General features: G+C 48.3%; 3 protein-coding genes across 6 annotated transcripts; 2 read left to right on the top strand and 1 right to left on the bottom strand.

Moving 5' to 3' along the window:
• The first annotated feature begins 12,987 nt into the window (after nt 1-12,987).
• Nucleotides 12,988-16,495, top strand: LOC120686584 (glycine-rich cell wall structural protein 2-like). Its single transcript, XM_039968795.1, has 3 exons — nt 12,988-13,190; nt 14,567-14,738; nt 16,026-16,495. The coding sequence occupies exons 1-3, from the start codon at nt 13,034-13,036 to the stop codon at nt 16,114-16,116; spliced, it is 420 nt and encodes a 139-aa protein (XP_039824729.1). The 5' UTR covers nt 12,988-13,033; the 3' UTR covers nt 16,117-16,495.
• Nucleotides 16,496-16,714: 219 nt separating this feature from the next.
• Nucleotides 16,715-19,049, top strand: LOC120686583 (chlorophyll a-b binding protein CP26, chloroplastic-like). Its single transcript, XM_039968794.1, has 5 exons — nt 16,715-17,058; nt 17,206-17,290; nt 17,898-17,948; nt 18,049-18,169; nt 18,403-19,049. Exons 1-5 carry the CDS (start codon nt 16,860-16,862, stop codon nt 18,796-18,798), a joined length of 852 nt encoding a protein of 283 aa, XP_039824728.1. The 5' UTR covers nt 16,715-16,859; the 3' UTR covers nt 18,799-19,049.
• Nucleotides 19,050-66,016: 46,967 nt separating this feature from the next.
• LOC120686749 (zinc-finger homeodomain protein 4-like) lies at nt 66,017-68,949 on the bottom strand. Of its 4 annotated transcripts, none has more exons than XM_039968955.1 (2): nt 68,621-68,949; nt 66,017-67,674 (listed from the first exon to the last, which is right to left on the bottom strand). In XM_039968955.1, exon 2 carries the CDS (start codon nt 67,576-67,578, stop codon nt 66,436-66,438), a length of 1,143 nt encoding a protein of 380 aa, XP_039824889.1. In that variant the 5' UTR covers nt 67,579-67,674; nt 68,621-68,949; the 3' UTR covers nt 66,017-66,435. The 4 variants fall into 4 exon arrangements, with proteins under 4 accessions (XP_039824889.1, XP_039824888.1, XP_039824891.1 ...); XM_039968954.1 differs by lacking the exon at nt 68,621-68,949 and adding an exon at nt 67,753-68,614; XM_039968957.1 differs by lacking the exon at nt 68,621-68,949 and adding an exon at nt 67,946-68,614.
• Nucleotides 68,950-70,416: the final 1,467 nt, after the last annotated feature.

The raw sequence follows: 70,416 nt of genomic DNA, 5'->3' as shown, positions 1-70,416 counted from the left end.
TTATTCGATAATTTTGTGCCACCACTTTCATGATACGAAAAACTTATAGGTTATAACTTTTATCTTTTATGAATGTTGTTTGGAGAATTTTATGTATAACTTGTCCACAATGTACACACATACAAAATGATATAACACAAAAATTATTGAAATGAAAAAACAAAAATGAAAAAGAAGGAAAAAAAGTCTGTGCGCAGCAATCTTGGCGCTGCCGAGCAGGCCGGCTAGATCATTTTGACATGTCAGACCCGGGTCAGCGGGACTGCTCACAGTCATAGAATGTTCTAGAGTAAGTAATAGCTCATGGATGTACCTTACCTCTTTTGTAACTACCCGAATAGGCGTAGTACTAGCTGCAGTACAAAGAAACTACCCGATCGTGTTGTAGAAGGACTCCAACTGTACTCAGCTAGGACTTTCCATGTAACCCTGTCCCCCCGGATATATAAGGGCGGGCAGGGACCCCCTCAAAACACATCTACACCTAAGGCAATATAAACCACCACACAGGACGTAGGGTTTTACGCAACTCGCGGCCCCTGTCTAAATCTTTGTGTTCCTTGCACCATCGAGTTCCCGAGCCGTCGATCCCTACCTACAAACCCTACTGCTAAGGGTATCCCTGAGCAGGCTTGGCGGTAAACACCGACAGCTGGTGCGCCAGGTAGGGGCCTCGGCGAGTTCGATGGCCACTTTCGCTTTCAGCACCATGACGCCTCCCAGAGGCGCCACCTTCATCTTCGGTTCGTGGGTCTGCGTCGCCAATGGTTCAGGCGGCTTTGATAGCCACTTAACCAACTCTCCCGCGCCGAAGAACTCCACGTCGGAAGACTCCAACAAGCTCGCCAGATCTCATGATCGCGGTGTTATGTTGCTTCCCGACCTCGCCAAGGAGATCGAGCCGAAACTCGAATACAACTCGAGTTCTATTCGGACTCAGATTGATCTCAAATCAAAATCCACTCGGATTGGGACTCTTATTGTGCAACCCATCTTTGGCTTGCGTAACTCATCGTCTGTTTACAAATAGATGATTAGATCCTCCTATGAAAATAGTTTGGATCGCCTACCTCACGTCGAAAACCAATCAACCACCGCTAACTGGGAGGCACCTGTTTTTGACGTTTACCCAGATCCAGTCGAGTCACCTCAAGATAGCCTGGATTTCATCACCAATGCACTGGCTAAGATGCAACTCAAATCTTGCCGAGGTGACACCCTCGCAGAACTACTCGACAACCTGCGAGAAGTCGCCAGCATTGACGATCTCCCGTTCCAACACGGCACTCCCCTCGAAACCGAGAGGGAAACTGGCTCCGGTGGAACTGTCCTAGCTGATTACGAATCAGACTTGGAAAGCTTATCTCACGAGCGTTTGGTTTCGGTAATCATCCAGCCCGGGGGTGCTCCAAGCAACCATGATCCAAACGAAGCCTTGGATCAGATCTCAGCAGACAATTTGACCCAAGATGCTCTAGTTTATGAAGACGAAGTCACTCGTACAGCCCGCAGGGAAAGTAATCAACGCAAAGAAGTGCGCAGGACTCGTGCGACCGAACATGCTCATCTCCCGCCATGTAACCTCAACAACGAATTCAACAATGCTGCGGATCCCATCTTCAGAACACCAATAGCCGCAATGACAGAAGCAACCCTGCGACTCATGACGATGCCCCAGAATCCCGAGTTGGAACGAGTCATAAATCTCACCAAAAACGCTTTTGAACAACTCGAGAGACAGAACCCCCCGTCCTCGCTTCACGGTACGCGATCAAGGGCTACTGCAACAGTAATACCTCAAGCAAGCCATACCCCCGGAGGCCACTAGCGTCAACAGCAGCAGGAACAGTAGAACCGAAGAAACCAAGAGGATTAGGAAGCTGCGAGTAGTCATCGCCCCAGAGGTGGCCAACCACAAGCAAATCAAGCTCCTGGCCCTCAGCCAAACCGCAACAACAACAACCGTGGGAACAACAGGGAAGAGGTAGCTGATTCCATTGTGGACGCATGGGACATCATCAACGCAAGACGCAGAGCGCAACTTGTGGACAACTCCGACCGCTTCCAAGCCCTGAGCAAGGCTTTCGACAACATCAAATACCTGAAGGATTTCAAGCCTATGAACATCCAAAAGTATGACGGTAAGCAAGACCCTGCTCAATGGTTACGATTATACTCGACCGCTATTAGTGTTGCAGGGGGAGACACCAACACCAAGGTCCTCTATCTCCCGATGGCCTTGGAGCCCGCACCCCTCACGTGGCTCGAAAGCTTGGCGCGCGAGTCAATCCACTCGTGGGAGGACCTCAAGAAGGCATTCGTCGACAACTTCCAAGGGTCGCTACACCGAGTAGCTACTCGCCACGCCCTATCCATGATCAAGCAGGAGAAAGGCGAGTCTATCAGATCCTACGTCAAGCGCTTCTTCGACACAAGAGCTACCATCCCCAACGTCGCCGACGACAACGTCATCGACTACTTCCAGAGCGGCAGCACCGTCCAGTCACTATACCGCGACTTTGGGCGTAATCGGCCCAAAACAGTGGTGGATCTACGTGACATGATGCGGCACTGGGCAGATGATGTGGAGCAAAAACGCAGTCACTTTCCCCGCCGCAACAACGACAACAACGGGAAGCGCCACAATGACCATGGAGGGCCCAGCAACCAGTGGGATCCCACGCGTAAGCATAAGCCTGACGACACTGTCGGCACTATGGATCACACACCACGTGGTAAGAAGGGCGATAAGCCGCAGGACCAGTTCGTCAAGATCCTTCACAACAAAAGATGTCCAATCCACCCCAAGAGCAACCACTCGATGTGGGAGTGCACGATCCTGCGCAAATCCATCCAGTCGGCACCCGCAACCGCTCCAAAGAAAGAACAAGACAAAAATGATGAAGACGACAAGAAAGACCGTGATGGTTTCCAACAGCAGCAAAATGTCATCAACGTCATATTTGGAGGAGATCCTAGCTTCTCCAAGCGAGCTCAGAAGCTCCTACTCAGAGAGATCCTCTCAGTCGAGCCAACAATTCAGAGGCCACTCAAATATAGCGAGGTCCCCATTATCTTCTCCAGGGAGGATCTGTGGACCAGCTTCTCTGAACCTGGAAACTTCCCGCTAGTACTCAATCCAGTCGTTCAGGGCTCCAAGCTTACTCGAGTACTCATCTACGGCGGAAGTGGGCTCAACCTGATCTTTACAAGCACATTGGTAAAGATGGGCCTCAACTATATGAGTCTGCTTACTCCAAGCAAGGCTCCGTTCTACGGCATCGTTCCTGAAAAGTCTTCTACACCAATTGGCTCGGTCACCCTCCCAGTCACATTTGGTACAGAACAAAACTTCCGGACATAGTACATCAAATTTGAAGTAGCCGACTTCGAGTCCTCTTTCCATGCTATCTTGGAAAGACCTGCACTAGCCAAGTTCATGGCAGTGCCGCACTATGTCTACCTGCTCCTCAAGATGTCAGGCAACACAGGAGTCCTTTCACTACGGGGAGACCTCCTCAAGTCCTTCGAGTGCGACAAGGAAGCAATAGATCATGCTTCTACTATCCGGGTTCCTAGTTCTGTCAGCGAAATACTTCCTGCTGCTAAAGAACTCTCACTCAAGGAGTCGATGCCTTCCAAGAAGCCAAGCCAATCATCGGTTAAACCAACCAATGGTGTGGGCACCAAGACTATCCAGCTACAAGAGGGAGACGACTCCAAAACAGCCATCATCGGAACGGGACTGGGCGACAAATAGGAACTCGAGCTCGTCAACTTTCTTAGGGCCAACCGAGACGTATTCGCGTGGAAACCAGCGGATATGCCAGGGGTGCCCAAGGAGTTGATCGAGCATGCCTTGAAGGTCGACCCTAAAGCCACACCAAAAAAGCAACGGTCACGACGGTTCTCACCGGACAAGCGAGAAGCCATCAAGAAAGAGCTAGCAAAACTACTCGCAGCAGGGTTTATCAAGGAAGTATACCATCCTGATTGGTTGGCCAACCCTGTGCTCGTCCAGAAGAAGAACAACAACGAGTGGAGGATGTGCGTCGACTACACTGATCTAAACAAGCATTGCCCGAAGGATCCTTTCGGGCTACCACGTATTGATCAAGAAATCGACTCGACAGCTGGATGTGTCTTGTTATCCTTCCTCGACGGCTACTCAGGGTATCATTAGATCACCCTAAAAGAAGGAGACCAAATCAAGACGGCCTTCATCACCCCTTACGGGGCATATGCCTACAAGACCATGTCCTTCGGGTTGAAGAATACTGGCGCTACTTACCAGCGTGCGATACAGTTGTGCTTCTCCGATCAGATACATCGCAACGTTGAAGCCTATGTTGACGACGTCATGGTCAAAACGAAGACCCAGGATCAATTCATTACTGACCTGGAAGAGACCTTCAACAGCCTCCGAAAATTCCGCTGGAAGCTCAAACCAACCAAATGCGTCTTTGGTGTACCCTCTGGAAAATTACTCGGATTCATCGTCAGCAACCGAGGAATTGAGGCTAATCCAGAAAAGATCAATGCCATCATCGAAATGGACACTCCAGCTACCATCAAGGACGTCCAGAAGCTTACAGGCTGTATGGCAGCCTTGAATCGATTCTTGTCCAGGCTTGGCAAACGGGGATTTCCCTTCTTCAAACTCTTAAAGCGACAAGATAAATTCGAGTGGACTACAGAAGCTGCGGAAGCACTCGAGAACCTCAAGCATCATCTCCAGTCACCGCCGATTCTAACAGCCCTACTACCCGGTGAGGAATTACTCCTCTACATCGCTGCGACTACCCATGTAGTCAGTACGGCGATAGTAGTCGAACGCCCGGAGGAAGGCCACGCTTACGGTGTTCAGGGACCAGTCTACTTCATCAGCGAAGTACTCTCTGAATCAAAGGTTAGATATCCATCAATTCAGAAACTTCTGTATGGAATTCTATCACCTCCAGGAAGCTTCGGCATTACTTCGACGAATACAAGATCTCAGTCATAACTGACTTCCCATTGGGGGATATACTCCACAATCGGGATGCCACTGGACGAATCTCAAAGTGGGCAGTTGAACTGGGAGCTTTGGAAACCAACTTCAAGCCAATAACAGCAATCAAGTCACAGGCACTAGTCGACTTCTTGGCTGAATGGCAGGAAAATCAAATTCCAGCACCCCAGAGCATTTCAGAGCATTGGGTGACGTACTTCGATGGCTCACTCAAGATCGATGGAGATGGCGCATGAGTTTTGTTCATCTCCCCCAAGGGAGAATAATTGAAGTATGTGTTCCAAATCTTGTTCAAGGTCTCCAACAATGAAGCTGAATACGAGGCATTGCTACACGGCCTCCGACTAGCAGTATCTCTCGGCATCAAGCGACTATTTATCTACGGCAATTCTCTACTCGTCATTCAACAAGTCAATAAAGAATGGGACGTCAACAAGGATACAATGGACGCATACGTTGCTGAAATCAGAAAGCTCGAAAACAAGTTCTCAGGATTGGAAATCCACCTCGTCGATCGCAACAACAACGTGGCAGCTGACGTCCTCTCCAAACTTGGGTCCACTCGAGCAGCTGTTCCACTAGGAGTTTTTGTCCATGAACTTCACCAACCATCAGTCAAGGAACAAAGCCAATAAGCCACTGACACGGAGGCCCCGGCCACAGTCAGAGAAGTGCTGATGATTGAAGAAGATTGGCGAACTCAGTTTATCGACTTCATCAAGGAATTCAAGCTCCCACCACATGTTGATCCTAAAAGCGCTGAAGCTGCCCGCATTATCAGGCGTAGCAAGGGTTTGGTCCTCGTTGGCGACAACCTATACAAGCGCTCTGCTTCAGGCATCCTCATGAAATGTGTTACCCTTGAAGAAGGCAAAGACATCCTCCGAGAAATACACGAAGGAGTTTGCGGCAATCGCGCTGCATCAAGGACAATAGTCGGTAAGGCGTATAGGTCAGGATTCTTCTGGCCAACAACTGTCTCGGACGCAGAAGACCTGGTCAGACGGTGTCTTGGCTGCCAATTCTTTGGCAAGAAGACTCACGTCCCAGCACACAACTTGATAACAATCCCTCCATCATAGCCGTTCACCTGTTGGAGTTTGGACATGATCGGACCATTAACCGTCGCTCCAGCAAGATTCAATCATGTGCTGGTAGCAGTCGACAAATTCACCAAGTGGATCGAGTACAAGCCCATTGTCAAGATTTTATCAGATAGAGCAGTGGACTTCATCTTCGACATTATCCATCGGTTTGGTTTTTCTCACACCATTATTACAGATCTTGGCTCCAACTTCACATCACAATCTTTTTGGGATTTCTGTGACAACTCCTGCATTGAGGTCAAATATGCTTCAATAGCTCATCCTCGGGCAAATGGACAAGTTGAGCGCATCAATGGTTTAGTACTCGATGGCTTGAAGAAAAGACTCTACGACGCCAACACCAAGAAAGACGGCAAGTGGATTCAAGAACTACCTCATGTAGTCTGGGGGCTGCGAACCCAGCCTAGCAAAGCAACTGGACAATCTCCTTTCTTCCTTACCTATGGATTAGAGGCTATACTATCCGCTGATATCATGTGGAGATCCCCAAGAGTAGAAGCCTATCAAGAAGGAGAAGCAGATGAAGCTCGACAATTGGAGTTAGATTCAGTCGAAGAGGCCAGAGTCAACGCCTTAACTCAATCGGTTAGATATCTTCAAGGAGCCAGACGCTATCATGATCGCAACGTCCAGCAAAGATCCTTCAATATTGGAGATCTAGTACTTCGCCAGATTCAGGATGAGACAGGATTGCACAAGTTAAACTCCAGATGGGAAGGTCCCTTCATCGTAACTAAGGTTACAAGACCAGGTTCATACAAAATCACTGATGCAGATGGCAATGAGGTATCGAATTTATGGAACATCGAGTACCTGCGCAAGTTTTATCCCTGATCCAAGCAGCTTAGTGGTGTCAGTTGATTTCTTTAATAAAGTGAGGATCCTTATTGGCATATCGACTACATTAAAGGCAATTTTACGACATCACCATGTCAGAATAAGCTTACACAATTTTCCATCAGAACAACTACACAAGCCGCATCCTTTCCCTTAAAGGGCACAACCTACTCTCCTAGCTCGAGAAGGTGAATGGATACCTTTACTAGTTGTCCATCTTGGATAACTCGACGGAGTTCATCCTAACATGTCAACTATGAGGAACTCCAGTATTGCTGTAAATGCAAAACTACTCGCTCGCCCGAGTATGTTATGGATACTACTGCATTTTGTCCATCTTGGGCAACCCGACGGGGTTCGCCCTAACAGGTCAATCTTAGTAGTTACTCCAGTCTACAAGTTAGACACCTTACTCGCCTCGCTCAAGTAAGTTTTGGATATCTTTCTGACATTTACGTCTTGGATAGCCCGACGGAGTTCATACCTCATAGCTTTTCCTTAAGGATTACTCCAGTCCTTGGTTAAAGGACACCTTACTCGCCCTGCTCGAGTAATTTTTGGATATCCCTTCAACATTTACATCTTGGGCAAACCGACGGGGTTCGTACCTAACAGTTCTGTCTTACGGATTACTCCAGTCCTTGGTTAGGACATACTACTCACTTGCTCGAGTAGTTTTTGGATGTCTTTACAAGTTTTTTCTATTTGGATAGTCCGATGGGACTCATCCTAACTGATTAACTTTAAGGATTACTCCATGCGGGTATTCTACTCGATTGATTGACTAGTTCATACTTATCCTACAGTATCAGATTATGCTTCTGAAGACACACCAACAGGATACAAGCTATGAAAAACGACAAGAGCTCACTGAAGATTATAAGAGTTGTTACAAGCAATCTACTCTGCCATGTTCGTCAGAATTTCCTCCGCAATCACTTCTGATTCCTTACAATACTCTCGGAATTTCTCATCAGAGCAACTAGGAGCTATTCCTTTAGCTATTGGAGCTAAATTAAACTGAGACAAGTATGACTTGACAACTCTTATCATGTGGGTTAGAATTCTTGGAAGTAGCCGTCATGACATCAAAAATTTCTGGGGAGCTTCTTCCAAACGCTCCACCAAGGACTTGCTACTTGACGACTCTTCTTCAGTATCAACCACATCCACATGGGAAGATATCTAAGAAATTGATATGACAAAGCAAAATCAGGACAAAAGATCGAGTGCTTACAGGCTTGGGCAGACTGCAATTGCTTCTGAAGCCTGGAATTTTCCTCTTGAAGCTTTGATTTTTCTTCTTCAAGGCTCTTAATCTGGCGCTTCATGTCACAAACTTCCAGATGATGCTGCTGACTTGCTATATAAAGTTTGTTTCGAGCAGCAAGGGCTTCATCCAGTCGTTTGGCAATCATGGCCTTTTGCTCCTCAAAGATCTTTCGATTGCCTACAGTCTTATATAAAGCATGAGACTTCAAGAAAGATCGATTGACTACATCCTGAGACATACAAGGTGAATCTGGTCATACATCAACAACTACTCGACAAAGACAAGTAGTGGCAGAAGACTCACCTTGGTAAATTTAAAGCTCCACTGCATACAATCTACAAGTTTTTTTATGTTGTCTAGAGACAACAGTGGATCATCAAATAGTTTCTTTCCCAACTCTTGCTGGGCTGATTGAGGAATAGACTGGAACGGTACCAATCGAACGGAAGGACCTTTTGACCCTTCTGCTCCACTACTCCCAGATCCACCAGCTTTGGAGGCTCCTTTAGCAGCCGCAGAAGTATCAGATGTTTTAGGGCTTGGTTCGCTTGGTCTCTCAGCTGTGTCTGCACTCGGGAAACTGGCAGCCGGGGTCTCGATCAACCCAATTACAGGAGAATTGGGGGCTGATCGACTAGTTCCTTCCGAAATACTCGACACCCAGTTGCGGAAGTCTTGGACTTGATCTTTTTTCATGCGCTGAAAGATGTAGGACCCTAGCCAAGCAAAATTCTGAATAAGAAAGCTGAGACAAACGGGATACAATCAATAAAATATTATATACTTACTTTCCGGCATTGAGACGAGGAATTTTCCTCTGCAACATTGATCCGGGAGCCACCTTCTGTTTCTTGCTGTCGTCAGAATCAGCATTTGCAGAAGTCGGAGGCATACAATACCAGGATTTATAATTCTTCTGCAGAAAGAAGCTAATACTTAGTCAGAAGATCAAAAATGGTTGACTACAAGTACTCGACATGGTATCCAAAGCACATACCCAGGCATTCTCGGGAGGATTTTGTGCCGAGAAGAGTGTTGGAAGTGTCAAAGACTTATCGAAGTTATCGAGTACTTTGTAGCATCTCTTTATTACTTCAGACTGAGCCATTGGTTCTGAGGACATCCTAGTGGGATCCTGCGTACCTTCATATTTAAAGGCATGATGCTTTCGTAGCTGGAGATGCTGCGTCCGACGACTGATAAATGAGAAGACCACATGATCTCCAGTGACTCTCTTTTTCCTAATAATGGCAATCGCACGAAGAATGGTTTCAACTTGCTTGCCACCAGATCCTCTACTCGACCAACTCTCCTGGACTTGGGGGGCACTAGTAGTCCTTTCTGGAAGTGGGGATTCAAAGTTCCCAACATGAAACTAGAATTTCTTCCATTCGGCTCCTTGACCCGCCGGATCATAAACCAAGTACTAGCCTCGGTTCTCAGGGCGGAGTACCAATTCACATCCAACGATGACGGCGGGATTGGTGGCATTAGGGATTGGAACAAGGAAGAAGAAACGTTGGAAAAGGTGGAAATGGGGCAGAATTCCAAGGAATGCTTCACAGAAATGAGTAAAAATTAAAAGATGCAAGATGGATTGGGGAGTGAGATGATGTAACTGAATTCCCCAAAACTGAAGAAGTCTATAGAAAAATTCTGACACGGGAAGAGTGAGACCACGTTCTACAAAATCGCGAAACATAATGGTCTCAAGGGTACCTTCCATGGGGTAATCTTCTCCTTCATCAGTGCGCCACTGGCTTACGCCCTGCTCTTGGAGGAGTCCCATAATCTCCAACTCCCGGACCAGTGATTCAGACATGTTACTTTTACACCAACCTGTGGGCATATTGGCGATCGTTCCCTCTTCAATCTTGGACTTGTTCTTCTTGGGAGCCATCTCACAGTCACGAGCTTTAGCTCGGGGGCTACGAGATGGGCTTTTGGATTTTGACTGAGAAGAGGCAAATGTGAATCTGAGTTTGACGGCGGCCAGGAGTTCAAGGGGTAAAACCCTTGGAAGTTTTCAATCGGCTTTATACGGTCTTCAAGGGCAATTTTGTGAATATTTGGGATGCCAACGGATTCTTTCCTTCTCAGGGAAGTTTTCAGTTTTTCCCACGAGTTTACATTGATTCTTAAATCTAAATGGAGGAATTTAAATTCAAGACTCGGGGGCTGCGGGATATGTGCATCAGAGATTTATTTTTCAAATTTTTTGAAAAATAAAGAAGGAAAAAGACTGAAGTGACCCTCAGCCTGATTCTGCGATTCAACCTAAGGCTCGGGGGCTACTCCATATGGAACGCGAGTACTTCGTGCACCATATATGATCAAAATTTCGGAGCTTGAGCGCCTCACAGCCTCGGAGCAACTACAAGTACTTGGAGGACTTCTCGGCGCATCAGAAGGAAGACCCAGAAGCAACCAGAAGGATGTTCTGACTACTTGAAGTACTCGAAGACGCCGTTCAAGTACTGGACGCCTGCAGGACTCGGCTACGAAGAGCTCGGGGGCTTGTCAGACCCGGGACAGTGGGACTGCTCACAGGCATAGAATGTTCTAGAGTAAGGGATGGCTCATGGATGTACGTTACCTCTTTTGTAACTACCCGAATAGGCGTAGTACTAGCTGCAGTACAAGGAAACTACCCGATCGTGTTGTAGAAGGACTCCAACTGTACTCAGCTAGGACTTTCCATGTAACCCTGTCCCCCGGATATATAAGGACGGGCAGGGACCCCCTCGAAACACATCTACACCTAAGGCAATACAAACCACCACACAGGACGTAGGGTATTATGCAACTCGCGGCCCGAACCTGTCTAAATGTTTGTGTTCCTTGCACCATCGAGTTCCAGAGTCGTCGATCCATACCTACAAACCCTACTGCTAAGGGTATCCTTGAGCAGGCTTGGCGGTAAACACCGACATCCTCTTTTTGATAATTTCTTTATTCGATAATTTTGTGCCACCACTTTCATGATACGAAAAACTTATAGGTTATAATTTTTATCTTTTATGAATGTTGTTTGGAGAATTTTATGTATAACTTGTCCACAATGTACACACATACAAAATGATATAACACAAAAATTATTGAAATGAAAAAACAAAAATGAAAAAGAAGGGAAAAAAGTCCGTGGCGCAGTAATCTTGGCGCTGCCCAGCAGGCCGGCTAGATCATTTTGTATGTGGTTGTGGGCCCGTTGGAGTGGAGTGCAGTAGGTGAATCGCACGCCAGCTGCGTTTCTGGCGAGCGCTAGTCAAATTAGATTTGTGTTAAAAGATCCCAAAGTTAGATATATACCACCGTTATCTCACTGACGTGTGGAGTTCACATGAGTCAATGACATATAGATCATGATGGTATATATTTAACATTGGAATTTTTTAATAGTACAGATCCAAATTTTCCTTTTTTTATTTCATACAGAAAAAAGAGGAGCAAGGGAAGGTTGTGGTGAGGGACATTTCTCTTGGCCCAGGTCAAGCATGATATGATATTTCTCTGCGGTTTTTTTATTTTTATATTTTTCATTTTCGTTTTTTACAAAAATATATTTTCATTTTTGAAATTTACAGAAATATACCCCGGCGGCCCAGCTGCCGGGCGACCGGCACCTAGTCGCCCCACTGCCGGTGGCTGGGACTTATCTGTAAAAATTTTCGTAAAAAAATTGCGTTCCGGTCCCTGAAGGACCGGTCGCCCGGCAGCTGGGCGGCCGGTCCAGACTAGCTGGTTCTTCAATATTTTCAGAGGACGGGAAGAGCTCGTGTTTCATCTGACTACTAGTCTGATTGTGATAGGCTCACTGCTCTCTCTCTCCACCGAGCAAATCAGCACATGCTCTCCTTTTTCCACGCCAAGCACAGCAGAGCAATCAATTAGCAGCAGCAGCTCTCTCTCTCTCATCTCTCTCATGCATGCATGCACACTCACGCACTGGCACATAGCACAAGCAGCAGCTAGAGCTCCTCTTTAATGCCCCCAGTTATTTCTTTTTCCCAACCACACCACCGCCAGCAGCCTGGGCTCCTGCTCCTCACGCCATGTGCCTCCTCTCAAGCCGCCGCCACCTCTGTTCCTCACTGTCACGATCAGACCAACAGGCAGATGAAACACGAGATCTTCCTGGACGGGAGAGAAGAGAGAGTGTGCATGAGTGAGAGAGAAGAGAGAGCTTTTGCCAGTGCGTGAGTGTGCATGCATGAGAGAGAAGAGAGAGAGAGAGCTGCTGCTGTTAATTGATTGCTCTGCTGTGTTTGGCGTGGAAAAAAGAGAGCATGTGCTGATTTGCTCGGTGGAGAGAGAGCAGTGAGCCTGTCACGATCAGACTAGCAGCCAGATGAAACACGAGCTCTTTCCGTCCTCTGAAAATATTGAAGAACCAGCTAGCCTGGACCGGCCGCCCAGCTGCCGGGCGGTCTGAGGGGTCGGCCGCCCCGCTGCCGGGCGACCTGTCTTTCAGGGACTGGAACGTAATTTTTTACGAAAATTTTTACAGATAAGCCCCTGCCGCCCGGCAGCGGGGCGACCAGGTGCCGGCCACCCGGCAGCTGGGCGGCCGGGATATATTCTTGTAAATTTGGAAAACGAAAATATATTTTTGTAAAAAATGAAAATAAAAAAAAATAAAAAATAAAAAAAACTGCATGTTTCTCTCAGCCAATTTTGGGCCTAGCGTAAGCATAGGTAGCTACGGCCCAACAAGGCTCAAAAGCCCATTTATATTAGTATTAACGAGAGCACACCACCCTCGACCCTCGCGGAGGACGGACGAGCAGCGCGGAGAGAGGGGAGGCGATGGTGAAGAAGATGCAGGGAGGCGGCGGCGGAGGGGGCGAGAAGGGGCTTCTCTGGAAGCTGCCGGAGATCACGTCCAATGAGCTCGGCAAGATCGGCCCCGGCTTCGGCTGCGGCATCGGCTGCGGCGCCGGCGCCGGCGTCGGATTGTTCGGCGGTAAAAGCTCCCGGCCATCCCCTCTCTTCCTGTAAAATTGTGGGCTGTGGCCTCCCGTTCTTCTCCTTGCGGGATGATTCAATCGGTGGGTTGTGGTAGGTGAAACGATTGGCTGTACCGTATTCACCCCATCTAATCCCTTCCCTACCCATAGGGGTTAGGGAGGAATCCGGTTGCCGGGCTGGGGTCGAAATGGGGCACGATAGGGAGTCACACTAGTTGAGGGTTTAGGATTTTTTTTCCTCATAGACTGCGTGTTGGATTCTGGAACTGACTGATCTATGTAGTTTAATTTATTCCTAAGAGGCTTAGTGATGTCGAGAACTTGAAATTGGTGTCAATTCATGTATTGAGTACAAAAGGAATTTAGCACACTGCTTGGTTATCAGGGCATTATGATTTTCAGTTTCTGTAGGTTCAGCTGGTGTTCTCTGAGCGACTGTTTGTCGCAACACTGGATAGGATAGTTGCTGTCCCAAGTGGCCAAATCAGGGAATTTACAAGAAAAAAAATGAGGAACTTTTGGTCAGAATTGCAGAGCTTCCTTGTGCAATTCAGAGGATTAGTTATGAAAGTTAGCTGATCAATTTAATACTGATGGTTGAGTTGTTAGATTTCTGAATTTTTTGAGTGGATCTGTTACATATCTATGTCAGATATATGATCTGAAGTGAGAAATGATTTGTTTGTTCAAATTAAAATTGTGATAGAAACGAACAATAGGTATTGTCTCCTGGATCACAAATCCAAAGATCCATACATCTATGGAATTTTATTCTGTACCTATCACTCAATCAATCCTTTCACCATAGCGGTAAAAGGTAGAGGGTGATGGAGGTAGTGCATACCAATGCCTCCTGGTTTACACTGGGCGCAAGAGAGCACCACATAATATGTATGGTGTACACTCGGAAGCCTATGGAGGATACAACGGCTTTGTTATTCAAATTCAAATTTGGAAATTAGAGGGTAGAGACTGAGCTTACTTATTTCTCCTGGTGTACACCGGGCATAGGAGAGTCCCCTTATGATAAAAGGGTTCAATGAGTTTGTTTTTCAAATTGAGATTTGGAAGGGATGAATTGAAAGGCCCATTTTAGCTTATGCAAAGGGTGGAAGGTAAATAGGATCTGGAGGATATTAACTGCGTCATATTGACAAAGCACAATCACAACTAAATTTGCATAAATTATTTCTGAAATTAAGTACTTTAGGGGGGGGCATTCTTGTAGAAAATAGTAATGGTGAAGTCTTGTGTTCTTGTATAAATATCTTTACCAATGTTTCCCTGTATACTCTCTCACTTTTTACATAATCTTTTTTCTTCATCAATGGTGTACACCTGCGTACTTATATTTTTCCCCTGATTATTTTAGGTGCAGGACTAGGGTTTGGATTTCCTGGACTCACTTTAGGCTTTGGTGTTGGAGCTGGTTGTGGTGTTGGAATGGGTTTTGGTTATGGCATGGGCAAAGGAATTGCATATGATGAGCACAAAAGATACTCAAATATTGGAAAAATGTTCCAGGAAGCTCCACATTTGCCTACGTGAGTATATTGCAGACATAGGAAAATTATCTTTTATGCTATTTGTTCTGGCAAATGTTTCAGTTCATGATACCTTGTGCACTGTAGCTAGTTTTCTTAACTTGCAGCACTAGTCTTAAGTATGTAAACTTTTTTTTTCTTTCACTTGATTTAGTATGTTTTTGCCAGTTTGGCAGTTTCCACAGCATGTCTTAAATGGATATTTTTAATGTTCATGAATAACATTGTAAATATACGATTCAATAATCATGTTCCATTAATTCTGTTCAGTTCTAAGTTGTTTAAATTTCCCCACTTCTATTCAAAATTAGCATTGCATAATCATCACATTCATAATCAAATGCCATGTACTATCAACACATTAGAGTTCACATGTATCATCCTAATTTATTTGTCTTTTTCAAGCGTAGCAGCATCTTTTTATACGTGCGTAGGTGGGTGGGTGGCTGCCTGCCTTGGAGGGTGCGGGGTGTGAAATGATTTATGTGCGCAGATCTGCTGTATTTTCTGAACTATCTTTAGATTCTACTGATAATTTATCTTGATCCATATTTCCTCTTACATTAATGTTAGGCAATTTTGACCGTATCTTTTCGCAATTTTGACCGTATCTTTTCCAAAACTTTATATGGTTCCTGTACAGAGGTAGGTGGTGTACATCATATCAATCATCTGGAGTCTTAAAACACGAAAATGCTAGCTGTAGTATCTACTCTGAATCTAAAGAAACTCAAAGTAATTGTATTGCTCAGTGAATTTCGTCGGATGTAAGGTATTTTCTGTACATCTTGCAAGAAGCCAATGCCGTAGGGAATCATTCATAAATGGCCTCCATAGCTTCATTTGAATCGCCTAGTTCTACAGCCTAGTTGATGAATTCATCAGTTATTAGAAGACTAGTGCAAATTCTTTGAAATCCTGTTTCGTCTGACTTTAACAGCGAAGTACTGAGATATTTGAAGTGGTGCCAAAGGTATAGTTGTGTGAGTATATAGATATAAAGTGACAACAAGTTCTTGCGCATAAATAACAAAAATAAGATCTTCCTCTCTAATCTACCTTCAAATATCGTGTTCTTAATTTTCTATATCTGGAAGGAAAACTCCAATTGTTCTACTAGAGAACATACTATTGTCTGATACCATAAATAACATTGGACGTGTTTGGTCTCCCAGCCTATTGTCTCTTTTGCACCTCACATTGTTTTCGTATCACCAATTTGTTTATGCGAAAGAACATGGCTATTGTAATGCAGTGTTTTCATCATTTCTTCCTCCTCTATTCCAGGGACACTGTTGTTGCTTTATTCGACGAGCTGGTTATAAACACCAAGAAGCTTGTGACGGCAACATCAAAAGGGATCGAAAAATGGCGTTGAGCTGCACCCGCAGCATCATTGTTGATATTAGCTGCCTTCAACTGTGTATCAAGTGAAGATTAGAAGCAGTGTTTATCTTGAAAGGCAGTAGCACTTAGATCTAGAATCCAGACTGTTGCATCGCATGGCTCTCTTTCTCATCAGTCAGTAGGTTTGTATCTAAGTAGGATCCTGAAACAAGGCCGGTGATTTCTTGTCGATAATATTAGTTGCATGCCATCATGTTGAGTAATGTCCTGCTACTGGGGTTGCTCATCATAGATTTTAAATTTTAGGATGAATCGATGCGTCAGGTTCAGATGAACTCTATTTTGTGCTTGTACGTGTGTTCTTCACCCTCTTGATACCAGTGTGTGGCCTGGAATGGCTGTCTTGGTTCTTTCTCTCTCTAGTTGGTTCTCCCTCGGTCTCTATCTATCATGTTTTGCCCATTTAGCCCCCACTGAGTACTGACAAACAAGCTCACAAGAGGCCGTAGTGCTGCCACATCAGCACCCTCTAAAGTTACCACATCAGCGCCCTATCTGCCAAATAAGCATGGCCTGCCCAATCGCCTCCAAGCAATAGATAGCCCTCCTGGGCACCCAGCCAATGGCAGCTCCTATTGCCAAATCTCAGCTAGGCCCACAGCATCCTCCGATCCCCATTTCCATCCATTTAAACTAGCTTATCTTTCCCTCCACAAACGCCCATCAGCCATCCCCTCCTGCTGCAATCTTCCTCTGAATTGTGGGTCTGCGGCAATGGCGGCGCTCGCTCCATCGAAGATCCTCGGCACCCAGCTCAACTTTGCCGGCTCCTCCCGGTATGCCACCACTACACCGACCGCTGGGGCGCAGAAGATCGTCTCCCTCTTCAAAAAGAAGCCTGCCCAGAAGCCCAAGCCCGCCGCCGTATCATCCTCATCCCCGGACATCAGCGATGAGCTCGCCAAGTGGTATGGTGAGTAGACTAGAACCTGATTACTGAGATTGCACAACTTCTGGGATCACTTCTATTTGGCGTTTTTAAGTGCTTCGCCATGAAAATTCAGGAGCCTCTTGTGTGATGATTGCCTTTTTGTGTGTGTATGTGTGTGTTTCTTGATAGGCCCTGACAGGAGGATCTTCCTGCCGGATGGTCTCTTGGACCGCTCGGAGGTGCCGGAGTACCTCACGGGAGAGGTCGCTGGAGAGTAAGTCACATAATAAACTCTAATTTACTCTAATTTTGCTTGCCATAGGATTCATATTTACAACAACAACAACATAGCATTTTTTCCAAGCAAGTTGGGGTATGCTAGAGATAAAACCCAAAAGAAACAAAAGTCACGGTTCAGGTACATTGATAGCTAGTTTCCAAGCGCTCCTATCCAAAGCTATCTTCATATTTGTTTTAGAAAATTTGGATTTCAGTTGGTAGTTTTGGCTGAAATCAGGTTAAGTACTACTTGTTGGTTTGAAAAATAGACAGTGTATCATATACTGGGAGAAAAGAATACATTTGTGAAAAGAAGTAGTTTGGTTGTCAAATTCAGATTGTTCACGCCTAATGGCGCAACTTTGCTGTCTGTCAAATTCCTTCTGAAAGCACAGACCTGTCTCAAACATTCAGACCAGCATTTTAAATTTTGGCTAATTTTCTCACACTTTTTTTTGTGACTAATTTTCTCACACTTTTAAGCAGCAGTGTTCATCAACTATTAAGGCTGTCTCTGGTTCTACTTTTTGTTCAAATGAAATGCAGCATAAAATCCAACTGAATGCATCTGAACTGAGCCATCTTGCCCTTCCAACTTGCAGCTATGGCTACGATCCTTTTGGTCTGGGCAAGAAGCCAGGGGACTTCGCCAAGTGAGTCTCATATCTCTATCCCTTGCAACAAATCGCCTGCACTGCCTGGACACTGATGAACATGTAGATTCTAATGACCTCACTTACTATAACCCTGCAGGTACCAGGCCTACGAGCTGATCCATGCCAGGTGGGCCATGCTCGGCGCCGCCGGTGCCGTCATCCCGGAGGCGTGCAACAAGTTCGGCGCCAACTGCGGCCCTGAGGCCGTCTGGTTCAAGGTCCTGATCACCGGCTCTCTCAGAATATTCACACTTCAGTAGCATTTTTTTCTTTCTCAAATGCGCCGAAGAATTGCGTGCCATTGAATTTACGAGAAAGAATATATATATAGAACACAAGACGCAGCATAGTTTTGCATAGATTTCACATTCCAGTGGGTAGAGTAGTATTGCAATCTCTGAAAGTAGCTAGAAGCCTGAACTCATGGATGGCGCCACGGCAATGGTTGCAGACCGGCGCCCTGCTCCTGGACGGCAACACCCTCAGCTACTTCGGCAACAGCATCCCCATCAACCTGGTGGTGGCCGTCATCGCCGAGGTCGTCCTCGTCGGCGGCGCCGAGTACTACCGGATCATCAACGGCCTGGACCTGGAGGACAAGCTGCACCCCGGCGGCCCGTTCGACCCCTTGGGCCTGGCCAGCGACCCCGACCAGGCTGCCATCCTCAAGGTGAAGGAGATCAAGAACGGCCGGCTGGCCATGTTCTCCATGCTCGCCTTCTTCATCCAGGCGTACGTCACCGGCGAAGGCCCCGTCGAGAACCTCGCCAAGCACCTCAGCGACCCCTTCGGCAACAACCTCCTCACCGTCATCTCCGGCGCCGCCGAGAGGACGCCCAGCCTGTGAGCAATGCTGGCTGCTGCTGCGTTTGATTTTACCGGGAAACAGAGTGTGCGTGAGGGTCTGAACTCTGAAGAATGTGCCATGCGTGTAAATTATCAAGATGGGGAAGAAACCATTTCGTTCTGATCTCTGATGTGACTGCTGCTTGAACTTTCTTGTGCCTGCTGGGATATGCTGCTTAAGTAATTGATCGCTCTTAAGGTTCCAAATTGGAATCTTGCAATCTGCACACTGTAAAGGAGACGTTCTTCGTATTTGATGAGCCCTTTTCTCTTTCTGAAATACTGTCAATTTTGTACGTTTAAAATCTATTTTGTCGTCTAAAACACGCGGCATACTTTCCATAATCTATGAAAAAAAGACATGTTTACTAAACGTTTGTAGAATTCCCTTGTGATCCATTTTATTTATAGAACGAGATCCATTCTCCCTAGATATGCTTGCAAATACGGGAGTGACTATATTGGGCTTAAAATTTCACTACTACCACACGGGAAACTATTTATTTAATTAACAACCCTTTTTGTCACGTTAAAGTCATGCTTACTCAACTCAAAAGGCCAGCAACTAAGGATGCACCAATGGTATTTTTTGAATCAGCTAATTAATTACGATGATATACTACTCTAGTTTATTTCTCCTTCTAAATTATTTATGTGTAATGATATTTTAGTTTATTTTATCAACTTGTTAGGTGGATCCAGTAATCCAATATATATATATATAACTCTTTTCTACAAAGTAAACCCTCCCTGTTATCGTGTTTGATGAAGGTTTTTTTTTCCACAAGACTGGGCCAGGTTCTTTGAGCTAATTTGGGCCTTGTATTTAAATAAAAAAACAGAGAGAGAGAGAGAGAGAGAGAGAGAGAGAGAGAGAGAGAGAGAGAGAGAGCTCAATGCTACTAGTGCACATGGGCCGACTACATAGTTGGGCCTATGGCCTATGGGCATGCAGGTGACGAAAGAGATGGAAAAGAGGAAAGTTAATCAGTTTGGGCTAATGCTGTAACCATAACATCGTTGAACAATGATCCAGTGAGTTGCAAACACGATTTAAACCACAGGAAAAAAAGAAATTCCCAACCATTTCTCAAGTGCTTTTTTAAAATTCCCAACCATTTCTCAAGGTTTTTTTTAAAATTCCCAATCATTTCTCAAGTGTTTTTTAAGATCTCATCTGTCAAAAAAAAAAATCACCGGCCAGCCACGAACAATATAATACCGGCGCAGCATTTAGTGTGCTTATTACGGAATAGGAGTTGTAACAGGAGGATCCTGCGCTCCGTATCCTGCTCAACGAGAGCCTTCAGCGTTGGTTCAGCTGCTAGCTGCTTCAATTCACTGGAGATGGGCACCCCGGCCGGCCGTGATCATCATCTCACTGCTGTGCAGTGGCACTCTCTGCTGTACACGGCGTGCGCATTTCCTGAGCCGCTTGTACACAGATTGGTACGACGTCATTGTCAAATTTCATTCACTTCCTCACAGTATTTTTCATTTGTTGCCTACTTTATATTTCTCGTATCCAGTGTTTTACTGCTGCTTGGACATTATTTGTACCTCAGGTTTCGCCTTTAATTTCGAGGGCGGGCAACCTGTAAATCATGTTGTTCATATGTTAAATTGCATCGGTAGTACAACCTTTGGACCTTTGCTTACATGTTTGATCAAAACAAGGTCACCTATAAGTCACATACTCATCTTTTTTTCACATGAGTTTCGCTTAGTAATAAGTCCCTTTCTTGTGCTCGGCATATTTAAAGCATCGAAAACCATTGGATATGTTCATCAAGAACAGATGGAACAACAATGTTAGAATTTTGTTACGAATTTTTTTCTCTTATTTTTGCACACCTGGCTCTGCTCCCGTATTTTTACAAATAGCAATTGAACTGAAAACTACGCAATAATTTATCTGTGTACAGTTGCAGAGGCTAGGGATTTTTTTTCATTTCTAAAAAATCAGCTTATTCCATATTTTTATGAACCTCATTGATGTCAGGCAACAAATTAAAGAGGCACCAGATTCATATCAATCTTATGAATTTCTGCTGAGAGCATCTAGACAATTTCGCATCACTACCATAACATAAAGGAACCAAAATTTGCTCAGGTTTTTGCCATAATAATGTGTACAATTATGAGTTAGTGAGCACAAAATTTTGCTTGGAAAAAAGGCAAAACTCACGCATAAACCCAAGAGTGGCGATTGTGAAATCATGGTGAACAAAGTATTGTGCCAACTGTGACCCAACACAGTGCAGTGCGTGGGTAATAATTTTATTGGGCCGTTTTAATGTGATTTAGCTGTACGCTTGTACATGACAAAAATATATTTGAAAAATGAGCGAATGAATGTGCTGATGCTATCTAGGGCAGCCTAGAAAAAGAGTACGTGTTTCTTTTTTCTTTTTTTTTAAAGAGAGTACGTGCTGAGTGACAGGATACCATGCCTTAGAGCTGTACCCTTGGACTGCTGGTGCTGGTTGCTCAGCTGGGATTTCTGGTTGCTTATCATTTACAGTTAGAAACACACCCGCAATGTCTCTACGGATGTGTACTAGTGCTGTACTGTGTAAACGTATCTCTGTCGTGAGTTTTTTTCCCTCCATAATTCAATCATGATACCCGACTCTACATATATCTAGCCATCTAGGTATCTACCAACGGGGATGAAACCTAATCGATACTCACAAAAGCGCGATATCGTAGTTTACAAATTTCACTATTTATTTTAGTCTCTTTAATTTAAGAGATGCTTAATTACATCACCATTAATCCTCATAATTCTGGTTGCTTCATTAACGCATTATATTTTAGAAGTTAGAATTATTGCAAATTAAGAAGTTTTCGATGCATAAATTCAAAATAGCAACAAGCACTACTACAAAAATGTTGATTTGTCCCGGTTGGGAAACCGCTGTTGTCCCGGTTTCCCAACCGGGAACGCCTGTCCGGGACAAAAGGGGGTGCCCTTTTGTCCCGGGTGTGGCAACCGGGACAAAAGAGGACCTTTTGTCCCGGTTGATAACACCAACCGGGACAAAAGGTGCAGCCAGCGCCCACGTGGCTGGCGCACCCTTTTGTCCCGGTTGGTGTTACCAACCGGGACAAAAGGTCTCTTTTTTTTCATGTTTTTCTTTTCTCAATTCTTTTTCTATTTCAATTATACTTTTGCATTTCAATTAAACTTATGTATTGGAATTCAGTGTGTATGATCTCCACTAATATATACATATATATATAGTTACTTATATAATATTTGTCCTAGATAGTTTTCATATATAAATTAATTCACTTATATATATATATATGTATACACATATCTATACATGTGAATTCCTTTACATATGAAAATGTCTAGGACCAATATTATATAAATATATATATATACACATATATATATTATTGGAGTGCTTATATATATAATACATACATACTCCATCATATTTGCATAGGTATATTCGTTCTTAATTACATAGTAGAATTCGCCTTTTGGAAATTTAATACATACATACATACTCATAAATAGAAATTTAATACATAGACACACATATATATTTACATAGTTATATTCGTTCTTAATTACATATATACGCGTATATTGTCATATTTGCTGTGATTGTCAATATTAGATATTCCATCATAGTAGAATTCGCCTTTTGGATCGAGGACTTGCTCAACAATAAATCCGGAGAATTGTTCTTGAATCGCCATAATCTTTTTCTCCGGTATGAGTTTATCGCGCATCTCCCCGACCTATGGAAAAAGGGGATAATTAATTTCGACTAATTAAAATACGAGTTCAAATATTAACAAGTTTTTTTACTTACTTCCTCCTCCCAATCTGTCCAGCCCTTTGGAGGACCTACCAGACCATGGATGTTCTCGCATACATAGTATGCGCACAATACAGTGACTGGTTTCTGCCTCATACACTTTAAGAGAGAAGAAATTATCAGGTATTTACATGAATATATAATAAAACTAATGAATCGGGCAACGAATCATCTAAGCGCGTACCGGAAAATCTGTCTTGATCTTCAATTCCTTGTCAAATTTGTCTGGATGATTTTTAGCGAATTCTTTCCAAACCCTGTGCATGATTAGAACAATTATAGTCAAGTAACAAAGTGATTCAAATTATCGGTCATGGACGGAGTAGTGGTAGAATTACTTTTTCATCATGTTAAGAAGATTTTCGTATTGTTCTGGAGGTCTCCTCAATGAGTCCATAACCACGAGTAGGCTCTTCTCGGGAATTATGACAGTTAGGACAAAGTGTTCACTGCAAGATTATACGGAGGCAGTTCTTGGTAGTTAAGATTTAAACAATTTGATTATAGAATAGAAAGAGTTAGACGGAAGGAATCACTCACGCAAAGTTGTAAGGAAACAATATCATTTGCTTGTTGTGATGAACGCTTATGTACTTGAACATGTTTTGGAATATGTCATCGAGATTGTCACGTAGAAGCCTCCAATTACAAGTAATTGGGTCGATGAAGCCGAGGTGAGAGTATCCCTTTCTTCTGCAAGTATGTATCTCCATTCTACATGATACCGAATAAATCAAGAGATCAGTATGTTGAGATCATGCAAAACAATACGTAAGGAGAGTAAAATACTTACAGAACCCACAAGCCGACCATAGAGATGCCGAGGGCCTCCTGATGGAATAGTTGGTAAATTTCTTTCCAGTTTATCCATATAATGGCCTCCCCCCGTAAGAAATCGTCATCTTTAATCTTTGCGCCCTGCATGAAGATGCAATCGGCCATCGCACGCATGTAGTGCTGGTGCAGCTTATACATTTGCGTTGGAAGCACAGACACTACTTCGGGGGGTACAAGAGTTTTGCCGATCTCAAACGTCCATTTGACGACCACATCGGCCTTTGGAATATCTTCTCCCCCTGCAATCTGAGCGGCCGTCAGGTTTGATTCTTTCAGAAATGTAACAAAGTCTTGTTCTTGCGTCGTCTGTCCCACTACGAGAGGCTCTATTGATTGTTTCTTTTGGGCTCTGAGCTGTGGAACGTCGGACGACGACGACTTTGATTGTCTCTTCTTTTTCTCAGTAGTTTTGATAATTGTGCGTTCGTAGTCTGAAGGGGGGTCTCTCGAAATGAATTTTCTCTTATTTGCTTCGCACATTCCCTTAAAAAATTTCAAATCTATCGGATTTATGACTTTCTCGGGCTCCGGCTTCGGCTTCGGCTTGAAGTGCTCTTTAACTCTTTCTTGAGTTATCCGATCGCATTCTTCAAGGCTCATGTCCCAGGGTTTAATATGAGCCTCCTTGGTTTTCTTCTTATTTTCCTTCTTCTTTGGAGGCTCCATAGCCGGTGCAGCTACCTTCTTTGCCGGCGGCCGTTTCTGCTTCTTTGCCGGCGGTGGAGGGGGTGACCATGGAGGCGACGGTGACGCTTGAGTGTTCATCGGCGCATGAGATGATGGTGATGGAGAATGTGCCGGTGAACCTTGCCGAGACAGTGCTGCCCTTGGGGAGTTTTGCGGAGATGCTGGTCTTGGAGAGGCATGCTGAGATGCCGGTCTTGGTGTTTGATCATCCGACTTTAGGACAATGTAGCGCTTATCCCATAGGATGTAGCCATGAATGGCTTCTGCTAGTATCCTCTCCCCATCGCCTCCAGGAATATCAAGCTCGAGCGTCTCCCAACCCTGGCACACCTGCTCCACGCCAACTCTTGTGTATCTAGGCGGAATTTGCTGCCCGTGGTACACGTCGCCTGGTTCGGTTGGCATGGCGGTACCGTACGCAACAGTGAACATTAAGTTCTTAACGGCAGTCTGCAGGTCACAAGGTGTCCGGTGGGTGATCTCATACACTGGAAATCGCTGCGGGGCCGACGCTTCAACTGCGGCCTGGATCCCCGTGGGCTCGGCGGCGGCGACGTCTGTGGAAGCGCAGCTGCTTTTCCGCTGAGACAGGTGATCGGCTGCGACACTAGGCTCTGGAGGCAACGTTTGCGCTTGCTGTTGCTGGCTCATTGCTACGGCCACTTGGCGTTGAACCTCTTCCTCCAGTCTTTGATCGTGTGACATGAGCCGTTCCTCTAGCCTTCGCAAGTGCTCCCGCTCATCATTCTTTCTTCTTTGCCGGCTTCTATATGAATCAATGTAATCCCTGAACCCATACTTCCACGGAACCACGCATTTGCCTCTTGTGCGGCCCGGATGCTCTGGATTCCCAAGGGCGTAAGTCAGCTCGTCCCTCTCTCTATCCGGCTGGAATGTTCCCTCGGCCGCTGCTTGTATGGCCTCCTATAGTCTCTGGGCTGCTCGCTGGATGTTTGACCCATAGATGCAGTCACCAGTCAATGGGTCCAAGCTTCCCCCGTGACCATAAAACCAGGTCCTTGACCTTTCAGGCCAGTTCATGGTTGCAGGTTGGATGCCTCTGTCAAGCAGATCCTGCTCCATCTTCTCCCATTTGGGTACTGCAAGCTTGTAGCCTCCTTGGCCGAGAGTGTGATGGTACACTTTCTTCGAGGCGTTGTCTTTGGCCTTCTGCACCTTCTGAAGCCCAAGCTCTGAAGACTTGTATTCCACAAATGCATCCCAGTGACCCCTGAGCTTTTCGAGCTCGCCGGTAAATACGGGTGTGGTCCCGGTCTTGATATATTTCTTCGTCAAAATTTTCTTGAATGATCGCAGCTGTTCGGCCATCTTACTCAGGGTCCAGCGCTTGCATATCTCTTCGGATTCAGCTGGAACCGTCAAGTTTTTCTTAAGCTCCCGCCAGCACCATTCTTTTTCTCTTTCGGGTACCGCATCCCGTTCCTCGCTTGGATTGGAAGCTTTCCAGAGCCTGAAGCTGATCGGGATGTTGTCCCTGACAATACATCCAGATTGTCTTATGAATTTTTTGGCGGCAGCTTCTGGAGTGATCGGTTCGCCATCTGGACCAACTTCCGTTATAATGAACCGCCCTTCCAGTTTTTTTGTTGGGCCTCGCTTCGTCTTTTTTTGCTGCGACGATGATCCAGACGGCTATAAAAAACATTCATAGTATTCATATAGATTCAGATCAAAATATGATTGTCACTACAAATGATTATAGTTGTGATATGTACATTAGTACTTTGTTCAGCAGCAGCGTCATCCTGAATAGATGGTGCCTCAATTCCATCACCGGACATATTCAAATATATGTCGGTATTGCTGCCATCATCAGCTTGTTCAGCGACATCTCCTTGACCTTCGCCAATCATATTCAACAAGAACTGTTCGTCTTCCGCGTCTGTGTGTCGCGGGTCCATCGTAACTAAAATATGAATACAAATAAAACCCTTAAAAATTATCTAAATAATCCACATATTTGCGAGCATTTGACTAAGTACCGATCGATGGACGAGGTCGAGTAATATTCTCTAAGTAATTCAAGAAATGAACTTGAAATATTCTATCGATAATTTCACTAAGTACCGATCGATGGATGAGGTCGAGAAATATTTCACTAAGTAATTCAAGAAATATACATGAAATATTTAAAAGAAATTTAAACTCACTTTACACATACATACATACATACATACATACATTCATACATTTAAAAATTTGTAAATATACCTTTATTTACACAACAAATTATGATTTCACTCTTAACAACAAATTATGATTTCACTCTAAATAACATGAACTCTAAATTATGATTTCAAATTATGAGCATGTCCCAAAGTTACATGAGTGTAGCTTCCTAGCTACTGAAAATGAGCTATAATTGGTCGACGATGTCGATCTCAGTGCTGCAAACACTCGACACACTCTGAAAACTAAAAATTAAAGAACATTGGGGAACTATACAGAGGCAGGAGCTTCCCAACGTAGCGAGAGGTTCTGGGGTTCAATGGAATGGAGAAGGTGTTGAGGGGCTCTCGTAGTAGGACGATCTTTTAGGAGATGAAACCTCGGTGTATGATTCCATCTATTTTTAGGTAAAGGCAGCTTTAGTAGTTTATGTACTAGGCTGCATTACTTTTACCTTTTAGGTAACAAATATATTGTTGAATGATTGATCGCTCTTATACTAGTTTACCATGCTTCTTAGTACACAATTCTCGTAATTTTCTAGACCTTCATTGATCCTGTACAATGCTAAATTAACCATATAATTTGCTACTTTCTTTGAATTGTGCCGATTTCATCAGGTTCTTTTGTTGTGGTTGATTTTATGGACTTAGGTCTAAGTAGCACGAAACTAAAAGTTTTTTTATTAGTAAATGTTATAGAAAATTTATGGATCCATGTTACTTACTTGCCAAGAGTTTTCTTTCTAGTAAATCGAAGTCAGCAATTTACGTCAATTAAGTTGGACCCTGAATGTTATTATAGTAAATTCATAGATTCATGTCAATTACTTATCAATAATTTTTCTCTCATGCAGATCATAATTAGAAAGTTATGTTAGTCATTGTTGTGGTACTGTAAGTTTGATAGATGATTTACACGGTGCATTTGTGTCGATCTGTGAGCTTATTTCCTTCCATTACAGTACTCATAATAATAGTTTACCATAGCTTTCCATTTAGTTGCGTAGTAGGAAGCTTAAGTCAGATTCAGGGTGAACACTATAATAGTTTTGTGAAGCCTCATTTCCTATTTGATGACCAAGCATCAATGCACCTACATTTGAAAGCAGCAGACAAGCATGGTGATTCTGTTAGTGCTCTGTGTTGGAGGGGACGAGATCGAGCTCTACCTTTGGGTACGCGGCGTGGGCTGGGATGGCCTGTAGCGGCGGGTCGACGGTGAGCAGGGGATGGTGGCGAGGGCGTTACGGCGGCGGTGGCTCTGGGCGGCGGCGTGAGGTCGGGGCTCTGGGCGGCGGCGACGTCGATGGCGGCGGTGCTCGGCTCGCGCGGTGGGGGGGAGCAGGACGGCGGCGGCGGTGGCTCTGGGCGGCGGTGTGAGGTTGGGGCTCTGGGCAGCGGCGACGTCGATGGCGGCGGTGCTCGGCTCGCGCGGTGGGGGGAGCAGGACGGCGGCGGCGGTGGCTCTGGGCGGCGGCGTGAGGTCGGGGCTCTGGGCGGCGACGACGTCGATGGCGGCAGTGCTCGGCTCGCGCGGTGGGGGGAGCAGGACGGCGGCGGCACCAGGCGCAGATGAGAAACCAAGTGTTAGGGGAAGGGCGAAGGAGGAAGGAAATATATGGGGGGGGGCTTTTGTCCCGGGTGAAGCCACCACCCGGGACAAAAGGACCTTTTGTCCCGGGTCGTGGCTTCACCCGGGACAAAAGGCCCCCCTTTTTGTCCCGGGTGAAGCCACGACCCGGGACAAAAGGTCCTTTTATCCCGGGTGGTGGCTTCACCCGGGACAAAAGGGGTTTTTGGGCGGGCCGGGAAAATTCCCAGCCCGCGGCCCACCTTTAGTCCCGGGTGGATCTACCACCCGGGACAAAAGGGGCCCGTTTTCCCTCGTTCCCTGCCTAATGTTATGTTTGTTTTTGTTTCTTTTTACTTCTCTTTTAAAATTGGCTTTCATTTGTTAATTCAGTTAATAAAATTATGATTCCAAAAATTATGGAACAAAATTTCTTATCTCTATATAAACTTGATACACGCAACAAAAATAATTAATTTTCATTCAAGTGATTGGGTCAATGAAATATCTAACTTTTTTGAAATCATATTTGTTATTTTGACCATGCAAAAATATATTAGGTGAATTTTTTTTTCAAACTGTTGCTTTTCGACAGAAAGTGGATTCTATCACGATATTAACGTTTAAAAAGTGAATTTTAGATAAAATTAAGCAATTTCATGATATTAATGAGTAGTGTGTGAGTTTGAGAGATAGTGTGTGTTAGTGAGATTGTGTGTGTTAGTGAGTGAGTATAGTGTGTTAATGTGAATGTAATTTCATGAAATAAATAAAATTAGTTGAGTAATCCATTATTGAATGAAAATTATAATTGATTCTAGTAATTAAGTGAAAAATATATAAAATAATATATAACACATAAAGTATAATTGTACAGTACATATATAATAAAAGTATTCGAATTGCGATTATGTTTTTATACAATAATATAAAATAATTCAAGTACATGAAGGATTAGCGGTAACAGACTTTCTCTTCACAAATGTCCCTTGATTATGATCACGGCGCAAGTATGGAGCATCATCATTGGCTAGCAGGATGCATGGATCAGCATTTACTTCGAAAGGTGGAATGGACAACAAAATTATTATATTCTTCTGAAAAGTCTGTCTTGTCCTCCACTCCAACGATGTTTCTCTTTCCTGATAGAACTATGTGTCGCTTAGGCTCATCCTTTTGCTTGTTTATCCCCTTCTTTGGCTTGCTGGACATGTCCTTAATGTAGAAAACCTGAGCGACATCATGGGCTAGGACAAATGGCTCGTCTCTATACCCAAGATTGTTGAGATCAACTATTGTCATCCCATACTCATCTTTTGTTACGCCTCCTCCAGATAGCTTAACCCATTGGCAACGAAATAGAGGCACCTTGAAATTGGGACCGTAATCCAGCTCCCATATCTCTTCAATGTAGCCGTAATATGTGTCTTTTTTTCCATTATTGTCCGTGGCATCCATATGAACACCGTTGTTTTGGTTGGTACTCTTTTTATCTTGGGCTATCGTATAAAATGTGTTTCCATTTATCTCGTACCCTTGGTATGTTAAGATATTCCAAGATGGTCCCCCTAGCCAATAAGAACAGTTGTTCACTTATATCCATGTTATGCATTAGATGCTTCCGCAACCAGTTGCAGAAAATGTTCATGTGCTCACGTGTAATCCATGCCTCAGACTTTTCCGGGAAATTGGAGAGCATAATTTTCTTGTGTTCCTCGATATATGGGTCAACCAAGGATGATTGTTGAAGAACCGTATAATGTGCTTTCTTGAATGAGAAATTATCTGTGCAGACATAAGATTTCTTTCCTAATGTACCCTTTCCAGTTAGTCTCCCCTCATATCGCGATTCAGGGACTCCAATCGGTTTAAGGTCATCAATAAAGTCAACACAAAAGTCAATGACCTCCTCAGTTCCGTAGGCACTGGCGATGCTTCCTTCTGGACGAGCTCTATTACGAACACATTTCTTGAGTACCCCCATGAACCTTTCGAATGGGAACATGTTGTGTAGAAATACTGGTCCGAGAATATCAATCTCTTTGACAAGGTGCACTAGAAGATGTGTCATGATGTTGAAGAAAGATGGTGGAAATATCAGCTCAAAGCCAACAAGACATTGCACCACATCATTTTGCAGCTTTATCAAATTCTCCGGGTCAATTATCTTCTGAGAAACTAAGTTGAGGAAGGCACATATCTTCACGATGGTTAATCGGACGTTATCAGGCAGAATCCCCCGCAGCACAACCGGAAGAAGTTCGGTCATAAGAACATGGCAGTCATGGGACTTGAGATTTGTAAATTTCTTCTCTGCCAAATTTAAGATTCCTTTTCTATTGGATGAGTATCCAGATGGAACCTTTATACTGCTCAAACAGTCAAACATGGTTTCTTTCTCTTCCTTGCTAAGAGTATAGCTGGCAGGACTTAAGTATTGTCGTCCATTATCTCGCTGTTGTGGATGTAAGGCATCTCGTTCTTCCATACGTTGCAATTCTTGACGTGCTTCTACTGTATCTTTTGTCTTTCCGTACACTCCCAAGAATGCTATCAGGTTGACGCAAAAATTCTTCGTGAGGTGCATCACATCAATTGCATGACGAACATCTAAGACTTCCCAATATGGTAGCTCCCAAAATATAGATTTCTTCTTCCACATGGGCGCCATTCCGTTTTCGTTCGGAACAGGTTGGCTACCAGATCCCTTTCCAAAAACAACTTCTAGATCTTTTACCATGTTGAAGACGTCTTTACCACTACGGTGCATCGGTTTTGTTCGGTGGTCCGCTTGGCCTTTGAAATGCTTGCCCTTCTTTCGTACCGCATGCCTGATGGGAAGAAACCGACGATGACCCATGTATACAACCTTCTTACAGTGAGTCAACCATATATTATCGGTATCATCTAAACAGTGTGTGCATGCTTTGTATCCCTTGTTCGAATGTCCTGACAAGTTACTAAGAGCAGGCCAGTCATTGATCGTTACGAACAGCAATGCTCGTAGGTTGAAGTTTTTTCTGTTTGTATTCATCCCACATCCGTACACCTTCATCGCCCCAGAGCCATAAGAGTTCTTCGACCAATGGTCTTAGGTACACATCAATGTCATTTCCGGGCTGCTTTGGACCCGGGATAAGCACTGGCATCATGATGAACTTTCGTTTCATGCAGAGCCATGGTGGAAGATTGTACAGACAAAGAGTCACAGGCCAAGTGCTATGACCACTGCTCATCTCACCAAAAGGATTCATGCCATCCGTACTCAAACCGAACCTTATGTTTCTCGCATCCAAATCAAATTTAGGGTACGTTCTATCTATTTTTCTCCACTGCGACCCATCAGCGGGGTGTCTCAACATCGAGTCTTTCTTGCGTTCCTCTTTGTGCCATCGCATCAACTTAGCATTATCTTTATTTCTAAACAGACGCTTCAAACGTGGTATTATAGGCAAATACCACATGACCTTCGCAGGAACTCTCTTCCGGGGAGGCTCCCCCTCGACATCTCCAGGATCATCTTTTCTAATCTTGTAACGCAATGCACTGCATACGGGACATGCATCCAAATTCTCGTACTCGCCTCGGTAGAGGATGCAGTCGTTGGGGCATGCATGTATCTTTTGCACTTCCAGTCCCAAAGGGCAAACAAGTTGTTTGGCTTCATATGTTGTGGCAGGCAATTCATTGTCCTTAGGAAGCATTTTTTTAACAAGTTTGAGTAATTCACCAAATCCCTTGTCGGATACACCATTTGTCGCCTTCCATTGCAGCAACTCCAAGGTGGTGCCAAGTTTCTTAAATCCATTTTGACAATCTGGGTACAACAACTTATTGTGGTCCTCTAACAACTTCTGGAACTTCAACCTCTCCGTTTCACTCTCACAGTCTGCCTGCACATTGTGCAATGCCTGCCCCAGATCGTCACTGGGATCATTTTCTGCTACATCTACTTCGGGCTCTTCCATGGGAATATCGTCATCGAATGCACCGATTCCAGCATTCCAGGGAAAGTGGTCGTCAAAATCTTCTTCTTCATTATCTTCCATGGTAACCCCCTGTTCTCCGTGCTTCGTCCAACAAACATACTTCTTCATGAAACCATTTGCGAAAATGTGGCTGTGTAGGATTCTTGAAGATGAGTAATCCTTGTTATTGTTGCAATGAACACACGGGCAGCACATAAAACCATTCTGCTTGTTTGCCTCAGCCACAAACAAAAAATAATAGCAAGCCATCAATGAATTCTTTCGAACGTCGGTCAGCATTGTACATCCATTGCCGGTCCATCTGCATTTTAAATAAATCGATTTGAATTCTTTACACGTATCGAATAAATAAAATATATCAAACCCTCCAGCTGCTGAAGCCATATTTTACTGAAAAATACCTTTATTTTCCACAAAATTATAAATTCTTACCATTACAATGCAAAAATTATTTACTATTACAATAACAATGATCAGATTAATAACTCTTGCAAATAACAATGAAATCATATAAAAAAGACGAAATGTATCATTAATCCTCAAGAAATCTCTAATTAATTGAAAGAAATCTCTATAACTTCTAATTACTTTGACACCCTTCAGTTCCAGGAGTACACTCTTTTCAATATCCAGAAACCCTCTAGAAGAAAAATAAACCTTTATTTCTGAAAATGTATATGTCAGTAACCTCAACCCTGCGGTGATGACACAGTCTTTCGGGGGGACACGGTGCGGTACAAGGATGTCACCAATCGGCTAGTCGCAGCACCAACATTTACGATTAATAGGCACAGGCAGCATGCTCGTTGATATGCTCTCAGTACAACAACGGGCATGCTGACTGCGTCAAAATGCTGTCTTCTTATCAATCGGAAGTGCTGGTGATGCGACCAACCGATTTGCGACGTCCTTATAGAGCATCGTGTATCCCTGAAAGGTAGTGCCATCACCGTTGGATGGAGATTAACGACGTATACTTGTTTCGAAATAAAGATTTTTTTAGCTTCTAGATGGTTTCAATGTGAGCCTGATTAAATACATCACTAGAGTGTCAAAATAATCCATTCATAATACAAAAAATTATATAATATACTCATTTCATTAATTCATTCATGAATAAAAAAATCAACTATCCACAATATGGTCATATATACAAGTACATCACATGAAGTATCTACACTCATTCTAAAAATTTCTACTATCCATATACTCATCTAAATCTAAAAGAAAATTACACCTACATATGCAATCTAGCTAGCTAAATGTCCAAGAAATGAGCTAGCTACACATTTTCTCTATTTCTAAAGTATGAAATGAGCTATACAAGCCAAGGAAGAAGAGAAAAACAAGCCCCAAACCTTTAGAGCAGATGGATGGACGGGGAATCAAAGATCTTCACAAATGTGGTGAAGAAATGAGCAAGAACTCCTCTATCCCGAGCCAAGAACAGCAAGAAAATAAGTGAGCTGAATGGCTCGGGCGGGGGGAGAGGGAAGGGGATAAGGGGCCCAAGGCCTTTTGTCCCGGTTGGAGGCACCAACCGGGACAAAAGGGGGGACTTTTGTCCTGGTTGGTGGTTCCAACCGGGACAAAAGGCTACGCGGGCCTTTTGTCCCGGTTGGAACCACCAACCGGGACAAAAGGCTCCCATTTTGTCCCGGTTGGTGTCTCCAACCTGGACAAAAGGCCCCTGTCCCCCCGCTGGCCCGGCTAGCCGTTGGACCCGGGACAAAAGCCACCTATTGTCCCGGGCCCAAAGGCTGCCGGGACAAATGGCCAGAAACAAAGGCCTGTTTTGTAGTAGTGAAGGATCATGCCGCACTATAGAAATGAATATCATGGATGGGGCATTACAGTCTACCGCAAAAATAACGCATATGGCTATCCTCCTGACCGTTAGATAAAGCCCTAAAAAATCACTTCTTGTAGGAGCATCATCTATGGTGATAGATAAAAAAGGGCAGACCGATATTTATTAAATCCATCTGGATTTCATCTTACCTCGAGCGTACCAATGCAAATGAAAAATGAAGATTGCATAAGCTTTATAAATATGTTGGTTTTTACCGTACATATGAACTCGTCATCTATCGCATTTTCTAGCACAGCCTCGTAAGAATTAATATGGGGGCTCATCATGAAAGGATTTATCCAATCCGTAAAATATGATACCTTAATTTTGATGGAGATTAAGCTACGCTTGTGCTAAGGATTTATTCAATTAATAGAAATGAATGATGATATATATGCACCTTTAGAGAGAGAGATGCCCATGGACAGCCGGCGACAAAGGCCGTTCTGATGTGCTGCAGCTCAAAATCGCCGGCCGCAGCAGCAGCAGGCACACCGTACCGGCGGACAGAGACATAGCTAGCCTAGCCAACAAGCAGCTAGGGGGCGGTACGGCTCACGCTTACACACCCTGTGGCCTGGCTGCACTCGCCTCCTGCCATCTGCTGTGACCTGTTGCGTGATCTGATGATGATCTGCTCAGCCTGCAGGCTCCAGATCGACGAGTCGTGTGTGTAATAACTCGATCGCGATCGAAATCTTATCTTCCTGCGCTGCTACTCGATCTGCTAGCTAGGCCGGCGAGATCCCATTACAAAAAAACTCGAATCATCTGCGACGACTGATCACTCGGGCCGTGTTTAGTTATAAAAATCAAAATTTCAATTTTTTTCCGCCACCTGTATGGAGACTTAAATCTAGATGAAATAAAAAATGCATTGCGACTGCTGTCTGTAAATGGCGAGACGAATCTAATGAACCTAATTAGACTGTAATTAGATGCTAAATTGCTACAGTAATGCTACAGGTAGCTCGCTAAGCTACTCGCCTTGGTCCTCCTGCTGATCGCTCAACGTTAACAGCCTCCCCCAGCAGCCAGTCGATCGGCAGGTGAGCATGCAGCAGCAGCCGATATTGTGTGTGGCAGGACATGTTTGGGAGCACCGTACCGCATTTCCACATGGGGACACCGCATGCACACGACGATTAATTGATACAGGTATCAAGAAGAGAGAAGATTGTTTGTTTTTTGTTTGGTAATTGACTGACCTCTTCCTGAAATCCTGATGATCGAATGGTCGTCCTTGATTGCTGTGGCAGAGAGCTCACATGCAAGCGTGCACGCGTGGACGAGCTCTTGCTTGCCATGTCCTTGCCTTATAGATGGCCAAATGGCCCGGCATTATAGATGGCCAAATGGCCCGTGTCTAATAGGCGGGATTTGCTACGGTACTCCGAAATGACTGGGCACCATAGATCTTGATGGTTAGAGGAGGTAATAGTATTTATATATTTTTAATTATAAAAGTAGAAAAAATATAGGAACTAACTTCCTATTGGATCTAACCTCCAAAATCATATACCGTGACTATTTCCACGTGACAGATTCATATGTGCCTGTTGGCCGTTCAAACGTGACGAAATAATTTGTGCAGGAAGAGCCATCGGCATTACTAACATGTTTGGAATTGAAGCGGCCATTGCATCTCTAGCTGAGTAGCCGCCTGCGGAGTGATCACAATTTGGACTATTAGCTATGCAAACGGAACACGTGCATATGTGCATGATGGCCGTTTAATTTTTTTTTCATTGTTTTTTGTTTAACGTGAATGCATTGACATGGGTTGATACTTGACACTTTAGAGGAAAAAAAAGTAGACACTTGACACTTAGAGGAAAATAAAATAATAGGTGAGTTGTAATATCCTTTCCCTAATGTGACATGGGTGTGTTGTAACATTTTGTTCCTAACATGATATGGGTGAGTTGTAACAATTTTTCCTGGCGTGACATGAGTGTGTTATAATATGTTTTTTGTAATGCGATATAATAACACGTACTAACCCAGTGTTTGATCAAGAAATAATAGATACTTAACGTGTTATGCATTATGCATGTGACCCTGTTTTACCCCGCAAAAAAAAAAAGCATGTGACCCTGTTTTTATAACATGATTCAAAAAAAGAAAAATATGGCATATGAATGTTACATTTTTAAGATATATGTGACCCGTATACACGTGACAATTGTTTTGAAGATATAATAATTTGTTACTTTTTGAAGGCTTGTCTCTTCTAAAATTCAAGGGTCTAGATTTATTGAAGCTCTTACCTCCTATTAGGTAATTGGAGTACCGTAGAAAGGCCCCTAATAGACGCATAGGAAACGACACTAAAAAACACAACACGAACACGATCTGACACGGGCATAATGTCAGTGTTGACACGGCACAACCATAGTGTAGTGCATAGGTCGGAACCCCAACACATAGTGCTGGCATGAGCACGACACGACTTGTCGGTACCCTGTAGCAGGGATACCCACTCTTACTGCAGTAAGGCAGGACCTGCGTAGTTATCCGTAACTGCATGGAAAGGACGGAGTAGCCAGGCCCACGGGCCAGGCTCTTCCCTCGCCAGGCCAACGGCCCCGGACCCGTCCCCCGCCTGGGGAAGGGTCCGGAGACGCCACATGTCTCTATAAAAGGGAAGCCCCATGTTGACCGCCGGGGCCTCGGACCCCCCGTAAGGGTCCGAGGCCCCCTGCGGTCGCCCGGACCTCTCTTTACCGCGTAGGGGTCCGGAGCTGCCACGTAGCCCGGAGGAACGGGCTCGCGCGCAAGCCTTCCGCTCGAAGACCCGCGCGCCTACCGCATTTAATGCAGAAGGACAAGGCGTGCTCTGCCGCCGCTGCATGCGAGGCAGCCCTTGTCAGGCCTCGCTGTACACCGCGTATTACCGAGGAGCACAGTGCAGCCGCCTGTGCCGCGGCCGCGCAGAGCCCGCCTGCAGCATTAAATGGATACGACAGCACGGCACTTTTCCATCATGCCGCCTACGCCGCAAGCTACACCGCCTGCTTAAGCAACATGGCGGGCGAAGCCACTAGCTACGTCAGGCTCCGTCCCGGCAAGACAGCGCCAGGACATGATGGACGAAGGGCTCCGGGAGCAGGCAAGGGAATCCAGAAAGAGATCACCTTTGCCTGCGACGCCATGATGTATGAACAGTACGTTATTTTATACTACAACGTTGGACCCACTTGTCGGGGACCCAACAGCTGTGTACGCGCCCCCTTGAGATATAAAAGGGAGGCGCTCGTTGTGCACAGGACATCTCCAGACAGACACAAGCTCTCGCAACTCTCACACTCTCGTGGGAAGGCAATACAATACACAGTGGATGTAGGGTATTACGCTCCGGTGGCCCGAACCACTCTAAATCTTGCGGTGTTCATCGTGTTCTTGAGCGAGATCGATCTAAGACTAGCTAAGCCCCGAGTACACACCCTCTGGGATAGGGCGGGTGCCTTCCGCCACCCGGCTGTGGTTTGCAGCACCACGACATTTGGCGCGCCAGGTAGGGGCCTTAACTGGTCGCAGTTCATCTCTTCTTCGTCCCCATGGTTCGTGTGGACGACGTGGAGATGACGGAGGGTGTGGCGTCTTCCACGCCACATGCCTCTCGCGTTCCTGCTCCAGGGGCAACTGTGCCCGTGGAGCAGCCACCGCTGGCGGCGGCGCGCGCCGCTCGCCGGCAAGAGTTAGGGCGCCCATCAAGGGCCCCCTCACAGGCTGCGAGCGGCGGAGCGCTGGCAGCGGCTAGGGAGTTGCTTCGCAACCCCCCGGCTGAGGCAGCTTCGCCAGACGCCCTGAAGCAGTGGCGGGATGACGTTGACCGTCTCCTCCACCTGGCTCAGGCCCCCTCCAGTTCTGCAAGGACTGGGCAACGACCTCCGCCTGGCAACGCGGTGGTACCTTACCGCCAGCGTCAGGGCGGGGCATCGGCGTCCGTGCGCTCCCCAACCGTGAGGGGTGCACGAACAGAAGACTTGCGGGCGGAGCTCAACCGCCGGCGCGCGGGAGAGGACGCCCGCGTCTTCGTCGAGAGGGCGCGAGAGCGCCGTCTCAACATTGAGGGTCGCAACCTCAATGCTGATCTGGACGCGGTGGCACCCAGTCCTCCGGTGAACGCCCGGATACAGTCAGGCGCACCGGTGGCTGGGGTGGGCTGTGCCGCACTCGCGGAGCACCTCCGCGCCGTGGCGTGGCCACCCAAGTTCCACCCACACCTGCCAGAAAAGTACGACGGTACTACTAACCCGTCGGAATTCCTGCAGGTGTACGTTACCGCCATCAGAGCGGCTGGTGGTAACGGCGCCGTCATGGCAAGCTACTTTCATGTAGCCTTGTCCGGGCCAGCCCGGACCTGGCTCATGAACCTCACACCTGGGACGATCCAGTCCTGGGAAGAGCTCTGCGCGAGGTTCACAGCGAACTTCGCCAGTGCATACCAGCAGCATGGTGTGGAGGCACACCTTCACGCCGTGAGGCAAAAACCCGGGGAAACGCTTCGGGCCTTCATCTCGCGCTTCACCAAGGTACGGGGTACCATTCCTCATATCTCAGATGCATCTATTATCACTGCTTTCCGCCAGGGGGTACGCGATGAGAAGATGCTCGAGAAGCTGGCGACGCACGAGGTGGAAAGCGTCACTACGCTTTTCTCCCTGGCAGACAAGTGTGCCAGGGCCGCTGAGGGCCGTGCATGGCACTCGGCCCCCCAAGACGGAGACACCAAGGCTGGTGGCTCCAGTGCTACCGCTCAGGGCGGTGGCAAGAAGAAGAAGAACTAAGAACCGGGGTCGCGGGGAGCCGCATTCTGGCGGACCAGTCGTTGCAGCAGCAGCGCCAGCGGCGGCAGCGGCTGGGGGCCAGAACGCACATGGTAAGCGCCCTCGCCCGCAAGGTGGGAGCGGAGGTTCATGCCCAGTGCATCCCACCGCTCGCCACAGCGCCGCTGACTGCCACGAGATCCAAAAGCTCGCGAAGCGGGTCAGTGGGCGGCGTGAGCAGTCCTCTAAGGACGGTTCACCCCCTCCTCGCCAGCGGGCCGGCAAGGAGAAGGCCTCCGACGACGGGGCCGCGGCCGGGGAGAAGGAGCTGGGGTATCAATCCCCCGCTCGAGAGCTGAAAGGCGTCTATCACGACGACGACTCTGATTCCGACAACGGCGACCGCCGCAAGAAGCTGTACGTAATGTATGGCGGAAGCTGGGAGCTTGTCTCCCGGCGGGAGCGTGAAGACCCTTCGCTGAGAGGTCCTTTCGGTGAAGCCGGGGGTCCCGAAGGCGGTGCCGCACCAGAGGTGGATGAGCACCACCATCTCTTTCGGGCCATCCGACTGCCCGGAGAATATGTCTGGAGCTGGTGTGCTACCTTTAGTCACTGCTCCTGTCATATCCAACGTGAGGCTCTACCACGTGCTGATTGACGGTGGGGCTGGCCTCAACGTCATCAGTTACGCAGCGTTCAAGCAGCTGCAGATCCCGGAGTCCAAGCTGACTCCCTCTCGCCCATTCTCTGGAGTGGGCCCACACCCGGTGTTCCCTCTGGGGAGCATCACATTGTCGGTCACGTTCGGGACCGAGGAGAACTTCCGCACAGAGAGCGTCATGTTCGATGTTGCGGAGGTGAACCTTCCGTTCAACGCCATCATTGGCCGACCGGCACTCTACCGCTTCATGGCCATTGCCCATTATGGTTATTTGGTCTTGAAGATGCCTTCCCCTGCCGGAGTCCTCACCGTGCAGGGCGACCGCACCTCTACCGTCGCTGCAGTTGAGAGACTGCATGCTCTAGCGGCAGAGGCTGCGCGTTCCGAGGAGGATCCGTCCACCTCGCAACCCAAGCCACCTGCAAAGGCTCCCAAGGTCCAACCGTCCGATCCGGACCATGTTTCCGTGAAGACGGTACAGATTGGAGCAGACTCCACCAGGACCACCCGCATCGCGGGGAACCTGGAGGAAAAATAGGAAGACGCGCTCATCGCTTTCCTCTGGGCAAATGTCGACGTGTTCGCCTGGGAACCGTCACAGATGCCCGGGATCCCAGGGAAGTGATCGAGCACAATCTGAGGATCTACCCCGACACCACGCCGGTGCGCCAAAAGCCTCGGAAGCAGTCTGTGGAGCGGCAGAACTTCATCCGCGAAGAAGTCCGCAAGCTCCTACACGCCGGATTCATCGAGGAGGTCCACCACCCCGAGTGGTTGGCCAATCCGGTCGTCGTCCCAAAGGCCAACGGGAAGCTTCGGATGTGCATTGACTACACCAGCCTCAACAAGGCATGTCCAAGAGACCCCTATCCTCTTCCGCGTATCGATCAGATCGTGGACTTCCACCTCCGGGTGTGACCTTTTGTCTTTCCTAGATGCATACTCTGGTTTCCACCAGATTCAGATGTCTAGGGGGGATAGGAAGCATACTGCCTTTGTAACAGTAGATGGGCTTTATTGCTACATTGTCATGCCGTATGGTCTAAGGAATGCCTTACCCACGTTTGTACGGGCTATGAACAAAACATTCTGTAATCAAATTAGAGATATTGTTGAGGTTTATGTCGATGACATTGTAGTCAAGACTAAGGTAGGGTCAACACTAGTGGAGGACCTGTCCCTCGTCTTCGACCGACTCCGCGCCACGCGCACGAAGCTGAACCCAGAGAAGTGCATCTTCGGCGTCTCAGCAGGGAAGCTGCTGGGTTTCCTGGTCTCACATCGAGGCATCGAGGCAAACCCAGCCAAGATCAAGGCCATCGAGGCAATGAGGCCCCCTGGCCGCATCAAGGACGTCCAGAAGCTTACTGGATCTCTCGCTGCTCTTAGCCGCTTCATATCGAGGCTGGCCGAGAGGGCCCTTCCCTTCTTCAAGCTATTGAGGAGGTCCGGTCCATTTTCGTGGACCGAAGAGGCTGAACAGGCCTTCCAGGAGCTGAAGCAACACCTCACCTCGCTGCCGGTATTGGCGGCTCCAGAACCTGGTGAGCCATTGTTTCTGTATCTTGCTGCGTCTGCGGAGGCAGTCAGCATGGTGTTGGTCGCCGAAAGGACGGAGCAAGCTTGCCAGGGGAATACCAAGGTCCCCTTGGCCAAGGATGGTGAGCCGGACCCCAGACACGGGGGCCCGTCAGCCTCACCCCAGCTTGAAGGTCCAGACCCCGCACGAGCGGGTCCGGAGGAGCCTCGTCCTAGTGAGAACCCAGAACCGCTGGGGCCCAAGGACCTGATGTAGTGGACAAGGGCGAGCCGGACCCGGAACCTAGGGTCCGGACCGTCCAAAAGCCAGTCTACTACGTCAGCGAAGTCCTCCACGAGGCAAAGGCCAGGTACCTTGAGACGCATAAGCTTATCTATGCAATACTTATTGCGTCCAGGAAACTGCGCCACTACTTTCAAGCACACCGAGTTGTTGTAGTGACCTCTTACCCGTTAAGAGCGATCCTGCACAACTCCAACGCCACAGGCAATATCGCCAAGTGGGCAGCAGAGCTGGCAGAGTTCCAACTGGACTTCCAGCCACGCCATCCAATCAAGAGCCAGATCCTGGCCGATTTCATAGCGGAGTGGACTCCTTCCCCAAGCAATCCTGGGGGTCCGGTCGTCAACGCTGGACCCCCGGAGCCGGAAATCAGGACACCAGTCTTCACCGAGCCTCACTGGACACTCTTCTTTGACGGGTCCGCCCGCGAGAAGTGGGCCGGGGCTGGCGTGGTCCTCATCGACCCAAACGGAGATCAGCTGAAGTACATGGTGCACCTTGAGTTCAAGGCCACCAACAACATGGCGGAATACGAAGCTCTGATCTTTGGCCTGACGCAAGCCCTCTCATTGGGGGGTCCGGCAGCTTCTGGTAAAGGGGGACTCCCAGCTAATCATCAAGCAGGTCTGAGGGGATTGCAACTGCAACAATCCCCAGCTCGCGGCATACCTCATACACGTGAGGAAGCTCGAGAAGAACTTCGACGCCTTGGAGCTGCAACACGTTCCCCGCGAGCACAACTCAGCAGCAGATGATCTCTCTGCGAGAGCATCTACCTGGGCATCCGTGCCCGAGGGTGTCTTTGAAAGATGGCTGCTGAGACCTACCGCCCAGCCTGCCGAGCCGGGTGAAGGGGATCAAGCTGGCGCCTCGAAGCCAGCGGTCCCGGCAGTACTCCACCTATGGTGCCCGACCTGGGCTGTGTGCTATGTTGAGGATCCTGGTGATCTCGCAGAACCGCCTCCGCCCACTCTGGGAGCTCCCGATGCATGGATCTCCGAGATCCGGGACTACCTGAAAGATAACATCCTCCCTGACGACGATGTCTCTGCTGAGCGCATAGTCCGATTGGCTAAACGCTACGCGGTTGGTAGAAGGGGATCTCTACCGCCGTGGCACCAACGGTGTCCTCATGCGGTGCATTTCCTAGGGAGAGGGCCGCGAATTGCTCGCGGAGATCCATGGGAGGCGAGTGCGGAAGTCATTCCTCCTCCTCGCACGCTTGTTGGCAAGGCCTTTCGGCATGGCTTCTACTGGCCAACAGCACTCCAGGATGCGGCTGAGCTGGTAAGGTCCTGCAAAGCATGCCAGTTCCATGCAAAGCAAATACACACCCCAGCTCAGGCTCTGCAGATGATTCCGCCCTCATGGCCATTCGCTGTGTGGGGTGTGGATATCCTGGGGCCATTCCCCCGGGCTGTCTGCAGGGTACCGGTTCCTCTATGTCGTCCATCGACAAGTTCACCAAGTGGCCGGAGGTTACCCCTGTGGTGAATATCACTAAGAAATCAGCAGTCGCATTCCTCAGGTCCATTGTGTGCAATTTGGGCATCCCAAACCGCATTAATCGCAGACAACGGGACTCAATTCAAAGCAGACTCTTCCAAGAGTACTGTGAGGACATCGGCATCCAGCTATGGTTTGCGTCCGTAGCACATCCCCGCAGCAATGGACAGGTTGAGAGAGCGAATGCAGAGATCCTCAGGGGACTCAAGACCTGCACCTACAATTGCTTGAAGATGCACGGTGCCAAGTGGGTTGACGAGCTTCCATGCGTACTATGGGGCAACCGGACCACACCCCAGCCGAGCCACCGGGAGACTCCGTTCTTCCTGGTCTACGGGGCAGAAGCATGCCTTCCCCAGAAATTCACCTGGGCTCACCACGGGTCCAAGCCTTTGACGAATCCATGCAGGAGCAGCTGCGGTGCGACGACGTGGACTTCGTTGACGAGCGAAGGTGGCGAGCAGCAATCCAAAACGCACGTTACAACCAGGCGCTCCGGCGCTATCATCAACGTTTCGAGCACAGCAGGGAGCTCCGGGCTGGCGACCTCGTCCTCAGACGGATCCTGAGCCGAGCAGGGCTCCACAAACTCTCCCCTAGCTGGGAGGGGCCCTTCAGGGTTACAGAGGTATGCCGGCCTGGATGCGTTCGCCTCGCCACAGAAGATGGAGTGCCGTAGCAAGCACAGAACTACCTGGACCTGTGCATCTAGAACCCTGGACCCAGTACCAGCCTGGGATTGGTCAGAAATGAGCCCCGCGGGTCTGCTACTAAGCTATAACTTTGAAGTGGTACACAGGTTAAAGCCTGGTTGGTGGTAGTCAGTCTCAAACCATTGAGCCTACCTACCAGGGGGTCCGAGTATCTGCTTCAAAGCTTCCGTGCAGGATACGATCCAGTCTCGATGGTAGACAGACTCATAACAACTGAGTCTCTCTCCCAGGGGGCCCGGGGGATCCGCTTTGTCCAAGACATCATGAATGGATTCTGCATGCGTCAAATAGCTAAGTTGCAGTATCATTGCTACTGTATGAGCGAACTTGATTCTTCTATCTGTAGTCCTGTATACTACACAGGGAACAAGGCACTTGCTCGTCTTACAGACTACACAGCCCTATGCCAAGAAGGTCCGGAGTATCTTTTATGGCTCAGATGGCAGACAGGTCCAAGCAACTGAACCTATCCGCCAGGGGGCCAGGGCGCCGAGGTGCTGCATACCGCAAATCAACAACAGACAAACAGCTAAGTTGAAGTTTTTTCTACTTCAAAAATTTCAGCTAGTACAAAGTTTGTTACATAATGCAAAAAAAAAGATACAATGCCCAGCTCAAGGGTCTGCAGGCTCTCGCTTGAAGTAGGCGGCGACGAAGTCAACGACCTCCTGCACGCTGTCCCAAGCGGCGGCCTCCGTCTCCGCTACAGGGCCATCGACCACGGCGGCAGCGAGATGGTCGGGTCGTGGCTCCGGAGGCAGGTCAGGATGTGCTCCGCCACCAGCCGGATCAGCTCGCGGCCCTCGATTTCAAGCTGTCCAGCAAGGACTGGCCCCAGGCGCTGGAGCCTATCCGAAGCAGAACTCAGCACTGGGAGAGCGTCAGCTATCGAAGCTGGCGGCTCCGCCACCTGGATCGGGCTCATTCCAAATGGCACCAGTGCGAGGCTCGCTTCGGCCGCCCAGTCAGCGATCTGCTGGGCTCCCGCGCTGGTCCTCCTGGTGCTTCCGGACCGCCTCCTGGACCGCCTCTTGCACCCGGGTGTCCAGGGCCGCCTTGGCCACCTCCACCTCGCGGGACCTCTCCTCGAGCACGCGGGACTTCTCCTCGAGCTTGGCCTCCCTCTGCTCCGCCCACTCCTTCCGCTTCTTGAGCGAGTCTCGCTGGCGCCCAAGTTCCTTCTCTATGCCAGTGGCGTGGGCCTCCCGCTTGGTGAGGGACTTCCGGCCCTCCTCCAAATCCGCCTCGTCGGCAGTCAGCTGGCGGGCTCTCTCCTGCAGTTGTTCACGCCATCCCTGCAGAGTCGTAGAGAAGACATCGAGCTCCTGCCTCCGGACCTCGAGGTCCTCGCTGCGAGTCTCCAGCTCGGACCGTTGAGCTGCGAGGTGAGCCTCGAGGTCGGACCGCTGAGCAGCGAAACCAACAACCTCCAGGGTGAAGTCCTGCTCCCGCTGCGCCAAGGATTTCTCTCGGTTTGACACTGCGAACTCTCGGTCAAACACCTTCCTAAGGTTGGCTCGGTAGGCCTCCTGGTCCGCCTTGAGTTTTTGTAACACCCGGTTTATAAAAGAACATAAACCGAGCAATCATATACGTGCCAGGATCAAGTCACACGTATATACAACAGATGAACAGTATATCATAGCACATATCATGTAAAAAGACATAATAAAGCGAATACGAATGTTCTTTATTACAATATGACAAAAATGTCCTGATACACAGCGGAAGCGAAGTACAAAAAAATACGTAAAGCCTCTCCGAAGCTGAAGCAGGGCGCCACAGGGACGTCGACTGGGAGACGAACACCTAGAAGTCCTCGTAGTCCCCTGGTAGCGCTGGACGAACTCCCTCGTGTCGGCAGGAACTGAGCAGCAGTAGCGTAGCCAAGAGGAAAAAGTAGAGAAGAGGTAAGAGTGAGTACACAACTTTTACTCAACAAGTATATACACAAACTATGAGGCTCTAGGCTGGCTGACTCAACTGCATTAGCTTTAAAGTGTTGGCAAATTTTATTAAAACTATTTACTACGAGTTGATGAATTACCATTAACCCAGTTACATAGTAATTAATCAGAATTAATTATGATACTACTGAGACCAAACCAAACCAAGAACCAAGCCACCAAGGTAACCCCGAGAAGCACCTCCCTCGTCGGAAGGAGATAAACTTCACTAATCAAAAGGAGGATCTGGGCCGCTCATAACCGTGAGCACGGCTAGTATACCAGTTTTACACTCTGCAGAGGTTGCACATCTTTACCCACAAGTCGTGAGCTACGCCAGTTGTTCATCACACTTCCTTAGGTGAGATGGCCAGCGACTCACTATGAGGCCTTTAAAAAGAATCTCGTTGGTAAGGCGTAACCGCGAGAGTTAGGTCAGCGATGATGGGGCCCACCTCCAGGGGTACAAGCACGTAGCACAGACCAAGCCGGAGGAGCAGGGACCATTGAAGCTTACTACTCTTGCCCGCCCCGCAGGTAAGTTACTCCAAACCAAAAAGATCTAGTTATTACGCCAAGTCTATCCCATTCTAGCCTTGTGGTAGCGCTGTTGTCCCAGGTTGTCGCTCTATGAACCGGTCCTTATGGAGAGTGGCCAACCAAGCACTAAGCACCGTGCTGGCCCCCTAAACCATGTTTCTAACAAAAGCAATTTTAAACGAGACGTGAGCCACTCAAGCCACACAGAGGGTCACTCTCGAATTAAATTCAAGTAAACCATTAATCAATTTAATTTAAAAAGGACCAGAGGTGTGTTATAAGCGCAGGCAACCTACACAACTAACCAAAATGCAACCCAAAGGCATATATAAAGGATATAAAGTGGCTAGGAAATCCTTAAAGGCATACAGTATTAAAAATGCAGTATGAAATTGTATTTAAAGGTGATAGGTGTTCATGTTATACTTGCCCTTCCTCGTACTGCTCTGGCTTGCTGCTCAAAGTGCTCGGAAGGACGGCTGCTTCCGGGTACGGGTACTGGGGCCTCCTCAACTGGATCAGCGTCTACTCACGAACACATGGCCAAAACAATGCACAAAAAAAATAAGCATACAAGCAAACACTAGCAAAAAACTAAGAAACAGTACATCAATACATAAAACAACAAGAAAAACTAAGCTAAAACTATTCTACGCGTTACAACGATCGCGTGGACATAAAGAACGCTAAAAAACGGAGCTAAAACGCATTTTCTAGGCTAAAAACAAGTCCTAGGGGCTTATTTGTAAGAAAACTGAAGTTCCAGGGGCTTTTCTACAAAAACCAGGGACTGAAACATAATTAAACCTTAGTTTTAGGGTCTAACGTGCAAAACTGACGGCTCAAGACTGCGGGTCCTAATCTGAGAAAAGCCAGGGGCCTAAGTGAATAAAACAGGGCCTGGTTGGAATTTCTTTTGAACTGGATGGAGCGCGGCTTGATTTAAGAAAAACTTAGGGGCTCTTTAGAAAAAAGGCTGGCCGAAACGGTATCTTTGGATCCAGGCCGTTGGATCGCGATCGCGTGGCTCAGGGCAAAGCGTTGCGCCGATCTAATCCCGGCCGCCGGTTTCGGATTGGACGGCTTAGGACGTTTGGGCGCACGGGCGGCGGCGGGACATCGCCGGGGATGGTTTCCCGCGGCGGGGCTCGCCGGACTTGGCCTAATCGGCCGCTCCGGGCTCGATTCGACGCGGCTTCGGGTCTAGGACGGACTACGCGCCATGCGTAGTCCACCTATGGCCTAAGCGGGTCATGGGGAGGCTCAAGGCGGCGCGTGCATCGGCGACGGCGGGCCTGCGCGGCAAGAGCTTGCCGGCGGGCACAAGCTAGACCGTTATGGGCCTCGAAACTGGGGCTGTGGCTCCTAGTGCGTTCGCCGAGCTAGTGCAGGCTATGGCAAGGTTCGTGCGGGTCTATAGCATCCTGCAGCAGAGCCCGCCATGGCGGCTTGCGGCGAGGGTCGCCGAGGACCGGCGTTTAGCCACGGGAATGGCTCACGTGCCTAGGTATCGGATGCTTAAGGTAGAGGGGGCGGAGGAGATGCTCACCGAGGCTTGAATCGGGTTGGAACGCGGTTCCAAGTCGTCGGCGTCGAGCTCCTGCGGCGGCGCACGGCGCTGAGAACAGGGCGGGTCGATAGAGAGCTCCTCCGGGCTTGCAGATCCACCGATGAAGTCCGGATGGGTCCTGTGAAGGTGTGCCTGGGGTCAGTTCGACTCGAATTACGCCGGCGGCGAGCAATTACGGCAGCGGGTCGACTTACCCGCGGCGGAAACCCACAAGAAATTCTCGTGCGTGCGGCCTTAGAGTCACGAGCAAAGGCTCGGTGTGCTTCGGGGTGTCAAGGCGAATCCACGGAGGCGGTTTGCAAGGGTTGGGGCGGGGTGGTGCGGTGGTGGGCCGCGGTAGAGCAGCGGCTCTGCTCTGGCGGCAATGGCGGCTGTGGCGTGTTAGGGTTAGGGGCGGTGATAGCGTGGGAGATGGGACTCCTGGTGCGACGCGGGTGGTTAAAAAGGCAAGCCGGAGATCTCGGCGGGCGGGCCAGCAAGGAAAGCTCGCCGGAGATCTCGGCGAGATGGATGCGGGCGCTGCGCGGAGCGGATGGCGCGGGAGGAAGGGGACTCTGACAGGGTGGGGTCGTCGGGTCAGTGGCAGCGGGGAGAATGGCGCGCGCGGCCTGGGCTGCGAAGGAGACTGGACCGGAGCGGGATGGGCTGGAGCGGGGCGTGGCGCTGGGCCGTGGGCGAGAGGGCGTTGGGCCAGCGCGGAAGAGGGAACTGGCCATGGGCCGGACTGGGCCGTGAGTTCGGGTTCCGCGTGGGAGAGGTGGGAGCGGGCGCTGGGCTGGGCGCGCGAGGTCTGCGGGGCGTGGGCAAGGGAGGCTGGCAGGTAGGCCGGCCGGGTGCGGGTGCGTCACTTGGTGCCACTGAGAGGTGGGCCTGGCGGGGACGCGGTCTGCGGGAGGAGCGGCGCCGACAGGTGGGGCCGGTCGGTCGGGGACGGAGAGCGTGAGTGACGCAGCTGAGCGAGACGTAGCGCTGGCGTGCGGTTGCTGCGGGGCCGCGCGGGCGAGCCTGGGGCGCTGGCAGGCGGGCCCAAAGAGATGGGGGCGCGGGGCATTGGCCTGGCTGAGCCAGCTCGTCAGAGGCAAGAGCGGGGAGAGGGAGCGCAGCTGCGTGACTGGGCCAAGCGGGGCGACGTGGAGAGGAGGTGAGCTGGGCCGCGCAGTGGTTGATCGGGCCGGAGTTTTGGGACTGGGCTGGTTCTTAGGTTTGGGTTTTGGGCCAGAGGAAAGAGCAGGCCGGGCTGGGCTGCTAGCTGGGTTTTGGGCTGGGTTGGTGTGGGTTTTGGGTTGGTTTGGGTTTCTTCTCATACTCCTTCTATTCTATTTCTAACTCAATTCAAGCCAAAAGAATTCAAATAAATTTGAATTCACTCTAGTACTCAAACAATTAAAACAATGCTCCAGCATGATGCACAAACATGTTGACCCTAAAATAATTTTTAATTACTTATGCAACAAAATTAGATTAAATGCAAACTAAGCCAATTAAATCCTAGAAAATTAAATAAAACCAATTAATTTTATTATTAACTAGGAAAATTAAGTTAGGGTGTTACAAATCCTACCCCCTTACAGGAATCTCGTCCCGAGATTCTGGGCTGGCTAGCAAAAAGATCCGGGTATGTCTCCATCAACTTCTCTTCCTTCTTCTGACAAGTTTTCCGGAAAGACATCCGGGCACTCAGCTACGCGAATATCATCCGTGGGTCTAGCCTCCATCTGATGAAGAAAACCATAAGGCTCTGTAGCACTGACTGTCACCTCTTGGCCATCAGATGCTGACAAGTGAACTGTCCGCTGAGCATAATCAATACGGACTTCCCCATCTGGTAAGGGTCTCCATGCCCAAAATCACATCTATCTCTGAGGAATCAATGACGATCAAACCAGTGCAGAATTCTGTCCTCCTTATAACAATTCTAACTCTGGAGCATATAGAGCATGTGTGTATCTGGCCCCCAGGTGAAGTAACTATCACAGCTGTCCTCATACAAGAAATTGGTATACGATGCTGCTCGGCAAATGACTTGGAAATGAAAGAATGGGTAGCACCGGTATCGAAAAGCACCATAGCTGGATAAGAGTTGACCATGAATATACCAATAACCACATTAGGAGCCTCAGCAGCTGACTTGGCCGTCACGTGGTTCACCTTCCCCTGTCGTGGTGCCCTGGGTTGGGCTGGGCGCCCCTGCTGTCCTGCCTGCCGTGGAGCCTGAGGTGCTGGACAACTTTTAGCATAATGGCCTTTCTGCCCGCATTTGTAGCACATGCGGTGGCGGTGAATGGCGCTACTTCGTTGACCTCCCTGTGATCTTATCTTCACATCTTGCATTATTTCTGCTGCTTGCTCTTTGGACTCCTTGCGACCGCGTGGCTGGATCACATTCATAGTGATAGTCAACCCATCAACATAATCATAGAGTGCTTGGTTCTCGACCTGTGTATCTCTAGAGCACTTAGGATCCTTTCTCTTTGGCATGGTCTGTAGCTCTCTGACCGATGGACCGTCAAGGAAAAGGGAATCCTCCGCTAGCTGCCCTTGATGAGGCATCTTTCTCTTTGTACCGGAGAACAACCTCTGGTTCCTTTTAGTTGTGGCTTCATCTTCAGTCGCACGAACTTGACGACAAGGAACACCATAGAATTGGCAACACTGGCAAGTTTTCTCACCATCACCCATTGCACTGTCTCCAAGGTCTTTTTGTTCTGCCGACATCTGAGCTGGGGCAAAAGGAAACACAGATGGGTAAGGTCAAGGAAGAGAGGAAAACTCCATTATTTAAGGTTCTATCCTATTTAGATAACACTGCTCAGGCATTACTGCTGATAACTCCAGATAAATGTCACATAAATCCGGGAACTAGGAACTAGAGCATAACTCTTCGGTTTCGTCTGAGAGATTCTCAACTTCTCTTGTACTAGTTGTAGGCCGGGGTGTCACAGTTTTGACCGAGTTTCCGCAGCGCTGGAGGCTTCAGCCTTCGTGTGCGCTTCCAGACGGGTGTGCCAGTCGGAGAGGCGCTGGCGCTCGCTCTCCAGAGCAGACCACTCCCGCCGGAAGGCCGCCTCGGCGGAGGAGGTCACCTCCTCAATCGACCTCCGAACCTGAAACAGCACCTGGGGGAGGGGACTCGCATCCTCCTCTGGGAGTTGGAGCTGCAGGAGCTGCCTGCCAAAGACCACCTCCAACTCCTCCTCTGCAACAGGATCGGAGCTGGAGGTGGGGGCTTCCGCTGCAGCACTTGTCTCCGCCGCCTCCACTACCGCCGCGTCAGGAGCGGCTGTGCCCTGCTCCGGCGCCTACCCTGCCGCCGCGACGGAGTGCGGCTGTGCCCAGCTCCGGGCCCTCCGCTGCTGCTGAGTCGGCCAACGGCCGTGCCCAGCTCCGGCACCTCCACCGCCGCCTCGATCGGGCGAGGCCGTGCCCAGCTCCGGCACCTCCACCCGCCGCCGCGTCGAGCGCGGCCGTGCCCAGCTCCGGTGCCTCCACCGCCGCCGCGTCGGGAGCGGCCGTGCCCAGTACCGGCGCCTCCGCCACTTGATACGTCGGTACGGTTGCGCCCAGCACCGACGCCTCGGCCGCCGCGTCGGGAGCGGCTGCGCCCAGCACCGGCGCCTCCGCCGCCGCAGCGTCGGGGGGAGCAGCACCCAGCACCGGCGCTTCCGCCGCCGCCGTGTTGGGAGTGGCTGCGTTCAGCGCCGATGCCTCCGCTATCGCCGCGTCGGGTGCGGCTGCACCCAGCACCGGCGCCCCCGCCGCCGCAGAGTTGTGTGCTGCTGAGTCTGAAAAAGACACGCCTGTCAGCATCCCGTCACGCACCGCGGGGCTAGCAGCAGGTCGCCGTACCTGAGGGTCCCGCACCTGCTGTTGCCGTCGCTGTCGACGCCGAGGCCGCCGCCGCCTGGGCACCTGCCAATGTGCCAGCAATGGTAGAAGAACCGCTGGCGCGAGGAGCCCTGGTAGCAAAGCGGAAAAGCCATCAAAAAAAAAGAGAGAGCACCGCCGCAAGAGAGGAGAACAGGATGACACTAACCCAGAAGTACCGGGTACCCAGCGTCCCCGGAGCCCGGGCCTCTTCTCCTGCGGCTGCTGCTGCTGCAGCCCCTGCAGCTGCGATGCAGGCGCAACCCGGGCTTGCTCCCGTTGCTGCTGTCCCTGTGGCTGCGGCATGGGCGCAACCCGGTGTCGCACCTGTTGCTGCTGATGCCTCCCGCGTGCCTGCTGCCGCTGCTCTTGCGGCTACTGCGGCTGCTGCTGTTCTTGCTGCCGGCGGGAGGAATTCCTCGGCGGCGATGGTGGTGGTCTAGTCGCCCCAGAGGACCCGTGGGGGCCGGCAGTCCGGGAGCTACCCTGGCCTGCGCCCTCAGAAGACCTCTGGCACTTCGCGGCGGGCTCCGAGACCAGGGTCCCGTCGCCCCGGAGTAGCCTGCGCCGGCTTGCGTCGCCCGACGATGCACCGGAGTTGCCCTGTGCCCGGCTGGAGCCGGCTGCGGCCGCGCTGCTAGCCGTGGCCTGCTTCCCCTTCGTGGTGGCGCCGGACCCCGCAGCGCTCAGCGCAGCCTGATCCCCGGACGTGCCAGGGATCCGGAGCCCACGGTTCGGGTCGCCTCCGGTCTGCCGTGGGGCCAGTCCCCCGTTGTCCAAGGTTGGCAGGGTGGCCAGCACCGCCACCCTCGCCGGGTCCTCGCAGAGGGGGACTATACTCTGCGGGAGGATCAAGTTCTCCGGGATGAAGGCGTCTCCCGTCATGTTCCGCACCAGGACCTCCAAGGCCTCCTGGGTCAGATCGCTTCCCTCCCCGCGGTGGGTCCTGCTGCAATCATTGAGGCCGGTGAAGCTCCACGCCGGTCGCGGCCGCTGCTTCAGGGGGGCGATCCGGCGCTTCACGAAGTCTCCGAGCACGTGCCACGAGGTAAGGCCGCTCTCCGCCAATGACCTGATATTGTCCAGCACGGAGTCGAACTCCGGCTGCAGCGACGGCTTGGCCCTCCAGGATGCTTTGTCGGAGGCGGGCCCTCCAGTCGGCAGGGCGAGGCGCTCGTTGGCTTCGGTAGTGGCGATCACCCAATCCCTGCGCCACTCCTCCCACCTTCCGCCAGCAAGACCGGGAATGTAAGGAGTCGGCAGGTCGCTCCTTATCTGGAAGTAGTATCCCCCCACTTTGTCCTTGCTCCTTCGGACCTCACCAGAATGAAGAAGTAGCGGAAGAGGATGACGCAGGGGCACACTCCCACGAACATCTTGCATAAGTGCACGAAGATGGACGCCAGGAGGAGGGAGTGGGGCGTCAGATGCTGAAGTTGGAGGCCGAAGTCTTCCAGCAGCAGTAGCAGGAATGAAGAAATCGGCAGTCCCACGCCGGCGGAGATGTGCGAGGTGAATAGCACAAACTCCCCGGCGCGGAGGTTGCCAAGAGGAGCCGAGCCTGCTCGAACCCCCCAGCCGGTCTCCTGTGCACTCCACCCGAGTAGGCGGCGCACTGTGTTCAACTCTCCCTCGGTCTGGAAGCGGCGGGGATGAACAAGGGACGCCATTGCTTAGTGGAGGTGAGAGGAAGCCGGCGCAGGGAAGCAAGGGGCAAGGAAAGCTCGAAGGCAAAAGGGGCGCAAGGGATGGAAGGAAGAAGGCGAAAGTGGAAAAGAAACCATGGAACGTGGTTTACCCCAATATAAAGCCTGACTCATCCGGCGCGCCCCGGAACCGTCGCTGGAACCCAAGCGACGCCCGCACCTAGGGTTATAACCGCCCGGTCCATGGCAAGGGGGGCCAGGCCCACCTGTCAGGGAGAGCGGGTAACCAACAAAGATGTGAAGAGGCGGGATCCGAACCATCGCCCGCGTGCGTGAAGCAAGGCGGAAGCTGAGCTGACGTGCGCGCATTAATCGCAGGCGTGGCCGAGCTCTTCGGGAGCTGCGCCGGTGGTAAATGATCCTTTTACTCCGGCCGCAACAATGCCGAACGTCACGCGCGTGACTAGGTGAACCACTGTTCGTGGGGCCCATAGTCAGTAAGCCGTTGCGATGTGATGAGGCAGCAACCAACCCGACGGGTGGTCAAAGCCGGTCAAGACCCCTGCAGAAAGGAGCTTCAAGCTATACAGAGCCAAATCGCAGAAGTGGCCCCACCTGTGGGTTCGTACCTCCCCCAAGGTGGGCCCAGGGGCCACTGTCGGTACCCTGTAGCAGGGATACCCACTCTTACTGCAGCAAGGCAGGACCTGCGTAGTTATCTGTAACTGCGTGGAAAGGACGGAGTAGCCAGGCCCACGGGCCAGGCTCTTCCCTCACCAGGCCAACGGCCCCGGACCCGCCCCCCGCTTGGGGAAGGGTCCGGAGACGCCACGTGTCTCTATAAAAGGGAAGCCCCATGTTGACCGCCGGGGCCTCGGACCCCCCGTAAGGGTCCGAGGCCCCCTGCGGTCGCCGGACCTCTCTTTACCGCGTAGGGGTCCGGAGCTGCCATGTAGCCCGGAGGAACGGGCTCGCGCGCAAGCCTTTTGCTCGAAGACCCGCGCGCCTACCGCATTTAATGCAGAAGGACAAGGCGTGCTCTGCCGCCGCTGCATGCGAGGCAGCCCTTGTCAGGCATCGCTGTACACCGCGTATTACCGAGGAGCACAGTGCAGCCGCCTGTGCCGCGGCCGCGCAGAGCCCGCCTGCAGCATTAAATGGATACGACAAAGCCTTTTGCTCGAAGACCCGCGCGCCTACCGCATTTAATGCAGAAGGACAAGGCGTGCTCTGCCGCCGCTGCATGCGAGGCAGCCCTTGTCAGGCATCGCTGTACACCGCGTATTACCAGCACAGGCACTTTTCCATCATGCCGCCTACGCCGCAAGCTACACCGCCTGCTTAAGCAACATGGCGGGCGAAGCCACTAGCTACGTCAGGCTCCGTCCTAGCAAGACAGCGCCAGGACATGATGGACGAAGGGCTCCGGGAGCAGGCAAGGGAATCCAGAAAGAGATCACCTTTGCCTGCGACGCCATGATGTATGAACAGTACGTTATTTTATACTACAACGTTGGACCCACTTGTCGGGGACCCAACAGCTGTGTACGCGCCCCCTTGAGATATAAAAGGGAGGCGCTCGTTGTGCACAGGACATCTCCAGACAGACACAAGCTCTCGCAATTCTCACACTCTCGTGGGAAGGCAATACAATACACAGTGGACGTAGGGTATTACGCTCCGGCGGCCCGAACCACTCTAAATCTTGCGGTGTTCATCGTGTTCTTGAGCGAGATCGATCTAAGACTAGCTAACCCCCGAGTACACACCCTCTGGGCTAGGGCGGGTGCCTTCCGCCACCCGGCTGTAGTTTGCAGCACCACGACACGACTAATAGACCGGCACGATTCGGCCCGTTAAAGGCCCATATATCTTATGTATATATTTCTACTCCAAACCCTAATCAATCATCCCTATTCCCCTTACTCCCCAACCCCCTCCCGCCCCCCTCTCTTCTCTCTCGCCCCTCGCCCTTCTCTCACCCCTTGTTCTTCCCTCTCCAGCACCGCCATCACTGCGGCCTCCTTGCCCCTCGTCCTTCCCTCTCCAACGCCACACCCATCTGCCACCATGGCCTTGCCATCACCACGGCCTCCTTGCCCCTCAAGGCCTCGCAATCCTGCGCCACGGCCGTGGCCTCTCTACCCCTCACCGAGCCGACCGTCTCGGGCTCCATCACCCTTGCTGAGCCGACCGCCCCGGCCTCCCTCGTCCTCGCCGTGCTGGATCCCGCTGTCGCGGCCTCGCCGTCCGGGCTAGCACCGCCGCCGCCTCCTTGCTAATCGTCGTCCCGACTCGCACCGCAGTGGTCTCCCCCGCTCCTAGCCGCCATGGCCTTCACCGACAGCAACGGCGATAGCGGTGGAGGTTGCCAGGCTCGGGTCCGCACTAGCACGTCGAGCTACTCGTGCCGGCGGGCCGGCACGACTAAACTCCAGTCGTGTCGTGCCTAGGCCAAGGATCCAGCACGTCGGCATGACTAGAGCTTAGTGCCGTCCCGTGTCGTGTCGAACTGTGTCGTGCCAAGGCGGGTTTCATGCCATGCCGTGCGACACATTTGGGCATCTATACCTTGCATTGGTGTCCAAACGTATGATTGACTATCATCACTGCATCATCAGCATCATAGATTGGTAGGGTCTATCATCATCAATTGTATTGGTCCTTGATTGTTCCAACCAAACTTAACTAGGGTTTTGTCATGCATCATGCCCTAGGTGTAGTGTAGGCAACAAATTGTAGCCGTGTAGGAACAAGACTAGTAGCCAGGGGAAAGGGCCAGGGATGTTGGGATCGAAGCCCGTAGGAACAAGCTAGGCAGCAACTGCTTCGAATTGTATTTTGAACGAACAACTGTTTCCAATTCGATCCCGGCCCCGTTGCCCTTTTCTCCTCTTGACATGGCCAATCAACTGAACTGGTGCGGCCAGGGAAAAGAAAAGAAAGAAAACAGCAACAGGAAGCGCTGACCGGCTTCCTGTGATGCTTGCTCGATCCTCAATACTGGAACAGAGCGTGTTTTGGAACAGGGACTTAAAAAAAGTCCAAGAGATTTTTTAGTATTTAGAAGTATTAAATAAAGGTTAATTATAAAACTAACTGCAGAACCCTGGGACTAAACTGCGAGACGAATCTAATGATGTATCTTAATCTATGATTAGCGAATGGTTACTGTAGCATCATTGTAGCAAATTATGAATTAATTAGGCTCATTAGATTCGTCTCGCGAAAAAGCACTCAGCTGTCAAAAAATATTTATAAACAGATTTTATTTAATAATATAAAATAGTAAGATTCTTTTTTATGTGATAGAGACTTTTGAAAAAAGTTTGGAACCAAACAGGGCCTATAGCATCTACCTGCACGGCTGCATCCTGTTGCTGCGTGCTGCTACAGTAATTAGTGGCAATGCGCGTGCCATGCCTGCCCAGACCCAGGGATTAAACATAAAGAGCTGCGTGCAATAACACTGGCACGTGACAGAGGCCAAAAGAGAGCACTACTGTAGCTGGTGAAAAAAGTGAAGAGGAGAAAAGAAACAGAGAAGAGCTCCAAATTAATTTAAGCAAGAAGCTGCCATGCTGCTGCACAACACAGGGATAAGCTTTGCTTCCTCCCTAACAACAATCTCCTATCTAGGCCACTACTGCATGCACTGCAAGCTACAGTCCTATGCTGGCCTGCCCTCCTGGCTAGCTCGTCTTCTTGTTTGAGCATCCAAGCGCTACAAGTTTGTTTCATGTTTGCAAGAAAAAAATCGACCTGAAAATCTGCTGGAAACATAGTACTTCACGTGCGCGCTCTGCCGATGATGAGCAGCGGCGCGCGGTGCAGAGAAATGACACCACCGCTGTGTTTAGATCCCCACCACTCCTCCAAATTTTTCAAATTTTCCATCACATCGAAACATTAAATATAGCAAATGACTCATGCATGGAGCACTAAATTTAGTTAAATAAAAAAAACTAATTGTATAGTTTTGATGTACGTTGCGAGACAAATCTTTTGAGCTTAGTTAGGTCATGGCAGGACAATATTTATCACAAAAATCGAAAAGTGCTACAGTGCATTTTAATCGCTACAGTGTTTTTTTGAGGGAACTAAACACAGCCCACGCTGCTGCTGCTGCGGCAGCCTGCACTGCACTCTGCACGCGGCCTGCAGCTGCTGCGGTGGCGTGGATTGATGAGCGAGGCCTGGGTTCAGATCACGCGACGCAAGCGTGGTGGCTGCTGATTTGATCACACGCCTGGGGGTTTCCTTTCACCCTCCGCTTTGCTTTCCGGCCGATCGATCAGTGGCTGCAGTGCCCGGCGCCGGCGCCGCTCGCTGCTGAAAACCTTGCGGCAGCTGCATAATCGCTCCGTCCCAAAATACATATAATTCTAAGACTATACACATAAATCAATGCATGGTGTGAAATTACTAAAATACCTCTTATCTTTTATGAGAAGAATCTACATAATATCTTGTCTTTTTTATAAGAAGTCTCCGAAAACTTTATCTTTTGTAGTAGTTGGGTTAAAGTAGCACTCTTTTGTAGAACAAATTTTAAACTCTAAATGTACAATTATTTTAGGACGGAGGGAGTATATGCATCAGTGCCCAAGCTCTTTAATAATTAGGGCATGCATACGGAAAATTCTGTGAGTGGCGTGTGGGCCAACTGACGATGAACTCGTTTTTGTTTCGGGAGTATTCACATTTTGTTAGGTTGTGTTTAGTTAGCGAAAAAAATTGAGTTTTGATACTGCAACACATTTCGTTATTATTTGAAAATTAATGTTCAATCATGGATTAATTAGACTCAAAAAATTCATTTCCTTCTCCTATGAAATAGTTAAACTGTGTAATAGTTATTTTTTTAATTGTATTTAATGATATATACATGTGCCCAAACATTTGATGTGATGGGTACTGTAAGAAATTTTTCGGAAACTAAACATGGCCTACCGAGCATATCACAATTTAGTTCAGAATTATTTGTACAGTAGTATCAATACTATCATATATGTTCAATCTATGCATGCTATGACAATGTACGTACTGACACACGTCCAGATGGTTAAATTGTGTTCTTCCACTGCCGGATAATGTACTGTTTTACAGCACGTCAAATGTAAATTGGGCTTGAAGTCGCAGCTGGCCACCCGAGTACACTTTGCTGAACTCTCTCTCTCTCTCTCTCTCTCTCTCTCTCTCTCTACTATCTGCCTGCATGCAACTCCAACCTCACCACTATAGTAAATGCAATGCAATTCAATGCCTGCCCTAGCTCGCTCTCTCTCAGTAGAGTACGTTGCAATTCTCAGTAGAGTACTGCTGCAGTAATCCATTGGATCACCGCTAAACCAAGCATGAGTGCGTGACCCTAGGCACTGGGGCCGAGGCCCACAATAGTATTCATTATTCTTCACAATTGCACAGTAGCCACAAGCCGTTGGTGATCAAGTACGAATTTCGGATGGTGTTTTGTCAAGAAGAGTCCTTTAAAGGATGTGTACTTTTGGTGCTGATCATTCTTAGGTTGCTCTATACTTTGTCCGAATGCAAGTATAAGTAAGATTTGTGTATGACTGCAGTGATCATTTATCAACGTGTGAGGTACTGTCAGATCCAAATATAGCTAAATGGGACCATTACCATATAGATGCAGCCTTGGAGAGGACATGTATACATAGGACCAGCTCCCCAAATCAGTCCTTACTATTGGTATGACCTTACTTTAATTTTATTATTGTGTAAAAATATTTAACTTTATGTGCGCAATTCTCGCTAATTTCCTGGCGATATATCATCGCATGTTATCCGTCGTTCCAGAATTGTTTTGTGCGTCCATTTTTCGATGGATTTTTGCAACACTTATATGTACATCGCCTTGTCATCAATTTGTCTCCCGATGTCAACTGCCATTTTCTTTTTGCAATAAAGCAGGAGCTTCAACTGCCAAATTTATATGGCTGGTTGCAGGACAGCAACCTCAGCAAACAAAAATTCAAGTGCCCTCATAACGGTTATAGGCCGGAATAAAACATTGTATGCACATAAATGGCAGAGTATACTTGTAGCATTTGTAGGGTCATGTGTTTTATGATCATGGCAGAGTTGTTTCCGTATGGATGGTCGCATACATAAATACTCCTTCCATTCCAAATTATAAGTCATTCCAAGAATTTTGGAGAGTCAAACCATCTTAAAATTTGACTAAAATTAGAGAGAGATATAAAGATTTATGACATCAAATAGGTATACTATGAAAATATAGCTAACAAAGAAGCTAATGATACTTAATTGGTATCATAAACATTATTATCTTGTTATATAAATTTGGTCAAACTTGAAAAAATTTTGACTCTCCAAAATTCTTAGAATGACTTATAATTTGGAACGGAGAGAGAGTAATATTCATACCAGTGAGCAAACATGTAGATATTGTTTGTCGGCCGGCATTATATTGTCACGAAAGATAGTAACTATGTTGGGTATTGTGCGCATGGTACACATGTTTTTAAATGTTAATATAAACAAGAGTAAGAAGTTTTCTTTTCGTAAAAACACTTTTTCGTAAAGGCGTGAATTTTAGTCATTCTGAAAACACCTTGTCAATGGGTTTTTTTTGCAACAGATACTTGTGCACCCCAAGCAATGATGCAACAGACACAAAATATATCTCACGATATTAATGGGGAATTAAAATGGCATGTTGCAGGTCAGGCTGGCAGCAACACCAGGATAATTATTCATTGTGTTGAATAAGATACTGATTTCACCGATTACCAAAGCAAATATTCTTTACCATAAATATTTTTTACAAATCAAAATAAGAATTGAAAAAAAAAGGCTGGATCGGAGCTCAAGTATGAAATTGGGAGGGTGCTTTCTGAAGAACAAGTGCTCTATATATACAACAAAGATGAGTACATCCTACACACTTGGTTATGCTCTTTCAATTAAGGATGTGTACTTTTGGTGCTAATCATTCTTTGTGATTACTGTTGCTCTATATGGTACCTTCATCAAGTACCCTTATAAGACTCTGAAATTGTTTATTATTGCTCTATACTTTGTCCGAATGCATGTTTTAGATGCAAAAACTTTACATCAAAAAATGTCACATCGAATGTTGTGGCATTTGCATGGAGAATTAAATATAGATGAAATAAAAAATTAATTGCACAGTTTGCTTGTAAATTGCGAGATGAATCTAATTAGATTGTGATTAGACACTAAACTGCTACCGTAACAAATGCTCTAATGATAGATTATTTTTTTTTAGAAAAGGAAAGCTTTATTGATCTTAGACAATTACATCAAGGTGATACAATTATATAAGATCAATCCTGGCCTCTGCATAACTAAGATGCACACAGCCTATGAAAAAAAACAAAAAAAAGAGAACGCCATAACCTAAAGATCATGCCGCAGCAAACTACCACAAGCGACTTCACCTTCATCCGCTTCGCAAACCAAAGCAGCTCTTGGACTATGAAGTAGGCTCCCGAGACAACGCCTCCAACGAGGAAACGGCACGCCACGTGCCGACATTGCAGTGACACAACCAATTAAGGCCGGATCAAAGGTTTTCACCTGAGGGAGTAATTCATTTTAATCCAAACAATGCCTTCAATAAGGTCACTGTCAGGTTCAACTAATTAAGGTCAGACCTAGGAATTTCTTCCCGGAACCGGTGAATTAGTAACAAGTACCACCACAACAAAGTCACACCGTGTTGCTTCCCCCTTCTTACCAGGCCAATGCTTCCATATAGACCAGACTTGACCCATTTCGAACGCCCATGAACTCCAAGTTCGGCAGACCATCTGAACTCGTAATCTGAGATACCATGCTGCAAAGTAGCCACTGGGTACCCGTGCATAATCCACCGGAACAAAGTGCAGATGAAATCCGTCTTCGAGTAAGAGAATCCGCGAATGAAGCCAAGGTGACTCATGTCTCTTGGTCTATATGAAAAACAAAGGCGAAATTGAAGATGTCATCACCAGAAGTAGTTGCAAAGTCCGGAGCTAGTCCTTCCAACACCAAAGCCGAAGGTGCAACTGCCGAAGGAGCTAGCCCTTCCAACACTGGATCCGGCAGACCCACCTGAAGCCGGCAGCCATCATGGGCCACTCGCGAGACCTCCCAGATCCACGCGAGCCACGCCCATATGCGAGGAAAGGACCCGCCGCCGCCGTCCTAGGAGGGACGCAGACTTCCGGACCCCTGCTCAGGCAGCGGCGAGGTGTGGACTAGGTTGGGGAGGGGCGGCGACGGAGTTGGCCTGGGTGCCGCCCGTGTCGCCGCTGGGAGGGGGGCGACCCGAGAGCCTATCACAATGATAGATTTATTAATATTTATTATTTTTATTGTTAGGCTTAATAAATTTGTCTCGTAGTTTACAGATGGATTATGTAATTTATTTTGTAATTAGTTTACGTTTAATATTTCAAATATGTGCCCGAATATCAGATGTGACACTTCATACCAAAAACTTTACACATCTAAACGCCTAAGACTTGGGTATGTATTCCGATCATTTATCGGCGTGTAAGGTACCGTCAGAACCAAATATAGCTAAAAGGGGGCCATTTCTCTACTGTATATGGGCAACCTTGGAGAGGACAGGTAGGACCAGCTCTGCAAATCAGTTCTTTACTTGAAGCCCTTTTAGGTTTAGAGCTTATTGTTGTTATGGGCTTCCTTTTATTATTGTGTAAAACTTGAATTTTCTGTGCATAATTCTTGCTAATTTCTCTACTATCTTAAGCGACGATAAATGCTTGGGCCATGAACTTGTCTGGCAATGTCAACTGCCAAAATGGCCGGTTGCAGGACAGCAGCCCTGCAGCAACCAGAAATTACTTGTAGACTGCAAGTCCACAATGGTTGAATTAATAGGCTGGAATAAACATGTCACGCATTTACTATCGAGTAGCATTTCGTTTTATGATATTGGCAGAAACGTCTCCGTATGTATGGGCCGGAGCATACATAAATATTCAGAGCATTGAATAAACATACAGTAAATACATTGACAATATTCAGGTAGTGTTTGTCGTCTTTGCCATGAAAGATAGTAAATATCCAGTTTATTGTGCGCATGGTACATGTTTTTTCAAAAATACATACATGTTTTTTTTCAAAAAGAGTAAAGTCAATCACCGGTCCTTAAACTTGTGTCACTGTGTCATCTCGGTCCCTAAACTCACAAATAGACCGTTCAGATCCTCAAATTTATCCATCTGTATCATCTCGGTCCATAAACTTGTTCCACAGTGTCATCCCGGTCCCTAAACTAGAAAATCAAATATTTACGTCCTCAAATTTGTTCAATCATGTCATTCCGGTTCCTAAACTTGATTTTGAGTTCATATGGGTCGAAACAAGGCGATCTAAAATCTATATATCAAAAAATAATTCATAACTTTTTCATATGCATGAACGAAGATAAAATTTATATCAAAATGGTAGCCCTCGACGTAATCTACAATTTGTAGTTGAATTTTTTTTGAATTAAACTGTTTAGGGTCTCAAAATATTGTTATAAGTTTATAGATTTTAAAATTTAAAAGTTAAAATTAAATTTTGGAACTCTAAACAATTTTAATTCAAAAACTTTTCAACTGCAAAGTTGTAGATCGCGTCGAGAGATACAATTTTGATATAAAGCTTGTCTTCGTTTGAGTTGATATGAAAAAGTTATAAATTATTTTTTGATATAAAGGTTTTAGATCGTCTGGTTGGACTCAGATGAGACTCAAAACCAAATTTAGGGACTGGGATGACACGACTAAACAAGTTTGAATATCTAAATAGATGGTTTATAAGTTTAAGGACCGGAATGACACAGTCAAATAAGTTTGAGAACCTAAACGATCGATTTAAGAGTTAAGGGACCGGGATGACACAGTCGAATAAGTTTAGGGACCGGTGGCACATTTTACTCTTTCAAAAATATAAATGAAAACAAGATAGGCAGAGATGTGACTATATATGTTATGCACTCATACATAGAATCAGATAAGATATCCAGTTTCATTGTCCTGACAGTAAATATTCTTTACAAATTAGGATAAGACTGAAGAGGTGCTTTCGAATTTGTTCTGTTCAAATTTAGAGCTAATCTAGGAAGCAATTGCACTTTGCATTACTGTACAACTACTATACTTCCACTTCAATGCACACCAGAGGCAGAGGGGAAAATTACTAGCCGCCGTTGCAGGCTTTCTCTCTCTGTGCATAATCCGTGTAGTACTGCACGTACTGCAACTAACAGTGCTCTTAATATAAAAAGCTGTGTTCTAACTCCATTCCCGTACGTTGATCATCTGAAAGTTAAAGTCCCAAACAAAGCTATTATATAATGCGCATACCTAAACAGAGCACATTTCTGTCCATGCAAAATACAGTCATGAAGTGAACATCATTTCTACCAAAAAAAAAGACTTTCTGTTTTCAATATACTTCGCTCCTGCAAGGGAAGCAAACATCTTTTTTTCCCCCAAAGCACTACTGGTACAAGTATTTGGCAGGATGGGCATCACATGCAGTGTGTCTAGTTCCATCACAAAAGCAAAAGAGAAAGAGAGGGAACAGAGGACATGGCATGAGGCGGGGAAAAAAATAAATTCACAGTAGCGTTGCTGAATGCTGATGGTGTTCTGCTGCCGTGAACATGGGAGTGATCTGGGGCCTGATGGCTTGCCTTGGCGGCATCCATCTATCACGGCATGACAGGCACAGCAGCTGGCTGACACACATGGGCATGGGCTGGCCGGCAGGGTTGTCCTGCAGCAGCAAGTCATGGAGCTCAGCTGCCCCCGGCAAACCAAACCATGATAGGGAGATGAAAAATCCTGCATTTGCTCGCCAAGACAAGCAAGCGGCCATCATTTCGTTTTGGCACCCTTTGTTTCCTTTGTGTCTGTCTGTGGGACCGGCAGCAGCGGTTCATTTGTTTCATTCATTAGGGTTTCATTCATTTGTTTCGACTCAAGAGATGAGGCAAACTGTTCAAAAATTGCTTCATGGTGTACATGGTTCCAAAAATGAGGCAAACTGTTCCATACATTTATTTTCCAAATCATGTATATCTGAAAAATCTGTCTGCATCTTTGAGAAAACATAAAGCATGACCTGTAGATTTGCTATACAAGAAAGACATGAATATTGTTACTATTAAAAAAGGCAGCTTACACACTGTCCTACACAATTAGTATATCAGATTCATTGAATTATTATCTTTTTCTATCGATCAAACAACTCAAACTTCATGATCTTTCATGATAAAGCCCTGCCCTGTGCCTTCATTCCGGTTTACCACCTCGTGAGGATCTAGAACACCTATAAGACATGTGCCTGCCAGTGTTTTCAGAAGTGCCATGATTAAAGAGATCCCATGCCTGTCTCTATTCACCCTCTCTCAGCTCGGATAATAGTAGTGGAGGGGTGTGATGCTGTGGCTTTGCTAAATCTTTGTTTGGCTATTTTCAGCGCTTGCTAGCTAGTGGAGATCTTAGCTGTATGACATGCAGGAGCACCATCCTTTTGCCATCAAGCTAGGGGAGGATAACAAGGCTGCAAAGGCACAGAGAAAATGCACCTGTTTCTGTTTCTGATAACCATCCTATTGCCAATGTTTCTGTTTCTGATGAACCTGCCCTCTATAAAAAAGAATGTTTTGGTTTGTACTAGTGCTTCATTAGTTAATTTCTTATGTTCTTAAAGAGATTGAAATGCACAATCATCGGACCTCCGAATACACTGTGCTTTTTCAATGGAATAACACAAATACTATGAAAACCCCTGCTCTGTCTTCCGTGCATCGCTGGTTGAAAAAAAGGAAGAGAAATTAGAAAACGAAAGGAGTACAGTACAGAGTACACGCACGGACGTTTCTCTCCCCACCAAAGTACAGAGGAAAACATAGGTTTTGAGCAGGGGAGGGGAGCTGTGCTAGGCCGTAGGCTCTGGCAGCCAGCAGCAGCTACAAAGCCGAGCGCACGGCCATGCCATGCACACCACCATCTGCTTGCTGAATGCTGATGATGCATGGTTCACACTGTTAAACACTGCATCAAGCCGGCCTGTACTACAGCATCAATGTCCTTTCCTGCTTCCAAAATGAACCACAGGAGGTTCATCTGCTTTTCCAAATGCAAGAAAAAGGATTTTCAAGGGAAGAAGAAATTCATCTGTCCAGCACTAGTATGCATTGTTCAGGGCTCTTCCTTTGATTGCTTTCGTCCTCTGTGCCTCCCTCCAAGAACAGGAACAACAAGAAGAAGCAGCAGCCAGCCAGCCAGGGAGCGAATTTCAAGTTGAGGGTAAAAAAATCCCCTCGCTGGCCCCGTGTGCCAAAGCACTGGTTGTGAGACGGCCCAAGTCGGCCTGAGTACCCTTACATGACCTAGGCATAGTTCCCAGGGTTACATCTCCCAATGTCAGGGCAAGGCCAGGGGATTTTCTCGATCGGGAAAGCCGAGGCTTCTTCTTAAATTAATACAGGTGGGGCGGTTTTTCCCCACCCGGCCTTTCTTTTAGCCACAACGAGCAAGCGAGGATTACTGGCTGGGGATTGGCTGGGCACATGCTCCCCTTCACCCCTGCACAACCCCACACATGATTGATTGGTTTTGGCTTTGGTTGGGGGCCTTGCTTGGTGGCCATGCACAAACCCAATGCAGTTTGTTTCAAAAAATAAAAAACCAATGCAGGACATGTTGGCATCTGCACTTGAATTTGCTTCCCAAAACAAAACAGAAATTGGGTGGCATCTTCTTCTTATGCCCACCTAACTGTAGTACTCTCTCTCTCTCTCTACTTCCATTAGTATGTTGTTAAAATTTTTGTTGCCTTCTGCTGAATCTCAGTGATCCTGGTGATGTGAGATCAGGCACAGCAGTGTCAACAGCGCCGACAGCAGCTGCAGCTTAATTAAGCATGGATCATGATCCTGCACATCCAAATCAATGCCTTATCAACAGTGATCCTGAGGGCCACAGCACATGCATGCTCCATCCTCAGACCTCTGCCGCGTCGCGCCATCATGCACGCAGGCAGCACACCCTTCCAAAATCCCGGCACAGAACTCAATGAAAAGGAAGCTGTCCATAACGACAGCTCAATTCTTCTGCTCATCAAACATTTGCTAGGATTTTTCCTTCTAAAAAAACATATTTTCTAGCTAGGATTAAAGTCAGAGACACCAGCCAGGAAAATAATAACAACTGAAATAGTCTAGGATATTTGGTTTGGTTTTCTTCAGAGAAAAAAAAATCAGAGGAAACTGAGTCCAGTTGCAGTTGAAAATCACCTACTATGATGCATGCTTGGTTGCTCCCCTACCTCATGACAAAGCAACAAACACCGAAAAAAAAGAAAGGGAAAAGAAAAAAGACGATAATAACCTCGACATGTTCTCTCTAAATCTCTTGTTGTTTCAGTTCACTCCTCTGTCTTCTTGGACGCCGGTAGATCACATGGTGGCGGATTTAATGGAACAGTGAAATGGCGATCGATTTGCTAGCTAGGTTACCAGGACGGATCAAGAATGGAAGGAACGATCACCATGGACCGAACGACGGCATGCAGCATTGCGATCGCCTCCATTAGCTTCTTTGTCAGTCGGGGTCACTCGAGCTTGGGCGGCGGTGGCGGGGACCCGGGGCCGCCGCGGTGGCAGCCGGAGGGCCCAGCGGCCGGCGGCATCATTGCAGCGGGCATCATCTGGAGAGGCATCAGCGGCGGCGCCGGCGGGGACGCCATCGCCGGCGGCTCCTGCGGCGAGGCCTCCAGGCGCTTGGTGGCGAGGTTCTGCTTGTTGTTGTGCATCCACACCTTGAGCACGCGCCGCTTCACGCCGATCTCCTGGCAGAAGGCCTGCACCATGACGTCGTCGAGCTTCTGGAGGCGCCACCCCACGCGCTCCGCGAACTCCAGCATGCGGGCCTTCTGCTCCGGGGTGAACTTGGTGCGGAACCGCTTCTTGGAAGACGACGACGAGCCGCCGCCGCCGCCGCCGCGCGCCGCGTCGCCGCCGCCCGCCGCGCCGCCGTCCATGTCGTCGGACTCCGAGCCGGTGTGCAGCATGTTCAGCGGCATCACGTACTGGTGGTGGGGGTGGTGGTGGACGTGCCCGTGCCCGTGCCCCGGCGGTGGCAGCGCCGGGGGGAGCGCGCGCGCCGCGGCGTAGGCGCCGTAGGGGTCGGCCGCGGAGACCAGGAGCCCGCCGCCGCCGCCGCCGCCCTCGCTGTGGTGCGGCAGGGCGGGGGCGAGGAGGCGGTGGGTGGCGCGGGGGCCGTGGCCTCGGCCGAAGCCGTCGCCCACCGCGTAGATGTCGTCGTCGTCATCGTCCGACTCCTTGCGGTGGAAGTTGCGGTGGCAGCCGCAGGCGGAGCACTTGAGCGCCTCCAGCGAGCCCTCCTTGCCGCTCGGCATGAACTCGCCGCACCCGTCGGTGGCGTTGCCGCCGATGGCCGCCGCGTGGTTCTTGAGGCACTCGCGGTACCTCACCGCGGCGCTACCAATGCCGGCGCCGGCCGCCGGCCCGCGCTTCTTCGAGGAGCTCTCCATCTCCTCTGCCGCCGCGGCAGGCGGCGACGGAGGCAGCACTGGGGACTGGCCATTGTTGTTGCCATGGTGCTCATGCTGCAGCTGCAGGACATGGCCGCCGGCGGCTCTCCCACCGCCGACGCCGCCACCGCCGCCGTAGGGCGAGACGACGTTGGCGTGCATTGGGATCGCGAGCTCGCCCTGCGTGCCAGAAAGATCCATGCCTCCTCCTGATCCTTCCTCGTCTCGGCGGCGCCTCTCCAGAGAGAAGATGCTTCTTGCTGCCGCAGCAGCTGCTGCTGACGCTTCTGTTCTTCTCTGCAGCGGCACAATGGAAACCATGATGAGAGAACAAGCAAGAAAAGGCCAATGGCGCCCAGAGCTCCCCTCACTCACTCTCAAGGATAGATGCAACAAAATTCTCAGTGTTTCTTGGGACTCTCAACACAGGAGGCACTAAGTGGAGAGAGAGAACCAAAAGGGGCTGCACTGAGGTCAGGTGCATGGTGGGGGATCTTGGGATCTTATCAAGAAGATACTACTTGCAAAACCCAAGATGGAGGAGGTAATAAGCAAGCTGCTAAATTACCAGGCCATAGAATAATAATAATGCATTTTGTTATCTGTGCTTGCTTGCTGCCATGTCCTATAATCTATCTTGCCAAGCTTCTTCTTCTACTACTTTCTTGGGGTCCTCCCCGTGACCCCATGCAATGCAAAACAAGATCACATACAACTTGGAAGGAATGGAGGAAGGAGAAGCTACTCACTCAGTGGCTATAGTGCAAGAAGGATGAACAGTGAGGCTGTTCTTACAAAAGGCAGCAGGGTAACTTTGAGCTGCCTGCTTGTTACTGGCTCCAAGATTTTTACTGGTTACTGATATATATACTGCTCCTAGACTACTGTATTCTTTTGTTTTCCTCCCCTATTAGATGTATGTATGTATGGGCTATGGACCAGCCTTTGACCACACTCTCTTTCTCTCTTAGGCTTGCAATTGCAACACACAGCTTGTCTCTCCTCCCCTTGAACCAGACACAGAGCAACAAGGGCTAGAGGAAGATATGAAGGAGGAGCTCTGCTGCTGCTGCAGATGTTTTGTGTCTAATAAGCCTAGTGTAATGTTTGTTTGTATGTGTGTGGGAGGGTGTGTCTTGCAGACCACAAGAGATTATTTTCTCCACTGGATTGCTCTCTCTGGACAGTCAAGGCTTCAAGGGAGGGAGGGAGGGAGGGAGAGAGAGACCAAAAGCCAACCAACCTTGTAGCGTCAAGGGCTAATCGAGAGGACAAAGGAGCAGGGGGGCAAGGACTCAGCTTTTGCAGCTTCCACCATTGCAGTGAGGTGACTAGCGGGCTCGCGAGGCCATGCTAGCCGGCCGCTGCAATGTGGCGATAAAAGAAAACAAGAGAGAGGAAAGATGAGAAGGAACACTTATGGACGAGGCTTAGAGGAGAGAGAAAGAAAGAGCAGAGAGAGAGAAAGATCTAGCAGAGAGAGAGAGAATTTTGTAGGAGGATTATAAGAGAAATAGTAGCGTCTGGTGCTTGCTTTGCTTTGCTTGCACTATCAGGAATCCAAGCTGGGAGAGGCAGTGGCCTGTCAGAGGAGAGAGAGAGAGAGGATGCCCATCCCAGACTCTGATATTTTTGTTTTTGAGATCCAAAAGAATGATATTTCTGTTGTCCCTTCTGTTTCTGATTTTATTTTGTCAGAGAGAGGAGAGATAAAGAGATCTCCAAAGAAAACCCGCTGTTAGGCACTCAGTTAATGCTCTCTCATGGGCACCATGTTTTCACAAAAACCTTGTGCTCAGTATTTATTTGTCATGCAGGATAGAGGGGAATATCAATTCAGGCCTATTCATGATGAACAGTCTTTGCCTGCTGATCACAAGCCATAACTACGGTACCCATTTTTCATTTAACTTTCTAAACTGACTTTAGCCAGCACATTAGCCATGCAATTTTCCTAATGAAATATCACAACACCGCCTAAATCACTGATTAGCGCATCAAGTATAGAAATCAAATAACAGCGATAATAATGTAGAAACAAGCATGATAAGATCAAATATAATTTGATTAAATACTTTACATAGTGATTTATAAAATTTTTAGATTGCTTACATAATAGTATCAGTCCCCAAAACAGGCAAAGCCTCCATTTGCCCATACCTTCCCCAAAACAGGACCAAAAAATACGGCAGTCAGCACAAAGAACAAACACGCATACCGCGACAAACTGATCTTTGGTGGTCTGAAGAATGCCACGCAATTAGTTTAAGCAAGATATATGCGCGTCATCCTACCAGCTATTAGTGCAATCACCAAACAATTTGCTAAAAAAATGCTTAAGGCACCCATGACCCATTGTACGGATATAAGCAACAGTGTTAGCAGCACGTAGCATCTTATGAGCCATCAGATTGCAGGAGAGCATAGTGGGTTTGTCTGTATCACACAGAAGTGTATCATTGTGCCCTAAGAGTTGACCATACCAACCTGTCCTAATGGTACCCCACAATGACCACGCCACTAACCAATCATCTCATGCCTCCTTGTAATGTGCAAGGACAGCAGCAGGATTGCAATGTGCAGGCCATCAAGGGTCAAAATGGTATGTAGCATGATGTAGTGGTGCTAGCAACCAATAAAATCAGGTTTGCAGACAGGGTTAGTTTGACACCTTTTGTTTTGGTCAGAGCCCCTGACTAGATTAGTTAGATGATGATGATTGCATCCTAATCAAGACAAAGCCTACAGTCTTTTTTTGAAGGAGGAAATTCAGTTCAGTTTAAATATGCAGCATGGTCATAGATGAGTACAAGATCGATGTCATCTCAAAGATTCTCATAATTGGCCAGTGGCATGATTTGAGTTAGCACCTACTGCATCACCTTGGGGTGTGCAAAGGTATGCATTACTGCTGTCCTTCAGGCCCACTAAACCCAAAGCTTTGGATCCTGCAACTTTTATCTCTACCTGCTGCCTGAACGAAATGTTGCTGCGGTGTGCATGCCTACTCCTATGCCTAGTCACTAGTGGATGAGTGAG

The sequence above is a fragment of the Panicum virgatum genome, chromosome 8N (assembly GCF_016808335.1).
Source record: "Panicum virgatum strain AP13 chromosome 8N, P.virgatum_v5, whole genome shotgun sequence".
NCBI classification, from domain to species: Eukaryota; Viridiplantae; Streptophyta; class Magnoliopsida; order Poales; family Poaceae; genus Panicum; species Panicum virgatum.
This window is presented reverse-complemented; position numbering and strand designations above follow the sequence as displayed.

What these genes read in the sequence shown, in the direction of transcription:
- LOC120686584 (XM_039968795.1), top strand. Translation starts at nt 13,034, where the DNA reads ATGGTGAAGAAGATGCAGGGAGGCGGCGGCGGAGGGGGCGAGAAGGGG. An exon ending in CGGCGTCGGATTGTTCGGCG is followed by an intron (nt 13,191 to 14,566) that starts GTAAAAGCTCCC and finishes TGATTATTTTAG; the next exon opens with GTGCAGGACTAGGGTTTGGA. An exon ending in GAAGCTCCACATTTGCCTAC is followed by an intron (nt 14,739 to 16,025) that starts GTGAGTATATTG and finishes CCTCTATTCCAG; the next exon opens with GGACACTGTTGTTGCTTTAT.
- LOC120686583 (XM_039968794.1), top strand. Translation starts at nt 16,860, where the DNA reads ATGGCGGCGCTCGCTCCATCGAAGATCCTCGGCACCCAGCTCAACTTT. An exon ending in TGAGCTCGCCAAGTGGTATG is followed by an intron (nt 17,059 to 17,205) that starts GTGAGTAGACTA and finishes GTTTCTTGATAG; the next exon opens with GCCCTGACAGGAGGATCTTC. An exon ending in ACGGGAGAGGTCGCTGGAGA is followed by an intron (nt 17,291 to 17,897) that starts GTAAGTCACATA and finishes TCCAACTTGCAG; the next exon opens with CTATGGCTACGATCCTTTTG.
- LOC120686749 (XM_039968955.1), bottom strand. Translation starts at nt 67,578, where the DNA reads ATGGATCTTTCTGGCACGCAGGGCGAGCTCGCGATCCCAATGCACGCC.